At 39.0% G+C, this 72,089-nt stretch overlaps 1 pseudogene across 1 annotated transcript; it reads left to right on the top strand.

Moving 5' to 3' along the window:
• Nucleotides 1-30,513: 30,513 nt before the first annotated feature.
• LOC308415034 (5'-nucleotidase domain-containing protein 1-like) lies at nucleotides 30,514-39,957 on the top strand (annotated as a pseudogene). Its single transcript has 2 exons — nucleotides 30,514-30,682; nucleotides 39,303-39,957. The product of its transcript is annotated as a 5'-nucleotidase domain-containing protein 1-like (transcript).
• The last annotated feature ends 32,132 nt before the right edge of the window (nucleotides 39,958-72,089 follow it).

The following is a 72,089-nucleotide window of genomic DNA, read 5'->3' on the forward strand; positions in this document are numbered from 1 at the left end:
TTAGTATCCCATTATCAGTGACTTCATATTATGTCTTTTCTTTTGGTTTTTTGTAACAACTTTATTTTAAAGAACAAAGATAAATGTACAGATTTTAAGCATTTTTTGCATAAAAGTATATAACACATTTTTGGCAGTACTTGTTTTTTTTTTAAAGGTCTGATAGTGTGATCAAGATCCCACCAGTTACAATGAGCAAAAAGCACATGCAAAACAAGAAGCAACCTGGAAATAGTCAAAGTTTTCTTGGTGTGTAAAGTTTTTTTTTTTTTTTTTTTTTTTTTTTTTTTTTAACGATGAGCAGACAGTAATACAGGATACAACCCAGAATTTGTCAATGTATTCTTGGTGGGTAAGGATTGAGCATGACTATTTTTTGTTGTTGTTGTTTTGCTTTCTTTTTTTCTTGGACTTCACACAGTCTGTGAGTTGTTTCTGGGGCAGTGCGAGACTCTGGGGATAGCTTCCCTCTATCAGTAACTGCATATTATGTCTGTTCTTTTGTGACTGGGTTATCTCACTCAGGATGATATTTTCTAGATGCAAACATTTTCTTAAGAATTTGGTTAAGTCATTGTTTCTGGTGGCTGAGTAGTGTTCCATTGTGTAAATGTACCACAATTTTTGTATCCATTCATCTTCTGAAGGACATCTGGGTTCTTTCCAACTTCTGGCTATTATAAATAGAGCTGCTATGAACATTGTGGTGCATGTATCTTTGTTGTATATTGGAGTGTCTCTGGGGTATATGCCCAGAAGTGGGATAGCTGGGTCTTCAGGTAGTACTATGTCCAATTTTCTGAGGTATCGCCAGACTTATTTCCAGAGTGGTTGTATTAGTTTGCAACCCCACCAACAGTGGAGAAGTGTTCCTCTTTCTCCACAACCTCCTCAGCATCTGTTGTCATCTGAGTTTTGGATCTTGACCAATCTGACTGGTGTGAGGTGGAATCTCAGGGTTGTTTTGATTTGCATTTCCCTGATGGCTAAGGATGTCGACCACTTGGGCACAGAACAAGGCTCGGCCCATCTGCCATCTGTACCAGTGGAGATCCAGGGACACAGACCAGATAGATACAAGGGAAAGTCAAGAACATATCACTGACACCAAAATGGCAAGAGGAAAGCGAAAGAGTATATCCCAAGGAAACCAAGACAACCTGGTAACACCATAACCCAGCTCTCCCATAACAGCAAACATCAGAATGCCAAACACTCTAGAAAAAGAAGACGCAGATCTGAAATCATACCTCAAGATGCTGATAGATATCCTTAAACAAGAACGGGAAGAAAAGCAAAAAGTTTCAGAAGCTTTTAAAGAGGAAACAAGAAAAACACTCAAAGAACTCGTTCTTGTTTAACTCGAAGATCTCCATCATCATCTTGAGGTATGATTTCAGGTCTGAGTCTTCTTTATCTGAGGTATTTGGCAATCTGCTGCTTCCTGTGATGGAGAGCTGGGTTCTGATGTTACCAGGTTGTCTTGTTTCCATTGTGTAAGTTCTTTCGCATTGCTCTTGCCATCTAGTTGTCTGTGATTATACGTGGTTTTCTTGTTGGTGACTGGTTCCCGTCTCTCCTGTGTACCTGTCCTGTTTCCTGGATCTGTGTTATTTTAGGTGGCAAATGGATCAAGTGTTTGGTCCACATGCAAGGCACTTCCAGGTGAACACCATGTCCCTACTACTAGGAGGTGGTAGGGGTCCTGCTGTGCAAAGGCAGGTGACCTTAAACACAGAAAGAGAGATTAAAAGCTACTTGATTCTTTGGCAGAATTGTTAAGAAAATGTATAAAAACTGGTGTGTTTGTTTTAAAGATGGTATAGAGAATTAATGTACAAGTCAAGTTTGTTTTTCTAGTTAAAAGTAGAGAGAACAGAGTCTACATGATTCACATGGGAATTTTTACCTCCACTTCAGAAATAAGATAGAAGTCTGCACACCAGGCAGAGTGAATACAGATATATATTAGGGAAGGAAATAATAAATGAAGATCTGACGCTCTGGTTGAGAACAGGATAGATCAAATACTTAAACTAAAGTCCAAGTTTTACAGATTGCTTACCTATTGATTTGTAATTGATTGAAAGTTTGTTTGTGAATTACTCCACTAAGGCCAGGTGGCTTCACAGATGCCATCTAATGAGGGTTTGTGATTAACTTATAATTTCCACAGACGATCATATTCTCTTAATGTCCTATTCATGGGAATTTGACTTGATTTCTTGACATGACAGATTGATTAACGGCCTAAATATAAGGTCATACAGATTTTCGTTTATTCATTTGTTTGATATTGCTGTAAATTTTAAAGAGGTTGTGATCCTGCATATTTTTGCTAAATTATTTCTCTGTGGGAGATCATAAAATACGAGATATTCTAGTTGCCAACTAGAAGGCACACTATATTGTTTTAAAGGATTTGTATTTGTGTTTTTAAAAACTGTGATTTGGCCCTATGTGCTCTCCAGATTCATATGGACCACATTTAATAGAGAAAGACCACCTGAAAACCTGAGTTTAAGAGGCTAAAGCAAAAATAAATCTCAATATTAATATGTTTTCTTTTGAGTGTTATACATATTACAGACTGTGTAGCTATGATGAAGCTTGTCATCAGAATGCAAAACTGTCCTGATTCCAGACATCAGAGACTGCAACAATTGTCAGTTGGCTTTTCTTCTTGAGGTCTATCCAGTTTCCTCATTTCCACTCTCCCTTCTAAATTCTCAGTGCCCCTATATTCAGGTTGATGAAGCGTCATCACCCTGATTCTATGGACTTTTGAGGGGTGAACTTGTTTATTGTAAGGTTGTTTTCATTAAGAATTTAGAAATGGTCATAAATTAACGGGGAAGAAATTGCCAGATCCGTTTTAACAGCCAAACCTACACTTGGTAACTGAACTAAAGTCATTATTATAAATCTTTTTGCTTGATAAAATGTTTAAGTTATAACTCTTATAGTGGTACAGAATTTATTCAATACATATTTAAGATTTTCAGTGGTGTAATTTCTTTTTTTTAAGGTTGCTGCCCTTGAGACATCATGTGATTCAACATGGTGCTGGCACATCCTTACTTAGAAAAGAAAACTTTCTATTTTCTATCCAGGGTGGATAAGACCACCCCTTGTGTGTTCATTCCCCCACTGCCCAGTGCAAACATGACTCACATCCATTAATTATCAAACAGCTTTGTATGGTAGATTCTCAATCCACAAACCATCTACTTACTAAGCTTACAACAAAAGGACAAAAAATATAAACTTCCCACCCAGAAAAGATAAATCAGAGACATGGAAACCCTTAGAAATAATCATAACAATCTCCTCAACTAGTGATGCACAAAGAAATTCATACATATTGACTTCCATGTTGCCTGAGGACACATACATTGTTTCCTAATCAGAAGGTGTTAATGTACTCAGCATAGTAGTTTATATTAAAGTAAAACTGAAAAACTAAAAAATCAGTATGTTAACACTCTGTAGGATAATACTTATATTAAATGTGACATGAAAGTTACATTTGCAAATGCACATATTCAACAGAATGCAATGTTATAATGTCAATATTAGAGATCATAAGAATGCTAAATATTAATATGTTATATTCTACACCTGGCACACTGTGTGAAATTTGCATGGGTGTGACTAACACACATGAGAGAAGTATCCAGGATGAATAGTTTAATCGCATGATTACAGTTCACTAAGAAGATGACTTTATACTCAATTACAGTGTAATAAGTCAGCAGGAAAGTCTGTCAAATGAGTGGTATACACCACGTGCCTAGAGGAAAAGTGACTTTATTTTTATTGAAATTAGATTTTCTGATGGAATTAATAACATAAAAATCTCATAAAATCTGTGAAGTGGAAGCCATAAAGCACCCAGTAAGATGTGGTAGGGATTCATAATCATATACAAAATAACTAAGTAGATCCTTTCAATTTGTAGGAATGCAGCTTGCTTCATTGTGTCTTCATAGAGGCTGTGATCACATGGTTCTCACACAAGAGGATGTAGCTCAGCGGTAGAGCCCATCCTTAGTATGTATGAGGTCTCCAGATCGATTCTCCCTGTCTCCAAGCTTCTATCTCCCCCCTCTTCTGGTACTTCTTTGTCACAAAATGTCCCAGTCCTTTCCTTCTGTTCTGAGGTCATATATGCATCAGTAATTATTAAATAAAGCACCCATCAATGACTACTACTTTATCAAAAAACTCTGGGGATTTAACTTTCTGTTCTGAGGGCATATATGTACCAGTAGTTATTAGATAAATCACTCATCAATAACTTCTAAGATAGTCTTTATTTAATATTTGTTCTAATAATCTTGATGACATTTCCATGAGTTTACTGAGTAAGATAAAGACCTCATGTAAGACCAAGACAACACAGTTCCTCTATTACCTTGACAACATTTCCATGGAGACCTCCACAGAACTCCAGTGATGTGGAAGGGAGGGAATGTTGCAGGCCGACAACCTAACTACAATATTTTTGTGCTCTCTTTAGCCCAGGAGTAGCTGTTTCTAGGTCTGTCTGTGTTGGAATAACCTAGCATGTTGTTACTGTCAGATAAAGTTTTTCTAGCATGCTATCACATTAAAAAATATTCTCATTACATTATCTTAACAAAACCACAGTTTCCTACCAAACAAAAGACTGAAATTTTCATCACATAGCAGTTAATGCCAACCAACAGCTGAGGTTTGGCCTACTCAATCCTTCCATCTATGTACATAAGAAATGCTTGATATGGAGATTATTTGCATATCATCTACTATAAACACGTGATGCATCTCATTGGACACTGTATCGTAGAGTTTGTGGTAGCATGCATCTGTCACACTCATATGTTCTCAGGCGTGTTTAACTCCAGAATAAAATTTCTTCCTTTGAGGTGACAGCTGTGATTTGTATCAGTATTCATAAGTATGTCTATTTGTACATACTTGTGTGTGTGTGTGTGTGTGTGTGTGTGTGTGTGTGTGTGTGTGTGTGTAAAGTTTTCAGGGATATTGAATGTGTGTGAAAATAAAGGTTAAATATTGAACTCTTGCCATTCACAGTCAGATGCAGGACTACATGAGGAACACGTTTGGTATAATGCTTACTTCCCTCTAAATTCATTACCAGCATCAGTACCTGGATGCCTAAAGGACTGCTGTTGCATCTGGAAGAGACTAAAAACAGAGTCATGAAAGGTAGTTAAATCACTTATTGCTGTGACAGTGTTTAGTGTTATAATAATTATTCTCCATAATGACTCGTACCAACATGGCTCAGAATATCTATTTCTCCCACACTGTTATCTGCTCATATTGACATTCTATACTTTGATCTTCAGAGTGTCCTGGTATTGATGAGTGGAATTCATTGAGTCATCATCTGATGCCTCTGAAGAATTTTCTGACTCTGAACGTTTCACTCTGAGACTGTGTATAGGACACAGAAAGGGAGGGTACCTGGGAAGGTAGTGATGAATAGACTCACATTTCCACTGTGTGTGTGTGCACTGCTGGCATTGCTGGGTGTTTTCAGGGTTATGTGATGAGAAACAGAGAGACAGAGAGAGGGGGAGGAGAGGAAGCACGGTGGTTGTCATGGAATCCAGGAGTCTTTGTGCAGTCCCTTTTCAATTGTGACCTAGGTGATACAGGGAAAGGAACATTCTCTGTAGACAAGCTTAAGTGTTCCCAGAGGTGAGCACTTGAATCTCCCTGAGGCTTGAAGACACAGATGCAGGGATCCCAGTCCCACGTGGTCACACTCCCACTTCAGGATTTGTGGCTTGTGTCACCTTCAGAAAGAGAGAGACTAGGGGCATTGTGTCTCCTCAGAGGGTGAAAATTCTGAACAAAAGCAGCAATTTCCTGAGCAGTATAATTCTTTCACAAATTTTATCCACTTCTCCTTAACATTATCATCTCCGTGTTATGTGTCTTTATGTGAAAATTCTGAAAAAAAAACAAATGGTCCCTGATTAACTCAGAAAACTTCATGAGGTTTATCTACAGCCCACTAAGAAGAACTTCTAAGAGTTATGCTAATTTAGGTGAAAAATGTGAATACAGTTCAACAACACTGTGAGTAAATCTTTCTAAAGTTTATTCACTATTCAACAGGAAGATCTTCACATTGTACATTTTTCTGTAAAAAGTCTGAAAAAAAATGAATAAAAAATTCTTTGTGACAAAGAAACTTTCACAGTTCATCTGCAGACCCTAAAAAGGTCCATACCTATGTTATGCTAATTATAGGTGAAATATGTGAACAAAAGCTACCAATCCCTGAGCACTCTCTAACTTTCACAGTCTTTATCCAATACCCTCAAATGAAACATCCTAGGTTATAAATATTTATTGAAATGTATGGACAAAAGCAATCAATCCCAGAGCACTCAGGAAACTTTGCAAGTTTTATCCATAGCCCACCAAGAAGAACATCCAAGAGTCATGCTAATTTTAGTTGAAAAATCTGAACACAGTTCACAAACACTGAGACTCTGATCTTTTACAAGTTTTATTCAATAAACAACTGGACAATCTTCAGGTTGTGAATATTTTTGTGAAAAGTCTGAAAAAAGCAAACAATTCCTGAAGGCACTGTGACTTTCACAAAGATTATCTAGAGCCCCATAAACAGGACCATCTCCAGGTTATTCTCATTATAGTTTAAAATACTGGACAAAAGCCACCAATCCCTGAGCATTCTGAATCTCTCACAAATTGTATCCACTACCCTATAAAGAAACATCTGAGGTTATGCATATTTTTTTGAAAACTCTGAAGAAAGGAAACAATCTCTCAACACTCTGAAACTTTCAGAAAATTCATCAACAGCCTGTGAATTAGACTATACCTAGGATATCCTAATTTTAGGTGAAAAATCTGAATGAAAGCCACCAATCCCTGAGCATTCTTCAACTTTTAAAAACTGTATCCATTATCAGTCATAAGACACATTTCCGAGTTATGCACATTTATGTGAAAAGTCTGAACAAAAGTAAAAATTGGCTGAACACTGGGAAACTTGCACAAAGTTTATCTATGGCCTCTAAGCAGGGCTGTCCCTGGGTTATGCTAATTTTAGGTGAAAAATCTGAACAGTTTCCACCAATCCCTCAGCAATTTGCAACTTTCACAAATTTTATTCTCTACTTCTCAAAAGAACTATCTCAAGGTTGTGCATATTTATATGAAAAATCTGTACCAAAGCAAACAGTCCTTGAGGACACTGAGACTGTCACAAAGTTTATCTAGAGCCCCTAAAACAGGCCTAATCCAGCTGATGCTAATTTCAGGTGAAAAATCTGAACAAAAGTCACCAGTCACTGAGCTCAATGAATCCTTCACAAATTTTATCCACTACTTTCAAAAGAGACAACTCCAGGTTATGCATATTTAGGAGAAAAAAAATGATAATTGGAGTCAGGAGAATTGGAAATCTTTTAAATTTGGAAGATGCCTACTCTTATAAACACAGGGAAAAAATTAGCTGAGAATAAAGAAATGGATAGGAGAAACCTCTGAAAATTTCATATCCAATAAGAATTTCTATGATGCTTCCCAGAAAATATTTTTAAAATTCAAGCAGAAAATACAAATTTAAAAGTTCAAAATATTTAATTTATGCCTTTCCTCATTATCACTTTGAAAGAGATTTTTCATTTTATATGAGATTTATTAGCAATATAAAAGCAGAGGGTGTGTAGACAGCAGCTTGATGGGGTGTCTGGTGACAGTCAGGTTCATATGGAATCGTTGGTACCTCAATAGATTACAACATAAAATGTCCAATTGCTCCAGAGCCCACAGGTGTCCCACAATCGTCATTTCATCATTGTAAAACTTATATTTCTAAGACATCTAGGACACAGTGAAACAATGCACCAGAAAAAAAACTCAAACTACAGAAAGAAGACTAAAAAGTAGAAGGAGGAGGAAGAAAAGGAATGAGGACTAGGGAGGAAGGAGGAAGAGAGAAAAAGAGACAGAGAAAAAGACAGACAGACAGAGAGAAGGGAGAGAGGGATCCTCTATCCAACTGAATAATTAAATTCTCATCTTAGACATCTATACAGGACAATCATAGACGACTTTTTAGAATTTTCTACTTGTTGCCCTACCTTTTATCCGTGTTTTACAGAGTGAAAAATGAAATCAGAGAGCACACACTATATTATCTCCACGATCCTCCTCCATCCCCCCTTCCAGTAATGTCAGCTGTGCATCAAGTTACAGGGCAGCTCCCTCTGAGGACACACAATTCCCCAAGTCTCTCTCTTTCTGGAGGGGACTCTCTAGCCACAAATACAATAACAGAGTGCCAATAGGAAAACTAAGCAGTTCCCACTGCAAAATAAATAAATAAATTAATTAATTAAAGCACAAAGAACCAAGAAAAACAACAACAATTACAAACCGATTTCCCACAAGGAGGACTGAGCAAAGATGGGCAGAAAGAGGAAAGGGTATAGGTCCAAACCTGAGCTTTTCCTGTGAGTTGTCATAGGCTGAAGGGAGGTGACTTTCAAGTGGGCACGGATGAAACTAGACAGTGTTTCTCACATTGGCCTAAGATTTTTCAGGTGTTTGCATTTTTCTGTAAATATTTTTTTACATTTTCCAAAATGATTTTATGTGGTTAATATTGTTAGTTTCTTCTCATTGAGAGTAGATTGTTTTCTGTTAAAATGAATAAGATGAAAATTCCATCCGCACAGTAAAGGGTAAGTTCTGGTCCTGGCAGGCTGAAGAAAGCTGTAGTGGAGTGTAGCAATGGTGCGTCAGGCTTGCTGCCTTCATATAGGCTATGATTGAGGTCTAGTTAGCTGCAGGACCGTAGCTCAGTGGTAGAGCGCCCGGTTTGTAAGTATGGAGTACTGGGTTCGATTCCCAGGGTCCTGTAGCTTTCATTCTTCCACTTCTGGGATTGTTTTTTTCCCGAGATATTATTGACTTTTACTTTTATGCTATGAGGGCATATATGAATGGGCAATTATTGATCAACACACTAGTCTATTGCCATGACAACAATGTTCATCCATATTCAAAACAACATTTTCATGAGATCTCTGCAGTCTGGTGAGTTCAGCCTCATGCTGCCTCCAGGAGTGTTTTTTTCACAGCCTGGGTGAAGCCTGGTCATCAGGCTGGTGCCAGTATGTTAGTTTTTATGATTCTAAGGAGATAGGAAACAAGAATCAGTGAGTTCTTCTGTGAGAGTAAGGAAGGATGATTTGGAGAAGAATCCCTAGTCACTGAGTTGAGAGAGGAAGGGAGAAAAAGAGAGATTGAAGGTTGTGGGAGGGAGACACTGAAGGAAGGAGGGAGAGATAAGAATTGAAGGACGGATGGAGAAAGGAAAAGAGAGAGAAAGAAAGTGAGAGAGAGGAAGATAGAGATAGAGAGACAGAGAGAGGGGCCAGGAAGAAAGCTTGCTGGTTGTCATGGAAACCAGGACCCTTAATGGAGACCCTTTTCAATGGTGTTCTTGGTGATACAGGGAAAGGAGCATTCTCTCAAGAGAAGCTTATGATCCTCAGAGGTTTGAATCTCCCTAAGGGTGGAAGACACAGATGCAGGGTTACTTCAGGATTTGTGGTTACTATGTCCCCTCCAGAAAGAGAGATACTTGGGGCATTGTGTGTCCTCAGAGGGAGCTGCCCTGTAACCTGATGCACAGCTGACATTACTGGAAGTGGGGATGGAGGAGTACAGAGGAGTGAACATAGTGTGTGCTCTCTGACTTCATTTTCAACTCTGTGAAACGGGGATGAGAGATCGGGTCTGAGGTAGAAAATTATTCAGTTGGATAGAGGACATGTCTCTTCCTCCTCTCTGTCTGTCTGTCTCTTTCTCTGTCTCTCTTTCTCTCTTCCTCCTTCCTCCCTAGTCCTCCTTTCTTGTGCTCCTCCTCCTTCTGCTTCTTAGTTTTCTTTCTATAGTTTGAGTTTTTTTTCGAAGACAGTGTTTCACTGTGTCCTAGATGTCTTATAACTAAAAATTTTACAATGATGAGATGATAATTGTGGGACACCTGTGGGCTCTGGAGCAATTGGACATTTTATGTTGTAATCTAATGTGGTACCAAAGATTCCATGTTTCCCTTACTCTCCTCAGACACCCCACGAAGCTGCTGTCTACACACCCTCTGCTTTATGGTGCTAAAAAATCTCATATTAAAAGAAAAGTCTTATTCATTGAGCTAATGAGGGATGGCACAACTTAAATATTTCGAATTTTTCAATTTCTCTTTTATCCTTGAGTTTATGAAAGCTTTTCTGTGAAGCATCATAGAAATTCTCATTGGATATGAACTTTTCAAAGTTTTCTCTTAGCCAATATCTTATTCCATTTAAAATTTATCCATGTGTTTAGAAGAGTAGGCATCTTCAGATTTTAAAAAAACTTTCTATTCTCTTCTCTCCAATTATGATTTTTTTCTCTGCGATATCTCCAGCTTCCCCCTTCCTCATGACAGGGATTTTGTTCTGTGCATTCAGTTAGACAAAGTGTAGGCTTGTTTTTATATCCTTTTATATGACACAATGCAGAACCTAATTTATATTTGTTTAAAATATTTATTTTATGAGAGTCCTCTATCTGCACATACACCACCACTTCTCAAGAGGACGCTGGATCCCCATATGGTTAAAACCACCAACCATGTGGTAGCAGAGAATTGAACTCAGGAATGTGGAATAGCAGTTAGTACTCTTAACCACTGAGCCATCCACTCATGGGCCTAGGGAACTAAAAACCATCTTCAGACCTGGTTACATGTGTGTCTCCCCACTGAGCCACCTTGTCAGTCCTGTTTTCTTGATGAGACTTCATTTCGTTTTACAGATATAATTATTTCTTTTAATCATGTTCCTAAATTAGCACAGTACTACCAGAATGAATGTGCATGTACCCCTCCACAATCACCCACTTACATCCATAAAGTAATTTATTGGAATGGCTTACAGGCTACAGAAATGTTCAATTATGAATAGGAAGTCTAAGATTCTACTGGTTGCTAGTTACACAAGGAAGGGTGTTTCTTCTGGACTTCTGTGTTAGCTGGAATCCTGCAGAAGTATGCTCCAATAAATATATTGCCAAATGAAGCACAAGCAGTTATAATAATAATAATAATAATAATAATAATAATAATAATAACACCAACAACTACAAAACTTTCCTTCTCCCACTGTCCTTATATAGGATTCCAGCAGAAGTATGGTCAAGACTACAGGTGTGCCTCAATATCTGGATTAAAGTAAGGTGTGGATCTGGGTATATCCATGTGTCATCCCACCTCAAATCTGGATCAAAAACTTGTGTCTCCCACAATCAAGATCTGGGTCACAGGTATGCCCTTTATTTCTTTTTTTTAGATTTACTCATTTATTTTTTTTAAACGACTTTATTTTGCAAAACAAAGATAAATGTATTTTGAAAGTAAAATAATCTACCCCAGCTTTATATTCTAAAATGTTTGTTTTCATTATCTTAATCAAATTTTATCATTTTTAAACTTAATGTTTGCATTTTAACAGCCTACTATGAAATTGGAGAAGGTAAATGTTCCAAATTCATCAGGAAAGTAGGTAGGCTGACTTGTATCAGGTTTCAGAATTTCATATAATTAAAGGGATAATTAAAAGGGACAAATGCATAAACCTACATTTTACTAAAATAATGGCTGAGTTATTCATTAAAATTAGTTTTAAATTTTCCTGTACTTCACCAGGTCTAAATTAATATGGGCCATTTAAACTTCAGAGTGAAGACACATATAAAATGGTCTTCATTAGCTATGATAAACCTAAAAATTAGAACACATTAAACATTTACATTGATGACTATTTATAACATGGTACATATGCCATTGAAGGCCCCATAGGGTTTTCTCTGAAAACATTAGGTTCCTTCTTTAAAAATTAAGTACTTCAGAACATGGGCTTTCTTTTGAGAATATTTTATTATAGTTTTATGATATTTGGATATACATAAGAGAAATGTAACAGTATTGTGTGGAATACATTTTTCTACATATACATGGCTGAATACCTCTAGAAGAAGAACGAAAGATCATGAGGACGAGAAAATATGAATAAGCAAATCCCAGTACCAGCTCTGGTCACATCTGCTTCCTTACCATGGGAAATTATTTAAGACTTACTCAGTAGCCTTTTGCCATCTTTCTGATTTCCTGTTCTGAGCACTCACTAGCAGAATAGACTTCCCCAATCATTTCTTCAATCAGCATTGGAGAACAAAGAACATTTGGTGCAGTGTTGGATGTACATTATTGGCTCATGGTCTGATACAGGAACTGAACAGTATCCACAAGCAAAACAGAGGATGTGTGCAGCTATGATGGCCGTCACGGCCCCCTGACCACCTACTAGGCTATTGCACATCTATATTAATCTCCTATCTGAGGTCCACTTCCTTTTGTGGTCACATGCTATCTAACCAGATAGATTTTCCATCATCAGCATAACTCTGTCCCCTGGATTTCAGTGATTCAGATGCCAATGAGCAGCTGATCCAAATACATAGCCCACGAGCCCAGTAGTGAAGAAAAAGGGACTCCAGACAGTTCTCATGAACTAGTGGGAACCAACAAAAGACTGTTTCCTCCATGGGAGGGATCAAGGTAATTGGGTCTTATGCTTTTCCACTTCACACAGTGTCAGATCAAGGTTTATACTTCCTTGGTACCTTTATAAGTGAACTTTTTTTTGCTGAAGAAATAATTTAAACGTGAACTTTGAGCATACAAGAGGTTTGAGTCTCAGCTCCTGATTGCCCCCACAAAGGGAGGCAAACCTGACTATCTGCAGCCACATCCTCGCTGTCCCCAGCCTTGGAATGCCATTTCCCCAACCTCTGCTCCACCTGGGCCTGATGTTACTAACCCTCTAAATACACATTATAATTAATTTCCCATGACGTTTTCAATTTCCTGTAGGTCTGCCATATTTTATAGTGCACAAAATTTCCTGTTATTAATATTGTATTTTTCCTTAAAATAGATTATTTTTGGATAGGAGAAACAACACAAAAATCCATAAAATCTCTAAAGTGGAAGCCAAAAAGCATCCAGAAAAATATTATACAGATTCATAATCATACATAAAGGTCTTAAGAAGACCCTGTAATGTTGTAAGAATTCAACTTGCATCATTGTTTTTTCATATACGCTCCTACTACAAGACTGACTGGCAAGGGGATGTAGTTCAGTGGTAGAGCACATGCTTTGCATGTATGAGTTCCTGGGTTCGATTCCTGGCATCTCGAAGCTGTCATCTCCTTTTCTGCACCCTGGATTATCTTCACAAAATGTCCCTGTCTTTTAACTTTCTGTTCTGAGCCCATATACGCTTCAGTAATTATTAGATAAATCACTCATCAATGGCTATGATATCTTTAGTTAATATTTGATCTACTAATTGTGGCAACATTTAATAAGACCTCTGTAGTCAGGTGAGTCAGAAAAAAAAACCTCATATATGACTCTGACAACACAGTTTCCCTATATTCTCAATGACATTTCAATGGAGACCACCACAGTCTGATGAGTACAGCGTGGTTATGACTCTAGTAAAATGTTTTGTTCACAGCCTAAGTGAAGCTCGGTCGTCATGATGGTGGCAGTTTCCTAGCGTGTATGTTTGTCAGGTGATAGGAAACAAGGGTGAGTGAGTTCTGCTGTGTGAGTAAGGAAGGGGAACTGGAAGAAGAATTCTTAGTTGCTGAGCAGGGAAAGAGACAGAGAGATAGACAGAGAGGAAGCTTGGGGCTTGTATTGGAAACCACGATTCTCTGTGCAGACCCTTTTCAATGCTGACCTAGATGATGCAGGGAAAGGAGCATTCTCTGTAGACCAGGTTATGGGTTCCCAGAGGTGAGCACTTGGATCTCGCTGAAGGTGGAAGACACAGATGCAGGGATCCCAGTCCCACGTGGTCACACTCCTATTTCAGGATTTGTGGCTAATGGGTTCCCTCCAGAAAGAGAGAGACTTGTGGCATTGTGTGTCCTCAGAGGAAGCTGTCCTATACCTTCATGCACAGGTGTCATTACTGGAAGGGTGATAGAGAAGAATGATGTAGGAATTAATATGGTGTGTGTTCTCTGATTCTATTTTCCACTCTGTGAAACATGGTTAAGAGGTAAGACATCAAGTAGAAAATTCTAAACAGTTGTCAATGATTCTCCTGTATAAACGTCTAAGATCATTATTTAATTATTTTCAGTTGGCTAGAGGTCTTTCTTTTTCTTTATTTACTATTTGTTTTTGTTATTGATTTTGGTTTGCCTTGTTTTTATAATTTTTTATTAAAATCTGCAGTTTTGCTTTGTTTTGTGACAGTATTTCTTGGTGTTGTCTGCTCATATTGACATTCTATACTTTGATCTTCAGAATGCCCCGATATTGATGAGTGGAATTCATTGAGTCATCATCTGATGCCTCTGGAGAAATACCTGACTCTAAAGATTTCACTCTGAGACTGTGTATAGGACACAGAAAGGGAGGGTCCCTGGGAAGGTAGTGATGAATGGATAGACTCACTTTTCCACTGTGTGTACATTTGCTGGTTGTGTTCAGGGTAATGTGATGAGCTAGAAACAGGAAAGGAGTGGCCTATACCTCCCACTGAAGTAGTCTGCTCTCACCATCCACCATCATTCCAACCCTCTGGTTTATGTGTCTTCCCATCTGGCTCTCCTCTATGTCATGTGTTTAGTCCCTGTATGTGACCTTCCAGTGTGACAGAGAAGGGTGTGATCTCTGCATCCCAGCATCAGGAGCTCATTGAGAAGAATTCAGTGAGCTGTGAGGTCTCCCAGAAGAAAAGGGTGAAAAGAACTTGATGATGTTCTGGGTAAGTGAGTTCCCTTCCTCCATCCTTGTGTACTCAGTAAGTTAATCATATTATGTCTCTTATTCATGAGCAGACTTGGGAGATTAAATGTGATTCCTTATGTAAATGCTCCCTGACATCTCAAACAGATGGATGGACTAAGGTACTTTGGAGGAATTCTTTAACATTAGTTGTCCCAGAAATCTATGGTAGGTGTAGGACTAGAGACCCTCAAATGTGGTGTGTGCTGGATGTCTAGATCTTTCTGTGTCATTGTTAATATTGTTTCTTCACAACTTCCATGTGTAGCTGAGACTTTGTGCTAAACTGTATCACGCTGCTAGAGGGTAGAACTTGTAGCCTCTTTCCCAGGGAATCTTTGGAACTGCTTATGGAAGACACACACACACACACACACACACACACACACACACTATTTAATTTTAAATTTCCTTGGCTACCCCAAAGTCTGGCCTCTTCTGAACCTTCTCCTGCTACCCCAGGCCCACTCATCTAAGTGGCCAGTTGAAACTGACCTAAAAGTCACATGGATTCTTGATTTATCTCCTGCACCTCCTGTTTCCATCCATCCCTCACCCCAAGTTATGGAGATTACTTCCTCCTCCCCTCTGTGTCCTATGATGTGGCAACTCTAAGGGTCACACCGTCCTCCTGTTGCTTGGCATCTTTATTGATCAATCAAAACCTAATTGGGGACAAAGACCTTTAAAGTTTGGACTCACAAACTTCAGACTGAATCAAAGCATTAGAATTATCTCTAACACGTGGTGTAATACTAAAGTCTCCAGTAATATAACCTGTATCTTTAGAGGTCCACAAGAGCCTTCTTCAATAATTATATATATATATATATATATATATATATATATATATATATATATATATACATATATATATATATGTACCATTATTATATATATATATATATATATATATATATATATATATATATATATATATATATATATATATATATATACCAACACATGCACCACAGTGCTCACAGCACTAAACACCACAGTGCACAACAGAACTTACATTTCTACCTTCACTCAGTAAAAAATTTATATGACGGGAAAAATTTGTACTGTCTTTTGTGGGAAATATTTAAAAAAAACAACAATCTGTGCCATTGCCTTCTAGGCACTGGCCGGTGGTCATGGTGTGTTTCTGCCTAGCAGACAGCCCAACAGTATTTTCTCTTTAGCCAAAACCTGTCCCACTGTGTTCTTAATATTCTTGCTTTTTCGTCTTGAGACTAGATTGTTTTCTGCTGAAATGAATAACATACAAATCCCGTTCCCACACTAAATTGTAAGTTATCAATGATTCACAGAGACTAGATGCAGATCCTGGCAGGCTGAACAATGCTGCTTCTGTCTCCCTGCATTTAAAAAGGCTGTTAATGAATTATACACACCTGCTGTGATGTAGCTTTGTGGTACAGTAGTGATTATATATGACAGTTGCCCTGGGTTCGACTCCCAGCATTTGGCAGCTTCGTTGTTTTCTGTCTTGGTTTTGGTTCTCTGCAAGACGTCCCAGATTTTGATTTTATACAATGAGGGCATATATGCATGGGCAACTATTGTTCAACACGATAGTCTATGACCATGACAACAATGTTTGTCTATGATCAATATGATATTTCCATGAGACCTCCGCAGTCTGGTGAATACAGCATGGTTATTTCACGAGGAACATGTGCTGTGCACAGATTGAGAGAAGCTCGGTCTTCATGCTGGAGGCAGTTTCTTAGTGGGTATGTTTCTCAGATGATAGAAAACAAGGGTGAGTGAGTTCTTCTGTGAGAGTAAGGAAGGAAGGAAGGACTGGGAGAAGAATTCCTAGTTACTGAGCAGAAAGAGGGTGGTTGGGGGAAGGAGAGGGAGGGAGAGAAAGACAGAAACAGACAGAGAGAAACAGAGGGAGGGAGGAGAGCAAGCTTGGTGGTTGTCATGGGAACCTTTGTGCAGACCCTTTTCAATAGTGATGCACGGAATGGAGCATTGTCTGTAGACCAGCTTCTGGGTACCCAGAGGTGAGCACTTGAATCTCCCTGAGGGTGGAAGACACAGATGCTGGAATTCAGACCTGAGTGGTCTCACTCCCACTTCGGGATTTTTGGCCAGAGTGTCCTCTCCAGAAAGAGAGAGAGACTTGGGGCATTGTGTGTCCTCAGAGGGAGCTGTCCTGTCCCTTGATGCACAGCTGACATTACTGGAAGTGGGGATGGGGAGAGAATATAGTGTGTGCTCTCCGGATCCATTTTCCACTGTGTGAAATGAGGAAGAGAGGTAGGGCATTAAGTAGAAAATTCTAAACAGTCGTCTATGATTGTCCTGTATAGATGTCTATCATCATTATTTAAACATGCAGTCCGTTAGAGAACCTCTCTCTCCCTCTTCTCTGTCTGTCTCTCTGTCTCTTTCTCTGTCTCTCTTTCTCTCTCCCTTCTTCCTCCCTAGTCCTCCTTCCTTGTTCTCCTCCTCCTCCTTCCACTTTTTAGTCTTCTTTTTGTAGGTTGAAGTTTGGTTTTTTTCTGAGACAGTGTTTCAGTGTGCCCTAGATGTTTTAGAACTAATAATTTTATGATGATGAGATGACAATTGTGGTACACCTGTTGGCTCTGGAGCAATTGGACATTTTTTTATTTAATCAAGTATTTATTTTATTTATTACCATCTCAAGTGTTATTTCCCTTACCCAGTTTCCCCTCTGCAAAATCCCTATCCTGTCCTCACTCCCCTGCCTGTATAAGAAGGTCTTCTACGCACTCATCCACCCACTCCCACCTCTGCACCCTAGCATTCTCCTTTGCTGGGTCCTTGAGCCTCCACATCACCCATTAATGCCTGAGAAGCAGAGACTAAAACACAAACTAAAGAACACAAATGGGAGACCTATGGCTCCAGCTGGATGTGCCTTAGATGGCAAAAAGGTCTTACACCTGCGTGACAGGAATTGGATTTTGAGGGTTAGATCTCCTGCTCATTTTTCTTTTTTTTAACAACTTTATTTTACAAAACAAAGATAAATGTACAGATTTTAAGCATTGCTTGCATAAAATTATACAATACATTTTTGTCAGTACTTTTTTTTAGATTTTAAAATAATTTTTACATAAAACTGTATGAATATTTTTTAGTCAGTACTTGATTTTTTTAAAGGTTTGATAGTATAAATTGAAAACTTAATAGTTACAATGAGCATAAAGTACATGTAAAACAAAATGTAACATGAAAATAGTCAAAGTTTTCTTGTTGTATAGAGATTTTTTGTTTTGTTTTGTTTTGTTTTCTTTATTTCCTGGACTTCATACAGTCTGTGAATGTTTCTGAAACAGTGCAAGCCTCTGGGGTTAGCATCTCATTATCAGTGACTGCATATTATGTCTGTTCTTTTGTGACTGGGTTATCTCACTCAGAATGATATTTTCTAGATGCAGCCATTTTCTTAAGAATTTGGTCAAGTCATTGTTTCAGGTGGCTGAGTAGTATTCCATTGTGTAAATGTAACACAGTTTTTGTATCCATTCATCTTCTGAAGGAAATCTTGGTTCTTTCCATCTTCTGGCTATTATAAATAGAGCCGCTATGAACATTGTGGTGCATATATCTTTGTTGTGTACTAAGGTGTCTCTGGGGTATATGCCCAGAAGTGGAATAGCTGGGTCTTAAGGTAGTATTATGTCCAATTTTCTGAGGTATGGCCAGACTGATTTCCAGAGTGGTTGTATTAGTTTGCAACCCCACCAACAGTGGAGAAGTGTTCCTCTTTATCCACAAAGTTGCCAGCATCTGTTGTCATCTCTGTTTTGGATCTTGGCCAATCTGAGTGGTGTGAGGTGGAATCTCAGGGTTGTTGTGATTTGCATTTCCCTGATGGCTAAGGATGTCGAGCACTTCCTCAGATATTTCTCAGCCATTCGATAGTCCTCAACTGAGAACGTTTTGTTTAGCTCTGTACCCCATTTTTAATAGGGTTATTTGATTCTCTGGTGTCTAGCTTTTTGAGTTCTTTGTATACCTTAGATATTAGGCCTCTATCTGATGTGGAGTTGGTAAAAATCTTTTCCCATTCTGTTGGCTGCCATTTTGTTTTCTTGACAATGTCCTTAGCATTACAGAAACTTTGCAATCTCATTAAGTCCCATTTGTTAATCTTTAACCTTAGAGCTTGAGCCATTGGTGTTTTGTTCAGAAAATTTTCTTCTGTGCCTATATGTTCTAAATTTTCCCTACTTTCTCATCTAATAGTTTCAGTGTATCTGGTTTAATGTGGAGATCTTTTAACCACTTACACTTGAGCTTTGTACAATGAGATAAGAACGGGTCTATTTTCATTCTTTTGCATGTTGAGTGCCAGTTGGACCAGCACCATTTGTTGAATAGGCTGTCCTTTTTCCATCGAATGTTTGCGGCTCCTTTGTCAAAAATCAGATGACCATATATGTGAGGGCTCATTTCTGGATCTTCTATTTTATTCCATTGATCCACATGCCAATTTCTGTACCAGTACCATGCAGTTTTCAGCACAATTGCCTTGTAATATAGCTTGAGGTCAGGGATAGTGATTCCTGCAGATGTTTTCTTGTTGTTGAGGATGGATTTTGCTATTCTAGGTCTTTTGTTGTTCTGTATGAAATTGCACAATGATCCTTCCACTTCCATGAAGAACTGGGTTGGAATTTTGATAGGGATTGCATTGAATCTGTTGATTGCTTTTGGTAGGATGGCCATTTTTAAAATGTTGATCTTTCCAATCCATGAATTTGGGAGATCTTTCCATTTTCTGAGATCCTCCTCAATTTCCTTCTTTAGAGGTTTGAAGCTCTTGTCATACAGGACCTTCACTTGCTTAGTTAGAGTCACACCAAGGTATTTCATAGTTTTTGTGACAATTGTGAAGGGTACCTTTCCCTAATTTCTTTCTCCACATGTTTGTCCTTTGAGTATAGGAAGGCTACTGATTTGTTTGAGTTGATTTTGTATCCAGCCACTTTGCTGAACGTTTTTATCAGCTGTATGAATTCTCTGGTGGAATTTTTGGGGTCACTTAAGTACACTATCATGTCATCGGCAAGGAGTGATGTTTTTATCTCTTCCTTTCCAATTTCTATCCCCTTGATCTCCTTTTGCTGTCTAATTTCTCCAGCCAGGACTTCCAGTACTATGTTGAATAGGTAGGGGGAGATTGGGCAGCCTTGTCGAGTCCCTGATTTTAGTGGGATTGCTTCAAGTTTCCCACCATTAAGTTTAATGTTGGCTGTTTGTTTGCTGTATATTGCTTTTATTATGTTTAAGTATGGACCTTGGATTCCTGTTCTTTCCAGGACTTGTAGCATGAAGTGGTGTTGAATTTTGTCAAATGCTTTCTCAGCGTCTAGTGAGATGACCATGTGATTTTGTTCTTTGAGTTTGATTATATGGTGGATTACGTTGATAGATTTCCTTATATTAAACCATCCCTGCATCCCAGGGATGAAGCCGACTTGGTCATGATGAATGATGGTTTTGATGTGTTCTTGGATTCGGTTTGCAAGGATTTTGTTGAGTATTTTTGCATCAATGTTCATAAGTGAGATTGGTCTGAAGTTCTCTTTCCTTGTAGGGTCCTTGTGTAGTTTAGGTATTAGGGTTATTGTAGCCTCAAAAAATGTGTTGGGTAGCATTCCATCTGATTCTATCTTCTGGAATAGTTTGGAGAGTATTGGTGTTATATCCGCAATAAATGTCTGATAAAATTCTGCACTGAACCCGTATGGACCTGGGCTTTTTTTGATTGGGAGGTTTTGATGACTTGTTCTATTTCTTTAGGTGTTATAGGGGTATTTAGATGGTTTACTTGGTCCTGGTTTAACTTTGGGATCTTGTATCTGTCTAGGAATTTGTTCATTTCCTCCAGATTTTCAAATTTTGTGGAGTATAAGTTTTTATAGTAGGATCTGATGATTTCTTGAATTTCCTCAGTTTCAGTTGTTATTTCACCACTTTCCTTTCTGATTTTGTTAATTTGGATACTCTCTCTTTGCCCTCTAGTTAGTCTGGCTAGGGGTTTATCAATCTTGTTGATTTTCTCAAAGAACCAACTCTTGATTTTGTTGATTTTTTCAATGGTTCTTTTTGTTTCTATTTGGTCTATTTCTGCCCTAATTTTGATTATTTCTTGCCGTCTACTCTTTTTGGGTATATCTGCTTCCTTTTGTTCTAGAGCTTTTAGCTGTGCTGTCAGGTTGCTGATTTAGACTCTCTCTAGTTTCTTTTTGGAAGCAGTTAGGGCTATGAGTTTTCATCTCAATACTGCTTTCATTGCATCCCATAGGTTTGGGTATGTTGTGTTTTTGTTTTCGTTGAATTCTAGAAAATCCTTAATTTCTTTCTTTATTTCTTCTTTCACCCCGCTATCGTTTACCAGAGCGTTTTTTAGTTTCCATGTGTATGTGGGCTTTTTGTTGTCTTTGTTTTTGTTAAAGACCAGCCGTCGACTATGGTGATCTGCGAGGATGCATGGGAGTATTTCAATCTACTTATATTGATGGAGGCTCGTTCTGTGTCCAATTATGTGCTCAATTTTCGAGAAGGTGCCATGGGGTGGTGAGAAGAAGGTGTATTCTTTTGCTTTAGGATAATGCGTTCTGTATATATCTATTAATTCTAGTTGGTTCAAAGTCTCTGCTAGATTTGCAGAGTCCTTGTTCAGTTTCTGTTTCCATGATCTGTCCATTGGTGAGAGTGGGGTATTAAAGTCTCCCACTATTATTGTGTGGGGTGAGATGTATTTTTTGAGCTTTAGTAGGGTTTCTTTTATGAATGTGGGTGCTTTTTTCTTTGGAGCATATATGTTAAGGATTGAGAGTTCCTTCTGACAGATTTCTCCGGTAATGAGAAAAAGTGTCCTTCTTTATCTTTTTTGATAACTTTTGGTTGGAAATTTACTTTGTTCTATATTAGAATAGCCACTCCAGCTTGCTTCTTGGAGCTGTTTGCTTGGAAGTTTTTTCCCACCCTTTTACTCTGAGATAGTGTCTGTCTCTGTCTCTGAGATGAGTTTCCTGTATGCAGCAAAAGGCTGGATTTTGTTTATGTATCCAGTCTGATAGCCTATGTCTCTATTGGGGAGTTGAGTCCATTTATGTTAATAAATATCAAGGAATAGTTGTTTCTGTTTCCTGACATTATTACTTTTTTGGGTTGAGTTGTGTCTGTGTTTTTTTCTTCTTTTAGTTTTCTTGTTTAGGAGTTTTCCTGTTTTTACTAGGCTGTATTTTCCCTCATTGTATTGGGTTTTCCACCTATAATTCGTTGTAGTGCTGGGTTTGTCATCAGATATTGTGTGAATTTTGATTTGTCTTTAAATATCTTCGTCTCTCCATCGATGGTGATTGATAATTTGCTGGGTATAGCAGCTTGGGCTGGCACTTGTGCTCTCTAAAGGAGTGCATGATGTCTGTCCAGGCTCTTCTAGCTTTCATAGTCTCTGTTGAGTAATCGGGTGTGAGTCTGATTGGCCTGCCTTTATATGTTACCTGACGTTTTTCCCTTACAGCTTTTAGTATTCTTTCTTTGCTTTGGGCACTCGATGTTTTGACTATTATGTGTCGGGAGGTATCTCTTTTCTGGTCCAACCTATTTGGATTTCTGAAGGCTTCTTTTATGCTAGTGGTCATGTCATTCTTGAGGGTAGGGAAGTTTTCTTCTACAATTTTGTTGAAGATATTTACTGTGCCTCTTAGTTGATACTCTTCTCCCTCTTCTGTTCCTATTATCCTTAGGTTCGGTCTTCTCATTGTGTCTTGGATTTCCTGGACATTTTGGGTTAGGAGATTTTTGTTTTTTGCATTTTCTCTGGCTGTTTGTCTATGTTTGCAATGTTGTCTTCTGCCCCCGAGATTCTCACTTCCATCTCTTGTAATCTATTGGAAATGTTTGCCTCTGTGACTCCTGATTTCTTTTTTTGTTGTTCTGCCTCTAGGGTTATCTCTTTTAGCGTTTTCTTTATTGTGTCAATTTCTGTTTTAATTTCCATCTTCCATTCCTTTACTTCTTTGGTTCTGTTTTCCTCTAGTTCTTTGAGTTCTTTGAGTGTTTATCTTGTTTCTTCTTTAAAAGCTTCTGAAGCTTTTTGCTTTTCCTCCCTTTCTTGTTTAAGTATCTCTATCAGCATCTTGAGGTATGATTTCTGGTCTGTGTCTTCTTTTTCTGGAGTGTTTGGAATTCCAATGTTTGCTGTTATGGGAGAGCTGGGTTCTGGTGTTGCTTGATTGTCTTGGTTTCCTTGGGATATACTCTTTCGCTTTCCTCTTGCCATTTTGTTGTCAGTGATATGTTCTTTCCTTTCCCTTGTATCTTGTCTGTGTCCCTGGATCTCCACTGGTCCAGGTGTCAGATGGGCCGAGCCCTGTTCTATGCTTCAGAGTCGTTGGGTGGGTACAGAAGTTCCAATGCTCTGTTCCTGGTTGCTGGCTTAGGCAGGGCAGTGCAGGGCAAGGCAGGTGGTGCACTTTCCGTGTGCTCTCCGCAGAGATCTCTCTGTTTGCCTGCAGCCTAGGTCTCCCACTCACAAGTTGTTCAGCCTCTACGAGCTTCCGTTCTGGGTGGCAGAAGGGCCAGGCTCCGCTCTGCGTCCTGAAGTCGCCGCCGGGTGAAAACAGAAGTTCTAAATTTCTGTTCCCAGTCGCTGGATCAGATCAAGGGCAGGGCAAGGCAGGGGGTGCACTTTCAGTGTGCACTCCGCAGAGATCTTTTTGCTCCCCGGCAGCCTAAGTCTCCCACTCCGAGCAGTTAGTAGTCTTAACCACTGAGCCATCCACTCATGGGCCTTGGGAACTGCACTCAATCTTCAGGCCTGGTAAAATGTGTGTCTCCCCATTGAGCCACCTTGTGAGTCCTGTTTTCTTGATGTGACAGGAGTTGGATCAATTACTTCATTTCATTTTTACAGATATAATTATTTCTCTTACTCAGTTTCCTAAATTAGCACAGTACTACCAGAATGAATGTAAATGTATTCCTCCACAAACACACACTTACATCCATAAAGTAATTTATTGGAATGGCTTACAGGCTACAGAAATGTTCAACTAGGAATGGGAAGTCTAAGATTCTACTGGTTTCTAGTTACACAAGGCTGGGTGTTTCTTCTGGACTTCTGTGTTAGCTGGAACCCTGAAGAAGTATGCTCCAATAAATATACTGCCAAATGAAGCACAAACAGTTATAATAATAATAATAATAATAATAGTAGTAATAATAATAATAATAATAACACCAACAACTACAAAACTTTCCTTCTCCCACTGTCCTTATATAGGATTCCAGCAGAAGTATGGTCAAGACTACAGGTGTGCCTCAATATCTGGATTAAAGGCAGGTGTGGATCTGGGTATACCCATGTGTCATCCCACCTCAAATCTGGATCAAAAACTTGTTTCTCCCACAATAAAGATCTGGGTCACAGGTACGCCCTTTATTTCTTTTTTTTAGATTTATTCATTTATTATATATAAGTACACTGTAGCTGTCTGCAGACACTCCAGAAGAGGGCGTCAGATCTCATTACAGATGATTATGAGCCATCATGTGGGTGCTGAGAATAGAACTCGGAACCTCTGAGAGCATTCAGTGCTCTTAACCACTGAGACATCTCTCCAGCCCCTGCCCTTTAGTTCTTCATTGTAGTTCCTTTCAAGTTGACAATGGAGAATAGCCATCACAGTATTTAAAGTAAAGTAATCAAACTACCCCAGCTTTAGATCTAACATGTTTGTTTTGATCATTGTTATCAAATTTTAACATTTTAATATTTAATGTTTGCATTTTAATGGCCTATTATGAAACTAGAGTAGGTAAGTGTTCCAAATTCATCAGGAAAGTGGGTAGGTTGACTTGTATCAGGTTTCAGAATTTCATATAGATGTTTATAAGATCTAGCATAGAGGCTCTTTTTTAAAGATGATTTCATATAATAATATTAATTATTTTCTCAGATTAATTTGCATCACAAGCTGTGTGTTCAATCCATTATTATTACTGATAATTTCCTTAACCATTGTGTAAGTCCAGTGTGATCTGTAAGGGACACATTTTAGTTGACTTTCACTTGGGTGCCAGGTGCTAAGGAATGACATAAGACTTCATGAATGCCTGGCAGGACAAGTGTTTTAGCACTGAGCTTCATCTCCAGGCAATAACTTCATAACCCAACTAATATTCTTAATATGGGGAGGTATTATTCATGAACTCAAGTAAACTGAGATGATTATAAGTACATTTATTTGAAAAGCAATAAAGATACATTTTTAAAATATGTCATCGGTCTGGAGAAGTTGCTCAACTATAACGAGTTGGTGCTCTTCTTTCCGAGGAACACAGTTTGGTAGCAGTACACACATTGGGTACAGTGGCTCACAACTGTAGGTAGCTCCAGTTCCAGAGGCATTTGATGTTCTCTTCTGAAGTCTCCAGGTCCCAGGACACACATGATGCACAGACATACATACAGAGAAATCATGCATACACATTTTAAAGGGCCAAACAATAAAAACAAACCGTTAAAATGAAAGAAAACATGACATCAGAGTAAATGTTAAGATAATGCATTCTTGGGTTGTGATATGGAAATTAAAATCCAAACACTTAAACTGTAACCTCACCTTCTCAAATGCATACTTGTAATTAACAAGCATCTTCATGTATCATATTTATGCATACATATACCTCCCCATTGCTTCCTCTTCCTATATAGGTGTGCCTTGGTATTATCATTTAGCCTCTTGTGAAGGCAATAAAGGCCACTGGAACAATGATAATTATGCTAATTTGTCAGGAGCGGAATCTGTGCAGAGTTAAGTTAGAGCAATGAGTGAGCTTAAGGATGTGTGTCACAAACAAACATCACCAAATGTGTGTATTGACCCTCCTTCCACAAAGGATAAGACATGGTGTGTCTACTTCCAGCACATCAATCAGTTGTGAAGCCATGGGAAGTATGCAGTCTGCATATATGTGTGATGGAAATGTTTATGCAGTTTGAGAGATCATAAACTCTAGGTCACAGTTTGGAGACAATAAAAGTATCACATTCTGTCGCCTTTTGTCCTTAGTTTCCACACTACATTAAAGAGGACTGGATTCCAAAGTCTAGATGTGTTCTAGTCTGTGGGGACCATGGGATTCCTTCCCCGTTTTGCTCAGGCAAAACAATGACATTAGAAAGGTTAGGTCACTGATAGTGGGATGCTAACCCCAGAGGCTTGCACTCCCCCAGAAACAACTCACAGACTGTATGAAGTCCAAGAAATAAAGAAAACAAAAAAATATACATATATTCACAAAACAAGAAGACTTTGACTATTTCCATGTTGCGTTTTGTTTTGCATGTACTTTACGCTTATTTCAACTAGTACGTTTTCAATGCATACGGTCAAGCCCTTGAAAAAAATCAAGTACTGACTAAAAAACATATTCACATGGTTTTATGTAAAATTTATTTTAATGTCTGAAAAAACAGTACTGACAAAAATGTATAATTTTAAGTAAAAAAATGTTTAAAATCTTTACATGTATCTTTGTTTTGCAAAATAAAGTCGTTTAGAAAAAAAAAAAAAAAAAAAAAAGAAAGGTTAGTGGCCCAGGATTTAGAGTTACCTAAAGTGAATTGAAAACCTTTGACATTTAGTTAGCACATCCTTGATCACTACCAAATGCTTATTCCCCAGATTAATTAAATGTACAAATCTTTTATTACACTAAATTTAATGAAAGTGATAATAAAACTGGAATAATGCATAAACCTACACTTTACTAAAATAATGGCTGAGTTATTCATTAAAATTAATTGTAAATTTCCCTCTAATTCACCAGTTCTAAATCAATATAGGTCATTTAAACTTCAGAGTGAAGACACATATAAAATGGTCTTCATTAGCTATGATAAACATAAAAATTAGAACACATTAAACATATACATTGATGACTATAACATGGTACATATGCCATTGAAGGCCCCTTAGGGTTTACTCTGAAATCATTAGGTTCATTTTTAAACATTAAGTACTTTAGAACATGGGCTTTCTTTTGAAGATATTTCCTTATAGTTTTATGATGTTTGGATATACATAAGAGAAATGCAACAGTATTGTGTGGAATACATTTATCTATACATGGCTGAATACCTCTAGAAGAAGAAAGAAAGAATCATGAGGATGAGAAAATATGAATACGCAAATCCCAGTACCAGCTCTGGTCACATCTGCTTCCTTACCATGGGAAATTATTTAAGACTTACTCAGTAGCCTTTTGCCATCTTTCTGATTTCCTGTTCTGAGCACTCACTAGCAGAATAGACTTCCCCAATCATTTCTTCAGTCAGCATTGGAGAACAAAGAACATTTGGTGCAGTGTTGGATATACAGTATTGGCTCATGGTCTGATACAGGAACTGAACAGTATCCACAAGCAAAACAGAGGATGTGTGCAGCTATGATGGCCGTCACGGCCCCCTGACCACCTACTAGGCTATTGCACATCTATATTAATCTCCTATCTGAGGTCCACTTCTTTTGTAGTCACATGCTATCCAACCAGATAGCTTTTCCATCATCAGCATAACTCTGTCCCCTGGATTTCAGTGATTCAGATCCCAAAGAGCAGCTGATCCAGATACAGGGCCCATGAGCCCAGCAGTGAAGAAAAAGGGACTCCAGAGAGTTCTCATGAACTAGTGGGAACCAAAAAAAGACTGTTTCCTCCATGGGATGGATCAAGGTAATTGGGTCTTATGCTTTTCCACTTCACACAGTGTCACTTCAAGGTTCATACTTCCTTGGTACCGTTATAAGTGAACTTTTTTTTCTGCTGAAAAAATTATTTAAACGTGAATTTGAGCATCCATGAGGCTTGAGTCTCAGCTCCTGATCGCCCCCTACAAAGGGAGGTAAACCTGACTATCAGCAGCCCCATCCATGCTGTCCCCAGCCTTGCAATGCCATTTCCCCAACCTCAGCTCCACCTGGGCCTGATGTTACTAACCCTCTAAATACACATTATAATTAATTTCCCATGACGTTTTCAATTTCCTGTAGGTCTGCCACATTTTATAGTGCACAAAATTTCCTGTTATTAATATTGTATTTTTTCTTAAAATAGATTATTTTCTGATAGGAGAAACAACATAAATATCCATAAAATCTCTAAAGTGGAAGCCATAAAGCATCCAGAATGATATTGTACAGATTCATAATCATACGTAAAGGTCTTAAGTAGACCCTTTAAAGTTGCAAGAATTCAACTTGCATCATTGTTTCTTCATGTAGGCCCCGACCACAGGCTTAGACAGCAGGGGGATGTAGCTCAGTGGTGGAGCACATGCTTTGCGTGTATGGGGTCCTGGGTTCGATTCCCAGCATCTCCAAGCTGTCATCTCCTTTTCTGTACCCTGCATTTTCTTCACAAAATGTCCCTGTCTTTTAACTTTCTGTTCTGAGCCCATATACGCTTCGGTAAATATTAGATAAATCACTCCTCAATGGCTATGATATCTTTAGTTAATATTTGATCTACTAATTGTGGCAACATTTAATAAGACTTCTGTAGTCAGGTGGGTCAGATAAAAAAACCTCATATATGACTCTGACAACACAGTTCCCCTATATCCTCAATGACATTTCCATGGAGACCTCCACAGTCTGATGAGTACAGCGTGGTTATGACTCACTTCCAGTGATGTCAGCTGTGCATTAATTTACAGGTCAGGACACACAATTCTCCAAGTCTCTCTCTTTCTGGAGGGGACACACTAGCCACAAATCCTGAAGTAACCCTGCATCTGTGTCTTCCACCCTTAGGGAGACTCCAGCCTCTGGGAACCCAAAAGCTTCTCTAGAGAAAATGCTCCTTTCTCCATATCACCAAGGTCACCATTGAAAAGCATCTTCTTAAAGAGTCCTGGTTTCCATGACAACCACCAAGCTTCCTTCCCGCCCCCTCTGTCTCTCTGTCTCTCTTTCTGTCTGTCTCTCTCTCTTCCTCTCTCTCACTTTCTTTCTCTCCCTTTTCCTTTCTCCCACCTTCCTTCAATTCCTATCTCTCCCTCCTTCCTTCAGCCTCTCCCTCCCACAATCTTCCCTCTGTCTTTTTCTCCCTTCCTCTCTCAACTGAGTGACTAGGAATTCTTCTCCCAGTGACCCTTCCTTACTCTCACATAAGGACTCACTCACCCTTGTTTTCCATCTCCTGAGAATCATAACCAGTAAATACTGGCTCAGTCCTGATAACCAAGCTTCACCCAGGGTGTGAGAAAAACATTCCTGGAGGGAGGATGAGGCTGAACTCACCAGACTTCGGAGATCTTATGAAAATATTGCTTTGATTATGGAGGAACATGGTTGTCATGGCCATAAACTAGCGTGTTGATAAATAATTACTCATTCATATATGCCTTCATAGCATAAAGAAAAAGTCTTTAATATCTTGCACAAATACAATCTCAAAAGCGGAAGAAAAAAGGCTGCAGGACACTGGGAATCGAACCCAGGACTCCCCACATTCAAAGGCGGGCGCTCTACCTCTGAGCTAAGATCCTGCAGGTTACTAGACTTTAATCACAGCGTATATGAAGGCACCAAGCCTGACGCACCATTGCTAACACTCCACAGCAACCTTCTTCAGCCTGCCAGGATCAGAACTTACCCTTTACTGTGCAGATGGGATTTTCATCTTACTCATTTTAACAGAAAACAATCTATACTCAATGAGAAGAAACTGACAATATTAACCACATGAAATCTTTTTGGAAAATGTAAAAAATATAACAGGAAGAAACCGATTTCACAAAAGGAGGAATTAGCTATTAGACAAAGATGAGCAGAAAGGGGAAGGGTATAGGACTAAACCTGAGCTCTTCCTGTGAGTGGTCATAGGCTGAAGGGAGGTGACTTTGAAGTAGGCAGGTCTGAAACTAGACAGTGTTTCTCACATTGGCCTAACGTTTTATTCAGTTGCTTGAAAAACACACACATAATATTCTTCCGCTTATCAATAAAAAACTGATTTGAAGAGAAGATAATACTTTAACTGCATTGTGTGAAATATTGAAAGAAACAACAATCTGTGCCATGGCCTTCTCGAGACTGACCAGTGGTCATAGTGTGTCTCTTCTGAACAGACAGCCCAAAACAGCATTTTCCCTTTACCTAAACCTGTCCCACCATGTTCTTAATATTCTTACTTTCCCCGTCTTTAGACTAGATATTTTTCTCCTAAAATAGATAACATCAAAATCTCATTCCTAGAGAAAATTGTAAGTTATCAATCATTCAGAAAGACATGACTCAGATCCTGGGAGGCTGAACAATGTAGCGATACAATGTAGCAATACAGCTCCAGGTGGTCTGCTTTATAGAGGATGTTAATGAGTCATAGGCAGCTGCAGTGATGTAGCTCAGCGGTAGCGCGTCTGTTCTTCATGCCTGTGGTCAGAGGCTCGACTCCGAGCTTCCTGAGGTGTCTTTTGGATGTGGTTCTCTGCGAAATCTCTCACACTTTGACTTTATACAATGAGGGCATATATGCATTGGTAATTAGTGATCAAACGCTGGTCTATGGCCATAACAACAATGTTCATCTATGATCACTATAATATTTCCATGAGACCTCCGCAGTCTGATGAGTACAGCGTGGTTATGTTACTAGGAATACGTTCTGTTCACAGCTTAAGTAAGGCTCAGTCTTCATGCTGGTGGCAGTTTCCTAGTGGGTATGTTTCTCAGGAGATAGAAAACAAGGGTGAGTGAGTTCTGCTGTGAGAGTAAGGAAGGGCAAAGGGAGAAGAATTCCTAGTGACTGAGCAGAGAGAGAGAGAGGGAAGGAGGGAGAGACAGAGAAATTTTATGAACAAATGGATTTGCCCTGTGTCCTCTGAGTGTGCCTGCATGTGTGTGTTCCTCTTTAGACTCACACTAGCTTCTATAGCTCCATCATCTTTATATTTACCTTGGACCAGGACTGTGTTGCAATCTCAGGTTTAGATTAGATTTGCCTAAGACATGAATTTTATATTCCATGAAAATATACAGAGGAGAAACGATCTCCCAAATTCCAGAGTAAGGAAGGAGGTGCCATCAAGTCCTCCTGTTCACAGCTTTTCTTCTCCCTCTATCAGGCCTGACTCAAACGATGCAGTTCTCCTTAGAGCCACCGGGTGGCAGAAATATATAAGCTCACATTTGAATTAAAAGAGCTCTTGTTTTACAGAGAAGCCAATATCCCCCAATTTAATGTATTTCTGTTTGTTTGCAAATTTCACAGGTGTGCTAGAGCAGTTTTATTTATGGATCAGCACAAATCTAGTGATCAACAACTCACTTCATCTCTGATTAGTGTAAAGTGTGCAGTTCAAAATGTATATACAGGAGTATTTCATGTATAATATGGTATTCACACTTGGATTGACTTCTGTGGCACTCAGCTGAGATTCCCTAAGGTTCCAAGCCCTCTGTGAAAGGCTATGGTATGACTGCCCAGATCCCTCCCTACGGGACACCTTCATTCCTGGACAATCATCACCATTGGTTGTATTATGCTCCCTGGTGACTTCCAAGGGCACCCTGCTGATTGTGGTCTGTTTTACAATTACTCTCCTATGGCTTATCATTTTTACTGGAAAAATAAAATCATTCTCTTCCACTCTTCCCCCTTTGTCCCTTCTCTCTTCATTCTCTTCCCTCTCCTTCCGAGTACTCATGGTCAGCCTCTATTATTCTTCTCCTCTACTCTACTCTCCTGATCTCTGTCTGCCCCTCCTACCCTCTTAAATACTCTACTGAAACCCTGAACCATGATATTCTATAGTATACCTTCCTGATACCCTGAACACATGATATTCCATACTATACCTTGGTGATGCTCTGAACATATGTTGTTCTATATTATATCTTCATGATGCCCTGAACACATGCTATTCTATACTATACATTCCTGATGCCCTGACACATGCTATTCTATAGTATACCTTACTGATGCCCTGACCAAATATTATTCTATACTTTATCTTCTTGTGGCTGCTCCTTTAAGCCGAAGGAATGCTTTTACACCAGCTTGATAGAGGCACCTCCTTTTCCCACACCTCACCACACCTCACCACACCACAGTCGAACATACCCTGCCTCTTTATCTTTTTGTAAACATATCACCTTCCATTCCTCCTCCTTTTATTTTTCTTAGATACCTGTGAAGACCATGAAATGAAGAATTTTCAACCTTCTTCTTTTTGCATCAGCTGAAATGCAGTTCTTTTAACTTCTGATGATATACCCCAAAATGCTCCAACGTACAATAAGGACACATGCTCCACCATGTTCATAGCAGCTTTATCTATAATAGCCAGAAGCTTTAACAAAACCAATTATCCTTCAGTAGATAAATGGATACAGAAATTGTGGTATATTTACACAATTGAGTACTACTCAGCTACCAGAAACAATGACTTTATCAAATTCCTAGAAAAATACATGCATCTAGAGAATATCATCCTGAGTGACATAACCCAGTGACAAAAAACTGACATAATATTCAGTCACTCATAATTGGATACTAACTCCATTAAGATCTGAACATCCCAAGAAAAAACTCACAGGCCTTATGAAGCTCAAGAAAAACAAAGGCCAAAAAATGAAAGCCTCAGTCCTTCTTAGGAAAAAAAATAAAATGTATATACCCTCTGAGAGTGTGGTACACCATTATCCAAGAGCTAAGAATATACCCCCGTGGCAACTTTTACTATTCAAAGAACAGTATGGTAATCTATACTCACTAAGAAATTTGTTCCATTGTTATGATCTGTCCTACATGTACTTTATGATTATGGTAACTAGCGGGATTTTTATGCATGCTATCAAACCTCTAAAAGAATTAAGTACTGACAAAAATATTCATATAAGGTTATGCCAAAATGCCTTTAAAAATCTGTATATGTACCCCTCTTTTATTAAAATAAAGTTGTAAGAGGGATAAAAAAGAAACAATGACTTTATGAAATTCCTAGGAAAGGAGATGTATCTAGAGAATATCATCCTGAGTGAGGTAACCAAGACACAAAAGAACAGACATAATATACACTCACTGATAACTGCATAATAGCCCCAGAATGCTCTGAATACCCCCAGAAACAATGCACCGACCATATCAAGTTCCCAAAGAGGAAAGGCCAAAAATTAGAAGCCTCAGTCCTTCATAGAAAACAACAACAACAACATGTGTATAACACCCATCCAGAGTGGGGTCCACCTATACCTTAAATCATTAATAACTCGAGAGATAAGAGGATAGCCTTGTGGCAATTTTTGGTATTTAAAAATCATTATGTTTGATCTATACACACCAAAAAAAAAACTTTGAATTTTCATAAGGTGTTTCCCTATTCTTATTAAAATTTCATTATCAGTGAGACTAAGAATATTATGAGAATTTGTAAAGAAAGGTGAACAAAGATTATCAGCCAGCTGCCAGCCATGACAGTAAGAAGACAAGTGTGAACCAGCAGACTAGTGCATCGTCCATACCATCGACTATGATAAAGCAGAAGGCAGACTGAAGAAGACCCTGGGAACAGCACAGGTCTCTCCACATCTGGTTCTCTCTAGTGCTGCCTGCCCTTGCTGTCTCTGACTGGAGCCTGTCCCTCTTCTGACCCTGGTTGTGTCAGAACTCCTCAGAGTCCACCTGTCTCTGGGACCCTGTGATTCTGGGATCCCATAATCCTGTGATCCTGACATCCAGGGTGTCTCAGACCTCCTGGGAATGAAGCTGCCTCTAGGATCCTGAAGTCCTGGTGTGACCAAGCTCTTGAGATCCTGATTATCTGATCTCCTAGAGTTCCAGCTTTCTCTGGGTTTTTCAGGTTTTGGTCAGGTGCCATAGCCCTGGTTTTGCTCCAGAAACAGGTACTAGCTGGACCGAACCTGTGCCACTGACTGTGGAGGTGTTGCATTATTTATTTATTTATTTATTTATTTATTTATTTATTTATGTGTTTTTGTATTTATTTTTTTATTTATTTTACTGGTTTCTATGGGCGTTGGAGGTACACTGGGTGTTGGAAAAGATGCTGTGTCCTCAAATGTGACCTTGGGTGTGTCAGAGCTCCAGTACTCCTGGGTGCGTCTGGTCTCCTGGGAGTCAGCATCCTTTGTGATCCTGTGGTCCTGTGCTTATTCGTATACCTGTGAACCTGTTACCCTGTGATCCTGGGTAAGATAGAGCAGCTAGGAGTCAGGATAACTCTGAGTGTTTTGGGAATGAGTGTGGGGGAGCAGAACCAGTGTCCAAGGTATGCTCAGGGCATAGGTTCAGATGGAAAGGAACCCATGCCACTAGCTGGGCAGGGGTTTCTGCGTCCTTAGATATCAGAGGACCCCGTAATTTCAGGTGTTTTAGGCAGATGGTGTGGCTTCTTCACCTGTGATCCTGAGCAGGCTAGAGCACCTGGGAGTCTTGCTTCCTCTGTGTGTTCAGGGAGACAAAATATTTAAAGCAGAGTTAATACCAAAACCCTTTAAATCATCTCATGAAATTGAAACAGAAAGAACACTGTCCTATTTCTTGTATGAGACCAAAGGTTTCCTGGTATCTAATCTGCCAAAGGACAGCAGAGAGATGGAATTACAGACCAAACTCATTTACATAAAGAGATGCAAAAATATGAGTCCAGCATTTCCATATGGAATCAAAGAACACATCAAATGATCACCCACCATGACCAAGAGGGCAGATCGTGATCAAAGATGGAGGGAAGCCTCAACATTCAAAAGTTAGGAATTGTCATACCATACAAATAAACTGAAAGAATTAAAGTACATTATCTCATCAGACGCAGAAAGAGCCTTTAATAAAATCCAGCACTTATTTGTGATCAAAGTCCTGATGAGATAAAGGATAGAAGGGGCATACCTAAACATAACAGGGTCAATAGCAAGACTAGCGCCAACATCAAGTTAAATGGAGACAAACTCAAAGAAATTCTACCAAAATCAGAACCCTGACATGGCCCTCACATAAAACATCATGCGAGTCAAAAATGGTGACAAAGGCGAGGGTGTTGGTCATCGTGGGCGTTCACATGGAAGGAGGACTAGGTTCTGTTGTGTCCTGAAGGTCCCAGTGCTGTGCAAGGAAGGCACAGCCTCTGTCTCTCAGGTCAGGTGTCCACACACCTGCTCCCAGAGTCCGTCCCCTTTCTGACTCTCCCTAAAATATTTTGTTGATATGAATAATCACAATGGTACCTGTACTGACACTATGATGTACACTTTAAAAGTTAACGATATTACCAAGTGATAGACCAGGTAAATTGCTTGTGGACAAGATTACCTACATATAAACAGTTGTACTTACAACACATACATTCTAAATGAGCTAACGTTTCGCACCTGAGCAAATGGACATTGGCTTTTTTATGTGCAAAATAAGAAACATAGAATAAAATAGAGTAGATAAAATAGACATAAAGCTCATCTTCTGTGAGAATGAGGGGGGGAACCTCTTCTCTCTAGCATGTAAGTGACATAGGAAGGCTTGAATTGGAGCTCAGGTTTAGAACACTTGTGTAGAATATACAAGGTCCCCTGACTGACACTCATTTTGGCCCAAAAAGGACTTTCACAGGGAGGTAGTCTGAGGAAAAGAAGGCAAGAGTTCCTATAACAGAGTGCCAATAAGTGAACAAAGCTGCCTCCACTACACAAAAGCCAAAACCAAAGCACAAAGAACCAAGAAAAACAACAACAAGAACAAACCGATTTCACAAAAGGAGCACTGAGCTACTAGACAAACATGGGTAAAACCAGGAAAAGGCATAGGCCCAAACCAGAGCTCTTCCTGTGAGTGGTCATAGGCTGAAAAGAGGTGACTTTGAAGTGGGCTCGGATGAAACTATACAGGGTATCTCACATTGGCCTAAGATTTTCAGGTGTTTGCATTTTTGTGTAAATAATTTTTACATTTTCCAAAAAGATTTCATGTGGTTAATGTTGTTAGTTTCTTCTGGTTGGGAGTAGATTGTTCTCATTGAGAGTAGATTGTTTTCTGTTAAAATGAATAAGATGAAAATTTCATCCGCACAGTAAAGGGTAAGTTCTGATCCTGGCAGGCTGAAGAAGGCTGCAGTGGAATGTAGCAATGCTGCTTCAGGCTTGCTGCCTTCATATAGGCTCTGATTAAGGCATAGTTAGCTGCAGGACTGTAGCTCAGTGGTAGAGCGCCTGCTTTGCAAGTGTGTTACCCTGGGTTCAATTCTCAGCCTCCTGCAGCTCCTTTGAGATTTTTTTTTTGCAAGATGTTCTAGACTTTGAATTTTGTTATAAGGGCAAACATGCATGGGCAGATATCAGTCAACGCAACAGTGTATGGCCATGACAACAATGTTCATTTATAATCAGAAAAACATTTTAATGAGACCTCCGCAGTCTGTGGAGTACACCGTGGTTATGACATCAGTAATATGTTCTGTTCACAGATTGAGTGAAGCTCGGTCAGGTCATCATGATGGTGGCAGTTTCCTGGTTGATATGATTCTCAGGAGATAGAAAGCAAGGGTGAGTGAGTTCTGCAGTGAGGGTAAGGAAGGAAGGACTGGGAGGAGAATTCGTAGTTACTGTGCAGAGAGCAGGAGGGAGGGATTGAGATAGACAGAGAGAGAGAGAGGGCAGAGAAGGGAGGGATGGAGGGAATGAGGGAAAGAGAGAGAGAGACCAAAAGAGAGACAGATAGGAGGGAGGGAGGGAGGGAGGGAGGGAGAGAGAGAGAGAGAGAGAGAGAGAGAGAGACAGAGAGAGAGAGAGAGAGAGAGAGAGAGAGAGAGAGAGAGAGAGAGAGAGAGAGAGAGAGAGAGAGCCTGGACCTACCCAGTTGGCTCCTCCTCCAGGTCCGTAGCCTGCAAAGATCCCCAGAGTTGCATTTCAGCTCCGAGGGGCATATTTTTCTTTGTTCTTTCTTTCTTTTTTTTTTTAACTTCAGATTTTATCCCCCTCCTAGTCACCCCTCACATCTTTACTTTCAAATGTTCATTACGATGAGTCACTGTTCTGTTTAGAGACCTCTGGCTTCTGCTTCTCTATCAATACTGGAACCTCACTCGGGCTCCTCTCAGCCATTCTGTTGTTGCCCTGTGTCATGGAGATCCTTCAATGGCAGCCAAGAAAGGGTACCATTCAATCAGTAATAGTTCTGCATTTCGTTGGTTGAAAAATGAAGTTACTTAAGAACAAGTTAACTGTCTCATTATAAATGAAATTTCACCATCTGAACCAAAAATATAAGACACTATAGATATCCAAACAGTTCTTTGTGAATGAGCTGAGCACTAACTCAACGTCAAGTTCTAAGCCATTAACCTACAGTTTTTTAAATTTTATTTTCTTATCAACAATTCTATGAGATACTGTGCACAATTATTACATTTTTACATTGAAAAATGATACCTAATATTAAAGAGATATTAAATGCCATTTAAGAAAAATGTATATATCAAAGTCGGGGACAAAACATCTTGTCACCTTGAGTGCATGGCCAATATCTAATATTCTGTACCTTCAGATCTTTTCTCACTTAGACATATAGATACCTTTTGGAGTTCTGTCTACTGCAAGCATTTCTGACACCTCATACCAAAGACATCTAAAAAAGTGGATTCAGTCTCTGAGCATTTTGGATCACACAAAAACACAAGTTATTTCTGTAACTGTTATTAAACTATGTCTTTAAAGCTGTGACATATTGTGTTCTATTAGCCTTAGCAATTTATTATGAGTCTATCAGGTGCTGGACTATGTAGGATTTCTATCATTTCCGCTAATTTTCACAGCACTGTGAAAATGGAGAAGATGAAACTATGATTCTTACTTGGCAGATAAGAAAATTAATGTTTGGAAGAGTGAAGGACCTTAGCTTAACAAATATTCAGTAGGTGACAAACACAAGATGTGTCCTATCCTGGGCCCAGGGCATCATTCATTTACCAATTTACTTTGGTGATTGACAAACCAGCCAAACTGACCTAACAGAATTTACTCCTGCCTTAGTAAGCACAGTCAGGGGCTGCAGAGATGTAACTTCATGACTCAGCAATTCTGACTTTGCTTCTATGAATCCATACTTCCTCTAGAAACTCATTATATATATATATATATATATATATATATATATATATATATATATACATATATATATTTTACACTCATGTATATACATATATACTTATGCACATATACATGTATACACACATATATTCCTATACACACATATATATATACATATACACATATATACATATATACCCAAATATACTCATATGCACTTACATATACATATATATACATATATATTTATATACATGTATACACAGATGCACATATGTACATAGACATGTATGCACATATGCACATATTTATATATACATGTATACACATATACACATTTTTACATATACATATATACATATATATTCACACATCCACGGATGAGGAATATTTCCTTTGTTACAATTTTCAGCACCACATGTGAAAACCACAACATATTGTTAATATGAAATCCCACACTGGTCTCTGTCCTCTCCAATACAATTGTTCCACCACTGTTTGACCCGACTGGATGCCAACATAGTGACATGATTAGTTGCACTAGCTTTGGTCGCCTAGTTCTCTACCATCTGTCATGGTAGCACCAAAACCGCAGCAAATTCGGTGTATTGGCAGTGACACAGGAGAGACACTGCTTTTAAAACCTTAAACTGTTTTACTGCTTTTCTAGACACAACACACATTTAGTGCTGAGAGGATGGAAAATGCACATAGGCAAAATGCACAAAAAGCAACATTTCTTCATGCCTACAAGAACCTTCTATGACACTTTGACAGCTCAGTGCACATCCTTTCACACATGTTCTAAGTATAGAGGCTTTTATTTCCTACCCTTTCAGACTCAAACTCTTCAAAATAATTGGTAAACTGCCTTTCCTATAAAATGAAGTGCAAACACTTTATAACTGCATCAAATATGTTCTTATGCCATTTTCAAATGACTCTATCATAGTACATTGTACAGTCCAGTTGACTTATAATTGAACATTCAAATAGTTGCAATTCTTTTTCCCATTAATCTTGTGAGTCGGCTGGGCTGAGAACTGACCATACTCTTGCTACAGCCCCTGACCCCCAGGCAGAGTGATTATTGGCATATGTTTCATGCCTGGCATCTTGGACAAATGATATTTGATGCACATGCAAAGGCAATTTGGAGATATCAAGATGGAGCTGAGGAAAGCAGACCTGGATCCTGGTGACTGTGGATTCTTCTTCCCAGAAATAAAAAGAAATGTAGGCAAATATGTATACCACTCTCCTGAGTCTGTAAGAAAGTGGCCTTTTGGACATTGTGATTACAAATGCATTAAAGCCTGGATTCTTCTCACCTTTGCCAAGCCAGAAGCCTCTCCACCCACTTGAGAATGATGAGGAGGACGAACTGCCATCTGTGGATAAACCTGGATGGTACTCTCAAGGGAACACTGTCCACCTTTATGACCTTCTGAAGAAAATGAACAGCAAGCCTGAAGCCAAGGTTGACTTTGGTGACAGCATGCATTCAGACATTTTCCCAGCCCATCACAATACTTACTGGGAGACAGTCCTTATTCTTGAGGAGCTTCAAGAGCAAAAAATGGAGAAGCCTGAGGAAGCAGAGCCCCTGGAGGAAAGAGGAAAATATTAGGTGCCAATGGTAAAGCCTCTAAATTCCTCATGTAATGAATGGGGCTCATACTTTACTGACTCAGTCTCAAGATGGGGAAATGCAGAAGATTCCATGACGTATACATGGTCCTCTAAGAGAATCGGCAGCTACAATATGATTGCAATTCTGTGCACTGAATCTATTGCAGAGTTACCCCAGATTAAAAATTTATAGGATTCTCTACAATTTATTCAAAAACAGTTTATTACTATCCCTTGGTCCATCATACCTCGGGTTCTCAAGACACAAACAACAAAATAATCTCTACTGAAAAATGATCCAACCATCTGCACATAGACATACTGTTTAAAAAATGTCAATTTTCCACAGCACTGGAAATGTTTTATAAGAACAATTTTTCAATGAAAAAATGAGCAAATGGATGCTTATCAATCTATCTTTCTTATATAAATCATTTTAATGTTTAACAGTTCTTGTCATATTAACATTTTTAGTACCCTACATTTAAAAAAAGACAATATGACTGATATTTTCTACAATGGTAGTTTGGAGGATTCTCCCAAGTCGATAACAAACACATTTAGTGTTTATTTATACATCCACCTGGTCCAGCACTTTCCAAAACCTGGTCCAGACTAACAGCAGAACAACATAGAGCTTGAAAATGCAAATCTGAATGCTTCATTTCAGACATTCTGAATCAGAAACATTGGGAGTGGGGACAGCAATGGCCTTTTAAGTAACTTCTAATAGATTTGATGCTTCTATTAAATTTGAGACCTAGTAAGTAAACCCTGTGATGAGTATCCATACTTTTAATTGAAAGTATAATCTGAATTGATTACACCAGAGTCTATTGAAAATGGGTTATTGTTCCTAGTAATTCCACTTTTTGCTATTTCCATTTCCCATAACAATACATAGAGATGGTTTCTTTAAATGCTATGACCTCATTCCTTAGTATTAATTTCTCTCCTTAGGAAGGTAAATTTATACCTATTAAACTTAAGTTCCAGCCTTGACCCTTTGGGACCAGAGTTGAAAGAAGCACACTACAACTGCATAAGTCCACTTCAGGTCAGGATATGTTGTGTTCTGTGTGGTTTTGATTAGTTAACATGTGCATCAGACCATGTTTACAGAAGATGTTTTGATTCAGTAGATGTTTGTAGGTTCCTTAGTTCCCTATTTTCCTGTTAACTGCAGTGTGTATAATGGACAGTACTAGAAAACTTCATGATAATTTTTCTTGGAATTTAGCATATTAACACATGCACTGAAAAATTATTTTCTTAAAGTAATCAATGACTACTGTTTAGGCTTTACCAGAAATGTTCAATTTCTCATCCCGTATTCACAGAGGAGAAAGCTGGTATCAGGGTGTGCACACTTATATTCTGGCATATCTCCCCTCCCTCCACTCCCCAGAATGCCCTTGCAATGGCTTTGGTGTACCCCAGTTGAGAACAGTACCCTCTGAAAGGCAGAATAGTCACAAATTTCTCTCTTTCTCGCAGGGACACACTGACCACATATCCCAAAATGGCAGTGAGGCAACTCAGGTCTTTCTGCCCTCAGAGAGATTCAAGTGCTCACCACTGAGAATACATAAGCTTGGCTACAGAGACTGTTTCTTTCTTTGGCTGTATCTCCTGGCTCTCTACTTAAAAGAGTCTCCACAGAGACCCCAGGTGTCTGTGAAAACAACAATGTCCTCTTGCCCTCTCTGCTCAGTACCTAGGAGCTATTCTCCCAGTGCCCCTTCCTACTCTCACAGCAGAACTCACTCACCCTTGTTTTCTATCTCCTGAGAAACATACCAGGAAACTGCCACCAGCATGAAGACTGAGCCTCACTCAAGCTGTGAACTAACATATTTCTAGTATCATAACCACACTGTACTCTTCAGACTGCGGAGGTCTCATGGAAATATTGTATTGTTCATAGACCAACATTGTTGTCATGGCCATAGACAGGCGCTTTGATCACTAATTTCCTATGCATATATGCTCTCATAGCATAAAGGCAATGTCTGGGCCATCTTGCAAATAAAAAATGCAAAAATAAGAAAAAAAGGTAGCAGGTCACTGGGAGTCGAACCCAGGACCTCTGACAGGAGGATCAGGCACTCTACCACTAAGCTACTTCACTGCTGTAGTTCAAGGCTCATTAACGTCCTCTATAAAGCAGGGAGAGCCACGCAGCATCCCTACACATTACTGCATTGTTCAACCTGGCAGGGTCTGCATTACATCTTTGTGAATGATTGATAAAATATCATTTACAGTGTGTTTGAGACTTTTATGTTATTTATTTTAGGAGAAAAAAATCTAGTCCCCAGACAAAGAAAGTAAGAATATTAAGAACACAGTGGGACAGGTTTTGGCTGAAGAGTAAATGCCATTGTTCTGTCTGCTCGGTGGAAACACACCATGACCACTGGCCAGTGCCTTGATACTAAAATGTTTTCTGTTGAGTTTTATACATATTACAGACTCTGTAGCTATGATGAAGCTTGTCATCAGAATAGTAAACTAGCCTGATTCCAGACATCAGAGACTGCAACAATCGACACTGCGGCTTTCCTTCTTGAGGTCTGTTCTGATTCCGCATTTTCCTCTCCCCTTTCTATATTCTTAGCGCCCATATACTCAGCTTGATGAAAAGTCATCACCCTGATTCTATGGACTTTTGCGGGGTGAACGTGGTTAATGTAAGGTAGTTTTTGTGAAGAATTTAGAAATGTTCATAATTTAACAGGGAGGAAATAGCCTGATCGATTTATACAGACATAATCTTCACTTGGTAACTAAGCTAAAGTCATATCTTACGTTAGTATAAATCTTTGTAATTGATACAATGTTCAAGTTATAATCTTTACTGTGATACCGAATTTATTTAAGATTTTCAATCTGTAATTTCTTATTGATTTAACATTCAAATTAATATTATTATTTTCATATAGATATTGTACCGATACAATACATTTGGGAATATGAGGCTTAGATCCAGTCATATAACTCCTATTATACACTGCTTATAATTGATTAAACCATACTAGATAAGGGGTGGATAGCAAACTCATGGTTCTTAATCAGCTAAAAGGGTGTTTTTGTGATATTTCAATTTAAATGGGGCAAGACTAATCAAGGCTTAACAGTTCAGAAAGGCTTTATAAAGTTAGATGTTTTTTAGAAACGTCATAAATACATAAATTATGAAATTTAATTATATTTATTTTTGGTTGAGACATATCTGCTCCTTACAGTTCTCCTCTGGAATGTTTAGCTGAAAAAAATTTAAAATCACTACCTTAAGGAGAGGTATTGTTTGTGGATAGGCAGCCACTTGGCAGATACTGCCTATTTCTTCTACAGACTAATACTGTCCGGAATGGGACACATCATTCAAAATAGTCTACATTTTCAATGTTGTATTTGGCCCCTGAGATTCTCTCTTCTGTCTCTTGTAGTCTGTTGAAGATGCTCGCATCTGTGACTCCTGATTTATTTTTTTGGTTTTCCATCTCCAGGGTTGTCCGTTTTAGTGTTTTCTTTATTGTTTGCATTTCCATTTTCAATTCCTTATTCTATTCCTTCATCTCTTTAGTTCTGTTTTCCTCTAGTTCTTTGATTTCTATGAGGGTTTTTCTTGATTCCTCTTTAAAAGCTTCTATATATTTCTGGTTTTCTTCTCGTTCTTGTTTTTTTTTTTTTCTACTATGCACTTATCAGTGAGTACATACCATGGATGTCCTTTGGGTTCATGGTGATCACATGTAGGATGCTACTTTCTTTTTTTCTTCTTTTTTTAAATTGAACAAATTTATTTTTTAAAAAATGAAGATAAATGTACAGATTTTAAAAGCATTTTTGCATAACAGTATATGAATACATTTTTGTCAGTACTTGATTTTTTAAATGTATGATAGTATACCTTAAAATCTTTTTTTCTTTTTTTTGAACAACTTTATTTTAAAAAACAAAGATAAATGTACAAATTTTAAGGATTTTTGCATAAAAGTATACGAATATATTTTTGTCGATATTTGGCTTTTATTTTTCAAAGGTTTGATAGTGTGCATTAAGGTCTTACTAGTTACAATGAGCATAAAGTACATGTAAAACAAGATGTAACCTGGAATTAGTCAAGGTTTTCTTGGTGTATAAGGATTGAGCATAACGGTTTTTTTCATTTTCTTTCTTTTTTTTTTCTTGAGCTTCACACAGTCTGTGAGTTGTTTATGGGGTGTTCAGTGCTTTCAGGTGTTAGTATCCCATTATCAGTGACTGCATATTATGTCTGTTCTTTTGTGACTGGGTTATCTCACTCAGGATGATATTTTCTAGATGCAAACATTTTCTTAAGAATTTGGTTAAGTCATTGTTTCTGGTGGCTGAGTAGTACTCCATTGTGTAAATGTACCACAATTTTTGTATCCATTCCTCTTCTGAAGGACATCTGGGTTCCTTCCAGCTTCTGGATATTATAAATAGAGCCACTATGAACATTGTGGTGTATATATCTTTGTTGTGTGTTAAAGTGTCTCTGGGGTATATGCCCAGAAGTGGAATAGCTGGGTCTTCAGGTAGTACTATATCCAATTTTCTGAGGTATCGCCAGACTTATTTCCAGAATGGTTGTATTAGTTTGCAACCCCACCAACAGTGGAGAAGTGTGCCTCTTTCTCCACAACCTCCCAGGCATCTGTTGTCATCTGAGTTTTGGATCTTTGCCAATCTGACTGGTGTGAGGTGGAATCTCAGGCTTGTTTTGATTTGCATTTCTCTGATGGCTACGGATGTTGAGCACTTGGGTGCATAACAGGGCTCGGCCCATCTGCCATCTGGACCAGTGGAGATCCAGGGACACAGACCAGATAGATACAAGGGAAAGGCGAGAACATATCACTGACAACAAAATGGCAAGAGGAAAGCGAAAGGGCATATCCCAAGGAAACCAAGACAACCTGGCAACACCAGAACCCAGCTCTCCCATAACAGCAAACATCGGAATGCCAAACACTCCAGAAAAAGAAGACGCAGACCTGAAATCATACCTCAAGATGCTGATAGAGATCCTTAAACAAGAACGGGAGGAAAAGCAAGAAGATTCAGAAGCTTTCAAAGAGGAAACAAAAAAAAAACACTCAAAGAACTCGTTCTTGTTTAACTGAGTTATTCATGCTCTTCTTGAAGATCTCCATCATCATCTTGAGGTATGATTTCAGGTCTGAGTCTTCTTTATCAGGAGTGTTTGGCAATCTGCTGCTTGCTGTGATGGAGAGCTGGGTTCTGATGTTGCCAGGTTGTCTTGGTTTCCATTGTGTAAGTTCTTTCGCAATGCTCTTGCCATCTAGTTGTCTGTGATTATACGTGGTTTTCTTGTTGGTGACTGGTTCCCGTCTCTCCTGTGTACCTGTCCTGTTTCCTGGATCTGTGCTATTTTAGGTGGCAAATGGATCAGGTGTTTGGTCGACATGCAAGGCACTTCCAGGTGAACACCATGACCCTACTACTAGGAGGTGGTAGGGGTCCTGCTGTAAAAAGGCAGGTGACCTTAAACACAGAAAGAGAGAATAAAAGCTACTTGATTCTTTGGCAGAATTGTTAAGAAAATGTATAAAAAACTGGTGTGTTTGTTTTAAAGATGGTATAGAGAATTAATGTACAAGTCAAGTTTGTTTTTCTAGTTAAAAGAAGAGAGAACAGAGTCTACCTGATTCACATGGGAATTTTTACCTCCACTTCAGAAATAAGATAGAAGTCTGCACACCAGGCAGAGTGAATACAGATATATATTAGGGAAGGAAATAATAAATGAAGATCTGACGCTCTGGTTGAGAACAGGATAGATCAAACACTTTAAACTAAAGTCCCAGTTTTACAGATTGCTTACCTATTGATTTGTAATTGATAGAAAGTTATTTGTTTGTGAATTACCCCACTAAGGCCAGGTGGCTTCACAGATGCCAGCTAATGAGGGTTTGTGATTAACTTATGATTTCCACAGAGGATCATATTCTCTTAAGGTCCTATTCATGGGAATTTGACTTGATTTCTTGACATGAGAGATTAATTGAAGGCCTAAATATAAGGTAATACAGATTTTCGTTTATTCATTTGTTTGATATTGCTGTAAATTTTAAAGAGGTTGTGATCCTGCATATTTTGGCTATATTATTGCTCTGTGGGAGATCATAAAATACGAGATATTCTAGTTGCCAACTAGAAGGCACACTATATTGTTTAAAGGATTTGTATTTGTGTTTTTAAAAACTGTGATTTGGCCCTATGTGCTCTCCAGATTCATATGGACCACATTTAATAGAGAGAGACCACCTGAAAACCTAAGTTTAAGAGGCTAAAGCAAAAATAAATCTCAATATTAATATGTTTTCTGTTGAGTTTTATACATATTACAGACTGTGTAGCTATGAGGAAGCTTGTGATCAGAATGCCAAACTGGCCTAATTCAAGACATCAGAGACTGCAACAATTGTCAGTTGGCTTTCCTTCTTGAGGTCTATCCAGTTTCCTCATTTCCAACCCCACTTCTAAATTCTCAGTGCCCCTATATTCAGCTTGATGAAGAGTCATCACCCTGATTCTATGGACTTTTGGGGGGTGAACGTGTTTATTGTAAGGTTGTTTTCATTAAGAATATAGAAATGTTCATAAATTAACAGGGAGGAAATTGCCAGATCCATTTTAACAGCCAAACCTACACTTGGTAACTGAACTAAAGTCATTATTATAAATCTTTTTGCTTGATAAAATGTTTAAGTTATAACTTTTATAGTGGTACAGAATTTACTCAATACATATATAAGATTTTCAGTGGTGTAATTTCTTTTGTTTATGGATGCTGCCCTTAAGACATCAAGTGATTCAACATGGTGCTGGCACATCCTTACTTAGAAAAGAAAACTTTCTATTTTCTATCCAGGGTGGATAAGACCACCCCTGTGTGTTCATTCCCCCACTGCCCAGTGCAAACATGACTCACATCCATTAATTATCAAACAGCTTTGTATGGTAGATTCTCAATCCACAAACCATCTACTTACTTAGCTTACAACAAAAGGACAAAAATATAAACTTCCCACCCAGAAAAGATAAATCAGAGACATGGAAACCCTTAGAAATAATCATAACAATCTCCTCAACTAGGGATGCACAAAGAAATTCATACATATTGACTTCCATGTTGCCTGAGGACCCATACATTGTTTCCTAATCAGAAGGTGTTAATGTACTCAGCATAGTAGTTTATATTAAAGTAAAACGGAAAAACTAAAAAATCAGTATGTTAACACTCTGTAGGATAATACTTATATTAAATGTGACATGAAAGTTACAATTGCATATGCACATATTCAACAGAATGCAACGTCATAATGTTAATATTAGAGATCATAAGAATGCTAAATATTAATATGTTATATTCTACACCTGGCACACTGTGTGAAATTTGCATGGGTGTGACTAACACACATGAGAGAAGTATCCAGGATGAATAGTTTAATCGCATGATTACAGTTCACTACGAAGATGACTTTATACTCAATTACAGTGTAATAAGTCAGCAGGAAAGTCTGTCAAATGAGAGGTGTACACCACGTGCCTAGAGGAAAAGTGATTTTATTTTTATTGAAAATTGATTTTCTGATGGAATTAATAACATAAAAATCTCATAAAATCTGTGAAGTGGAAGCCATAAAGCACCCAGTAAGATGTGGTAGGGATTCATAATCATATACAAAGTAACTAAGTAGATCCTTTCAATTTGTAAGAATGCAGCTTGCTTCATTGTGTCTTCATAGAGGCTGTGATCACATGGTTCCCACACAAGAGGATGTAGCTCAGCAGTAGAGCCCATACTTAGTATGTATGAGGTCTCCAGATCGATTCTCCCTGTCTCCAAGCTTCTATCTTCCCCCTCTTCTGGTATTCCTTTGTCACAAAATGTCCCAGTCTTTTCCTTCTGTTCTGAGGTCATATATGCATCAGTAATTATTAAATAAAGTACTCATAAATTACTACTACTTTATCAAAAAAAAAAACATGGGGATTTAACTTTCTGTTCTGAGGGAATATTTGTACCAGTAGTTATTAGATAAATCACTCATCAATAACTACTAAGATAATCTTTATTTAATATTTGTTCTAATAATCTTTGTGACATTTCCATGAGTTCACTGTGTAAGATAAAAGACCTCATATAAGACAAAGACAACACAGTTCCTCTATTACCTGTCGACATTTCCATGGAGACCTTCACAGAACTCCAGTGATGTGGAAGGGAGGGAATATTGCTGGCCGACAACCTAACTACAATATTTTTTGTGCTCTCTTTAGCCCAGGAGTAGCTGTTTCAAGGTCTGTCTGTGTTGGAATCACCTAGCATGTTGTCACTGTCAGAAAAAGTTTTTCTAGCATGCTAACACATTAAAATAGACTCATTACATTATCTTAACAAAACCACAGTTTCCTACCAAACAAAAGACTGAAATTTTCATCACATAGCAGTTAATGCCAACCAACAGCTGAGGTTTGGCCTACTTAATCCTTCCATCTATGTACTTAAGAAATGCTATATATAAAGCTTATTTGCTTATCATCTACTATAAACACGTGATGCATCTCATTGGACACTGTATAGTAGAGTTTGTGGTAGCATGCATCTGTCACACTCATATGTTCTCAGGCGTGTTTAACTCCAGAATTAACTTTCTTCCTTTGAGGTGACAGCTGTGATTTGTATCAGCATTCATAAGTATGTCTTTTTGTATATACTTGCATTTTTGTGTGTTTGTGTGTGTGTGTGTGTGTGTGTGTGTGTGTGTGTGTGTGTGTGTGTGTGTGTAAAGGTTTCAGGGATATGGAATGTGTGGGAAATTAAAGGTTAAATATTGAGCTCATGCCATTCACAGTCAGATGCAGGACTACATGAGGAACATATTTGGTATAATGCTTACTTCCCTCTAAATTCATTAACAGCATCAGTACCTGGATGCCTAAAGGACTGCTGTTGCATCTGGAAGAGACTAAAAACCGGAATCATGAAAGGTAGTTAAATCACTTATTGCTGTGACAGTGTTTAGTGTTATAATAATTATTCTCCAGAATGACTCGTACCAACGTGGCTCAGAATATCCATTTCTCCCACACTGTTATCTGCTCATATTGACATTCTATACTTTGATTTTCAGAGTGTCCCAGTATTGATGAGTGGAATTCATTTAGTCATCATCTGATGCCTCTGGAGAATTTCATGACTCTGAACTTTTCACTCTGAGAAGTGTATAGGACACAGAAAGGGAGGGTACCTGGGAAGGTAGTGATGAATAGACTCACAATACCACTGTGTGTGTGTGCATTTCTGGCATTGCTGTGTGTTTTCAGGGTTATGTGATGAGAAACAGAGAGACAGAGAGAGGGGGAGGAGAGGAAGCACGGTTGTTGTCATGGAAACCAGGACTCTTTGTGCAGACCCTTTTCAATTGTGACCTAGGTGATACAGGGAAAGGAACATTCTCTGTAGACTAGCTTAAGTGTTCCCAGAGGTGAGCACTTGAATCTCCCTGAGGCTGGAAGACATAGATGCAGGGATCCCAGTCCCACGTGGTCACACTCCCACTTCAGGATTTGTGGCTTGTGTCACCTTCAGAAAGAGAGAGACTAAGGGCATTGTGTCTCCTCAGAGGGTGAAAATTCTGAACAAAAGCAGCAATTTCCTGAGCAGTATAAGTCTTTCAGAAATTTTATCCATTTCTCCTTAACATTACCATCTCCGTGTTATGTATCTTTATGTGAAAATTCTGAAAAAAAAAAAAAAAAAACAAATGGTCCCTGATTAACTCAGAAAACTTCATGAGGTTTATCTACAGCCCACCAAGAAGAACTTCTACAGGTTATGCTAATTTAGGTGGAAAATGTGAATACAGTTCACCAACACTGTGAGTAAATCTTTCAAAAGTTTACCCACTATTCAACAGGAAGATCTTCACGTTGTGCATATTTTTGTGAAAAGTCTGAAAAAAAAATTCTTTGTGACAAAGAAACTTTCACAGTTCACCTGCAGACCCTAAAAAGTCCATACCTATGTTATGCTAATTTTAGGTGAAATATGTGAACAAAAGCCACCAATCCCTGAGCACCCTCTAACTTTCACAATCTTCATCCAATACCCTCAAAAGAAACATCCTTGGTTATAAATATTTATTGAAATGTCTCGACAAAAGCAAACAATCCCAGAGCACTCAGGAAACTTTGCAAGTTTTATCCATAGCCCACCAAGAAGAACATCCAAGAGTTATGCTAATTTTAGTTGAAAAATCTGAACACATTTCACAAACACTGAGACTCTGATCTTTTACAAGTTTTATTCAATAAACAACTGGACAATCTTCAGGTTGTGAATGTTTTTGTGAAAAGTCTGAAAAAAGCAAACAATTCCTGAAGGCACTGGGACTTTCACAAAGATTATCTAGAGCCCCTAAACAGGACCATCTCCATGTTATTCTCATTATAGTTTAAAATACTGGACAAAAGCCACCAATCCCTGAGCATTCTGAATCTCTCACAAATTGTATTTACTACCCTATAAAGAAACATCTGAGGTTATGCATATGTTTGTGAAACCTCTGAAGAAAGGAAACAATATCTCAACACTCTGAAATTTTCAGAAAATTCATCAACAGCCTGTGAAAAAGACTATACCTATAATATCTTAATTTTAGGTGAAAAATCTGAATGAAAGCCACCAATCCCTGGGAATTCTTCAACTTTTACAAACTGTATCCACTATCCCTCATAAGACACATCTCCGGGTTATGCACATTTATGTGAAAAGTCTGAACAAAAGTAAAAAGTGGCTGAACACTCGGAAACATTCACAAAGTTTATCTATGGCCCCTAAGCAGGGCTGTCCCCGGGTAATGCTTATTTTAGGTGAAAAATCTGAACAGTTTCCACCAATCCCTCAGCAATGTGCAACTTTCACACATTTTATTCTCTACTTCTCAAAAGAACTATCTCAAGGTTGTGCATATTTATATGAAAAATCTGTACAAAATCAAACCTTCCATGAGGACAGTGAGACTTTCACAAAGTTTATCTAGAGTCTTTAAAACAGGCCAAGTCCAGCTGATGCTAATTTAGGTGAAAAATCTGAACAAAAGTCACCAGTCACTGAGCACAATGAATCCTTCACAAATTTCATCCACTACTCTCAAAATAGACAACTCCAGGTTATGCATATTTAGGTGAAAAAAATGATAATTGGAGTCAGGAGAATGGGAAATCTTTTAAAATCTAAAGACGCCTACTCTTATAAACTTGTGGACAAAAATTAAATGAGAATAAAGCAATGGATAGGAGAAACCTCTGAAAATTTCATATCCAATGAAAATTTCTATGATGCTTCACAGAAAATATTTTGAAAATTCAAGCAGAAAATACAAATTCAAAAATTCAAAATATTTAATTTATGCTATTTCTCATTATCTCATTGAAAGAGATTTTTCATTTTATAAGAGATTTATTAGCACCATAAAGGTTGAGGGTGTGTAGACAGCAACTTGGTGAGGTGTCTGGGAAGAGTATCACATGGAATCATTGGTACCTCAATAGATTACAACATAAAATGTCCAATTGCTCCAGAGTCCACAGGTGTCCCACTATTGTCGTCACATAAATGTAAAACTTTTAGCTCTAAGACATCTAGGACACAGTGAAACACTGTCTCAGAAAAAAAAAATTCAAACTACAGAAAGAACACTAAGAAGTAGAATGAGGAGGAGGAGGACAAGTTAGGAGGACTAGGGAGGAAGGAGGAAGAGAGAAAGAGAGACAGAGAAAGAGACAGACAGACAGACAGAGAGGATGGAGAGAGAGGTCCTCTATACAACTAATTAATTAATCATCATAGACATCTATACAGGACAATCATAGACAACTATTTAGAATTTTCTAACTCAGACCCGATCTTTCATCCCTGTTTCACAGAGTTGAAAATGTAGTCAGAGAGCACACACTATGTTCACTCCTCTGTCCTCCTCCATCCCCCCTTCCAGTAATGTCAGCTGTGCATCAAGTTACAGGGCAGCTCCCTCTGAGGACACACAATGCCCCAAGTATCTCTCTTTCTGGAGGGGACACACTAGCCACAAATCCTGAAGTAACCCTGCATCTGTGTCTTCCACCCTTAGGGAGACTCAAGCCTCTGAGAACCCAAAAGCTTCTCTACAGAGAATGCTCCTTTCCCTGTATCACCAAGGTCACCATTGAAAACGGTCTCCATTAAGATTCCTGATTTCCATGACAACCACCAAGCTTCCTTCCTGGCCCCTCTCTCTGTCTCTCTATCTCTTCTTTTCTCACACTTTCTTTCTCTCTCTTTACTTTCTCCCTCCGTCCTTCATTTCCTATCTCTCCCTCCTTCCTTCAGCCTCTCCCTCCTCCAACCTTCACTCTCTCTTTTTCTTCCTTTCTCTCTCAGCTAAGTGACTAGGAATTCGTAACATAGTGACCCTTCCTTACTCTCACAGAAGAACTCACTTACCCTTGTTCTCTATCTCCTGAGAATCATAACTAATAAGATACTGCAACCACCCTGATGACCAAGCTTCTTCACTCAGTCTGTGAGAAAAACACTCCTGGAGGTAGGATCAGGCTGAACTCACCTGACTGCGGAGATCTCATGAATATGTTTTGATTATGGATGAATCTTTTTGTCATGGCAATAGACTAGCGTGTTGATCAATAATTGCCCATTCATATACGCCCTCATAGCATAAAAGTAAGAGTCTTTAATATCTTGCAAAAAAACAATCCCAAAAGAAGAAGAAAAAGCTGCAGGATCCTGGGAATCGAACCCAGTACTCCACGCATTCAGAGGCGGGCGCTCTACCACTGAGCTACGGTCCTGCAGCTTACTAGACTTCATTCCTAGGCTATATGAAGGCAGCAAGCCTGACGCACCATTGCTACACTCCACTACAGCCTTCTTCAGCCTGCCAGGATCAGAACTTACCCTTTACTGTCCGGATGGGATTTTCATCTTACTCATTTTAACAGAAAACAATCTACTCTCAACCAGAAGAAACTAACAATACTGACCACATGAAATCTTTTTGGAAAATGTAAAAAATAGTTACAGAAAAATTCAAACACCTGAAAAAACTTAGGCCAATATGAGAAACACTGTCTAGTTTCAGACCTGCCAACTTCAAAGTCACCACCTTATTGTTTAATTGTTTGTATGTCCCTCTGTGTCTCTGTTCAGTAACTAAGAATGCTCAGGCCGGTCCTCCCTTCCTATGTCTCTCAGCAGAACTCACTCACCCTTGTTTTCTATCACCTGAGAATCATACCCACTAGGAAACATCTCACCATCATGACGACCGAGCTTCTCTCAAGCTGTGAACAGCACATGTTCCTCGTGTCATAACCACGCGGTATTCACCAGACTGTGGAGGTCTCATGGAAATATTGTATTGACCATTACCAACATTGTTGTCATGGCCATAGACCAGCGCTTTGCTTACTAATTACCTATGTATATATGCTCTCCTAGCATAAAGTCAAAGTCTGGGATGTCTTGCAAAGAACCAAAGCAAAAATAAGAAGAAAGGACATGACGCTCCAACCTCTAGCATGAGGAACAGACACTCTACCACTAAGCTACATCACAGCTGTAGTTCAAGGCTCATTAACGGCCTCTATAAAGCAGGAAGAGCCACGCAGCATCGCTACACATTACTGCATTGTTCAACCTCCCAGGATCTGCATCACATCTCTGTGAATGATTGATAAAATATCATTTAGAGTGTTGACTAAACAATACTAGTTAAGGGCTGGATAGCAAACTCATGTTTATCAATTAAAAGTGTATTTTTGAAATATTTCAATTTAAAATAGACAGGAGTAGTTAAGGCTTAACAGTTCAGAAATGCTATTTAGAATTACACTATTTTCAGAAACGTCTGAAATCCATAAAATATGATATTTTATGTTATCTATCTTCTGTTGAGACATATGTGCTCCGTACAGTTCTCCTCTGGTATATTTCGTTGAAAAAAAAAGAAAATCACTACCTCAATTTGAGGTATTGTTTGTAGATGAGTAGCCACTGGGCAGACACTGCTTATTTCTTCTACAGACTAATACTGTCCAGAATGGGTCATATTGTGGAAAATAGCCAACTGATAATCTTTGCCGAGCCCAAACTGTCAGAACTACAAGACTTTAGCATTACAGATCTGTCAGAGATCCTGGGCTAGAAGACTGAAGACTTACACTTACGTGTAAGTTTGTGAGTGTGTCTGTGTGTGTGTGTGTGTGTGTGTGTGTGTGTGTACAGTACATGTGGATGGTTGTATTCAGGTGAAGGTCACAAGAGGACATTGGGAGACTTACTCTATCACTTTCTGATTCATGCATTTGTGAATATGTTTCTCACTGTGTTTGGAAATAGGTTGGATACCCAGTAATCCATCTCCTCAGCAGTGGGTCACAGTGTCAAGTGTCACTATGGCCAGCATTTAAGGTAAGAATTAGGGTAAAGGTTAAAATATATGTGTGTTTAAAATAAAGTAAATCTGCAGGAGCTGGCATGTCGTGAAGATAGCCCTTCTGTGGAAGAACTCTTAAGGGGCTTTTGCAATGTGTGATTGCAGGTTTACGAAGGAGAATAGGTGATAATATAGTGAAACTGAAGGTCATAAAAGTCTGGCCCTAATAAGCACATTTGCTGTTTCTTACATGTTAGGTCTTCAGGAAACCATGCATCATTATAACTGTAGGCTACTTTGGACTAACTTGCTGTGTTTCTAGACTCAATACGAAAGGCAATCTAGATGTAAGGGTTAGGAGATAGGTTCATATGAACTTGCTTGGCATCACTGTCACCTGACTTTTTATTTTGCCCCTTTTCTTTTAGAGAAATATGCAAGTTCAGAAGGAGGATATCCTTTAGTCAGGGAAAGTAAGTGCTATGATGGTCAGTCAATAAAGTGTCTAACTGATCTATCCACAGGTAACACACTGAGTCCCTCTACAGCTGCTTAAGGGAAAGCACATCTTCTTAGATAAGCCCTCTGCTAGCATTCAGTCTAAGCTCCATCCCACAGTTACCTAGAAACAGCCAGGTATGCTCTGCCTCACAGTTGCCTAGCAACAGTCAGGCATGTCTGGCACTATGCAAGAGGATGCATGCCCCCTCCTCTCTCTCATCATTTCTTGCTTCATGTTCCCTAGCTTATTGCCCTCTTACCCTCTTCCCCATTTGTCCCTTCTCTCTTCATTCCCTTCCCCGTCTCTCCAAGTTCTCATGGTCAGCCTCTACTCTTCTTCTCCTCTACTCTACTCCTCCTGATCTCTGTCTGCCCCTCCTACCCTCTTAAATACTCTACCCATGCCCTGAACACATGCTATTCTATACTATACCTTCCTGATGCGCTGAACACATGTTATTCTATACTATACCTTCCTGATACCATGAACACATGCTGTTTTATACTATATTATCCTGATGCCGGAAGGAACACATGGTATTCTACAGGACTCCTTCTTGTGGCTGCTTCCTTAAGGGGAAGGGAAGCTATTACACCAGCTTGCTAGAGGCACCATGTTTTATCACAACTGACTACACCACAGTAGAACATACCCTGCCTCTTTATCTTTTTGTAAACACATCACCTTCCATTCCTTCTCGTTTCCTTTTTCTTTGATACCTGTGAAGACCATGGAATGAAGAATTGTCAACCTATTTCTTTTTTTGCATCACATGAAATGCAGTTCTTTTAACAGCTGGCAATCTCCCATTTACTGAACTAGTTGGACCAGTACTGACTTCACAGGAGAGAAAAGCTAAGGGTCTTTATAGATTCCCATTAGCTCCATATTGTCCAGAATAGAAAATGTTAACACCGAGGGACTGGAGGGTCAGACCTGAGCTAATAGTCTCATTCAGCACAAGACCCCATGGGAAATGAACATGACACTGACCACACCTCTATCCCAATACTGTCTTTATACAACCAGAAATGACAGGAGAAGGCAAATGTACACTGGCTTAGGGAATGCGATGAAACCCTGAGAACTAGTTTTAAACATGCGCTATATTATGAATGCAAACAAGAGACTTCATTGCCAGCCATAACATAGGATGTCCAAAATTTGACCTCCCCACATTTTGCTGGGTTTTTTTTTTATAAACCAGGATTGTCTACATAGTTTGTAAATGTGATAGCCATCTCTGAATGAATGATGCAGAATGAAAGCATCATTAGGTCTGCTGAAATGAAAAGTACTTTACCTGAGGCTACCCCAATATTCATTTTATCCCCCAGCCTCCTGCTTTTTTATTATGATTAATAGTGTTTACTTTTACTCTGGGCACCTGGGCTATTTGGTCTCTGGTCTTGGTCACCAGGACAGTGTTGGGTGTAGTTCCCTTCTATTGGAGTGGGCCGTAAGTCAATTCAGACATTGGGTGTTTTCTCCCATAGGATTATGACACATATGCCCTAGGATATTTTGCAAGCAGAACCGCATTGTAGATCCTAACTAACCCTTGGGCATTTGTGATTGGATTGCTCTTTGCATTTCTCTTTTCCTGTCTTTCAGAATACTTTTCCATACAATGATACTAGAATATAGGGGTCAAGATTCTTTGTACACACCAATTCACCTCTCCCTGTGTGGGGAACTGTTTTTGGTGTGTGTGTTTGTGTGTGTGTGTGTCTGTGTGTGTCTGTGTGCGTGCACTCCTGCATTTTAGCATGTACATGCATTTCTTAAGCCAAGAACCCATCCTGTCATTTTGTAGAGAGCAACCTAGAACATTAGATCTAATGCCTAGAGCAACCTAATCTAATGCCTAGAGCAACCTAGGCATTAGAATTTCATGACATATTCATTTTCAAAACTGAGTAATTCTCTGTCAGGGACAGGCTCTATCACTGCTGTCCTCTCTTGAAGGGTGCTGGGACAAAGTCTGTCAGCTGCAGGAGCAGGTCTTGGTCTTGTTAGATATTAGGATTGCATTTCTATAATAACGAACTTTACCTATCTTAATTCTAAGTTGCTTTGGTATAGTCGCCAGCATGCCTGTCTGAGTTCCTTTGAGGCCTCATACTGCACCTTCAGAAAATGGAGTTGGGGGAGGGCTATATTAAGTAAAGGATTGGGAGTCAGGGTTTTTTCCCCCTTGCCCAGAAGACTCACCTGGGGCTTGTCAGGCAGACCAGAAGATTGGTGGAGTAGCCTTTTATTGATACAGAGGAGAGTCCCTCGCAAGAGAAGCTGTTTAACACAAGCAGATATGCAGAAACTCATATTAATTCATATACAAAGTCATGTATACAAATTCGAACATCTTCATACATTCCAGCTGAACACAGTTACATACTCATAATTATGTATTTACACATACACTTACACACACACACACACACACACACACACACACACAAAGACACATCTATATGTATTTAAGCATATAGAGCAAATGACCAACCTCATGTGCAGGAAAAAGACACTCATTCCAGATGAAAGATTAGCTACTATCTGTTTTGTATTCAAAATGAAAAAGCTTCTATTCTTTTATTGGTAAATGAATTAAACCTCATTCTTTAAGAAAAAAAAAGTTTTGTACTCTTTATTAAAAAGCCCGACTTGCTGTGAAGAAAAACCTGTTCTGTCTAATGCAAGGAGATGCTGCTCTGCTCTTTCTGCTCTCTGCAGCTTCTTCTTTTCTCCTTGTGTCCTCACTCTTGAAGCATTGTGTTATCTTCCCACTATAACACTGCATTTTTAGCATTCTGTCTTCCTGGAGCTTTTGCGTGCATTTCTGGGTAAAGGCGCTTCTTATTGTAACTCTACAGGTCTTTATGTGATATGCACCAGGCTCTGTGTTCAAGTTCCAAGCACTGTATAAAGTTGTCTGGTAATTCTGTCTTTTGATACTACCACTCCCATTCTATTCTTCTCACAGGACTTTTTGTAGATAAAGGAAGTTAAATGATGTCTTCTGGGTACTGTCTCCTTCCACTGTGCACAATACCCCTCAAGATTCATTGGCACTGCAAGTTGCATAGCTCCCTTTATCTTAAGAAGGAAATTATGAGTGACATTCTGCTTTATGTCTTTGAAAGTACACTGTGTGCATGCTTGCTTGTACACCACATTGTCTTCATCCATCTGCCAACAGGTATCTGTGTCTCTGCTATAATAAATAAGTCTGGAAATGCGTCGCAGTCTAGAGATCTGTGAGATGCTGAAATTTCAACTGAGAAATGGACAGACTGGACTCACTATCATACTAAGTGGCGTGTGATTCTGGGTTGTCATTGTAGGTTTAAGATAAAATGCTGACGTTGGGTACTCTGTGGGACTGGAGAAATGGATGCATGGTAAAGAGTACATAGGACTATTGCAGTGTTTGGTTTCCCAGCCTCTACATCTATACATGGTCACCACCTGCAACTTCAGCTCCAAGTCACCTTCATGGTCCTTGTGCCCATCCCATAGACAAACAGACGGACAGTCAGTCAGTTGGGTGTGCACACGCTGAAATACATAGTCACAAACACAGATACACAGATACCTCCCCACACCCACACAAACACACCCACTCATACCTAAATTTTTTAAAAAGTGTGATCTAAACCTGTATGTGGTGTGTGGCATAAGACTATTAGTCTTTGGCTTCTCATGATCCAATAAGAAGCAGTCTTCACATGCATCATACTTGTAAGTTAAATAAGGAATGAGACATCAAGATATTAGAGAAGTGCATTAAAGAAACATAATTTTGGGTACCAGACCCAGTCAGGATATTGATGCCGAAGTGTGCATGTTTATCACTAGGTAGGGGCTTCCTGTGGGTTTGTATTTATAGCAGTGTTCTTCAATAGGCACTTATGAGAGGTCAGGATTTAAGGGGTCTCTCGGTAAAGATAGGAACAATCTGAGTGAAAGGATTTTATCCTTTTTTTTAAGATGTGGTGTACTTAGCACAGTGCCTGAAGAGTAGCTAGTTTCAGTAAATAATTGTTTAGTGAACATGATATTGATGTGGATGGAAAGAAGGCCCTGCAACATTATGTAACTAAGGAGCAGAGTAACAGGTCGTAATCACATGATTTATCTTTCTTCAGGTAGCTGTCTGAGTAGAACAATCAACCAGACAATGAATCTTGCTTGGCAGAACATTCCTTCCTGCACCTATGTGGTCCTTCCTCAAGTAATTTTTCACGAAGGGTACTGTGAGAAATCCTTACACTGGAAAGTTCCCTTACATCCATGCCTTACTTTCCCATGCCTTATTTCCTACTACTACCTGTGTAAAACTAGCATGTGAAAAAATAAAAATTTGTCACCTTGATCAGACCACTTGACTTGCTGGCATTCTTCCTGGAAGAAGGAAAGCTTTGTTGTTGTTGTTGTTGTTGTTGTTGTTGTTGTTGTTGTTATAACTGCTTGTGCTTCATTTGGCAGTATATTTATTGGAACATACTTCTTCAGGATTCCAGCTTACAGATAAGTTTAGAAGAAACACCCAGCCTTGTGTGACTAGCAACTAATAGAGTTACTAATGGCATGTAAGCCATTCCAATAAATTGCTTTGTGTATGTATAGGGAGAGAGTGTGTGTGTGTGTGTGTGTGTGTGTGTGTGTGTGTGTGTGTGTGTGTGTGTGGACAGATCTTAGTGTGTGATGAATAACAAAATTGTGAACACATAATAACATAAAATTATTATTGTCTTCAAGTTTCCCTTGTATTATTAAAATTTCTTTATCAGTGAGACTAAGAACGTTATGAGAATTTGTAAAGAAAGGTGAACAAAGATTACCAGCCAGCTGCCAGCCATGACAGTAAGAAGACAAGTGTGAACAAGCAGACTAGTGTATCGTTCATAGCTTCGACTATGCTAAAGCAGAAGACAGACTGAGGAAGACCCTGGGAACAGCACAGGTCTCTCCACATCTGGTTCTCTCTAGTGCTGCCTGCCCTTGCTGTCTCTGACTGGAGCCTGTCCCTCTTCTGACCCTGGTTGTGTCAGAACTCCTCAGAGTCCACCTGTCTCTGGGACCCTGTGATTCTGGGATCCCATGAACCTGTGATCCTGAGATACAGGGTGTCTGAGAGCTCCTGGGAATCAAGCTGCCTCTAGGATACTGAAGTTGTGGTGTGACCAAGCTCTTGAGATCCTGATTATGAGATCTCCAAGAAGTCAAGCTTTCTCTGGGTTTTGCAGGTGTTGGTCAGGAGCCAGAGCCCTGGGTTTGTTCCAGGCACAGGTACAAGTTGGAAGGAACCTGTGCCACTGGTGGGGGAGGTGTTTTATGTATGTATGTGTGTATGTATGTATGTATGTATGTAGGTAGGTAGGTAGGTATGTAGGTAGGTAGGTAGGTAGGTAAGTAGGTATGTGGGTGTTTATTTATTTATTTATTTATGTTTTCTGGTTTCTATGGGGGTCACAGGTAAACTGGGTGTTGGAAAACATGTTGTGGCCTCAAATGTGATCTTGAGTGTGTCAGAGCTCCAGAATTCCTGGGTGTGTCTGGTTTCCTGGAAGTCAGCTTCCTTTGGGATCCTACGGTCCTGGGCTTATACATACACCTTTCATCCTGTGATCCTGTGATTCTGGGTAAGATAGAGCACCTAGGTGTCAAGATTCTTCTGAGTGTTGTTGGAATGAGTGTGGGGGTGAAGAACCACTGGCCAAGGTATGCTCAGGGCATAGGTTCAGATGGGAAGGAACCCATGCCACTAGCTGGGCAGGAGTTTCTGCGTCCTTAGATATCAGGGGACCCAGAAACTCCAGGTGTTCCGGCAGATAGTGTGGCTTCCTCACCTGTGATCCTGGGCAGGTTAGAGCACCCGGGATTCTTATTTCCTCTGGCTCTCAGGTCTGGTGTCCCACATGTCTGTTCCTGGCACAACTCGGTCCTCTGAATCTCCCTAAAATATTTGTTAATATGAATAGTCACAATGGCATCTGTACTGACACTACAATGTGTACACTTTAAAAGTTAACTATAATACCAAGTGATACACAAGGTAAATTGCTAGTGGACAAGATTGTATAAATATAAAGGCTTGTACGTACAACACACACATTCTAAGTGAGGAAATTTTTCACACCTGAGGGAATGAACCTTGGCTTTTTTATGTGCAAAATAAGAAACATAGATAAAATAGTGTTGATATGACAGACATAAAGCCCATCTTCTGTTAGGGTGAGGAGGAAACCTCTTCTCTCTAGCATGTAAGTGACATAGGAAGTCTGGAATTAGAGCGCAGTTTTAGAACACTTGTGTTGAATAAACAAGGTCCCCCGACTGACACCCAGTTTGGCCCAAAAAGGACTTTCAAAGGGAGGCAGTAAGAAAAAAAGTAGGTAACATTTCCAATAACAGAGTGCCAATAAGAGAACTAAGCAAAACAAACAAACAAACAAACAAACAAACAAATAAAAGAAAAAAACCAAAGCACAAAGAACCAAGAAAAAACAACAACAAGAACAAAAAGATTTCCAAAAGGAGGACTGAGCTACTAGACAAAGATGGGCAGAAAGGGGAAGGGCATAGGCCCAAACCTGAGCTCTTCCTGTGAGTGGTCATAGGATGAAGAGTGGTGAATTTGAAGTAGGCAGGTCTGAAACTAGGCAGTGTTTCTCATGTTGTCCTATGTTTTTTTAAGGTGTTTGAAATTTTCTGTAAATATTTTTTACATTTTCCAAAAAGATTTCTTGTGGTTAATATTGTCAGTTTTTTCTCGTTGAGAGTAAATTGTTTTCTGTTAAAATGAATAAGATGAAAATCCCATCCGCACAGTAAAGGGTAAGTTCTGATCCTGGCAGGCTGAAGAAGGCTGCGGTGGAGTGTTAGCAATGGTGCTTCAGGCTTGCTGCCTTCATATAGGCTAGGAATGAAGCTTAGTTAGCTGCAGGACCGTAGCTCAGTGGTAGAGCGCCCGCCTTTGAATGTGTGGAGTACTGGGTTCGATTCCCACGGTCCTGCGGCTCTTTTTTCTTCCTCTTTTGAAATTGTATTTTTGCAAAATATTAAGGACTTTTTCTTTATGCTATGAGGGCATATATGAATGGGTAATTATTGATCAAGACGCTAGTCTATGGCCATAACAACAATGTTCATCCATATTCAAAACAACATTTTCATGAGATCTCTACAGTCTGGTGAGTTCAGCCTCATCCTGCCTCCAGGAGTGTTTTTCTCACAGCCTGAGTGAAGCTTGGTACTCAGGCTGGTGCCCGTTTCTTAGTTGTTATGATTCTCAGGAAATGGAAAACAAGGGTGAGTGAGTTCTTCTGTGAGAGTAAGGAAGGGGCACTGGGAGAAAAATTCTTAGTTACTGAGCTGAGAGAGAAAGGAATAAGTAGAGAGACGGAGGGTTGTGGGAGGGAGAGGCTGAAGGAAGGAGGGAGAAAGATAGGAATTGAAGGACAGAGGGAGAAAGGAAAGGCGAGAAAGAAATTGAGAAAGAGGAGATAGAGAGAGAGAGAGACAGAGAGAGGGGGCGGGAAGGAAGCTTGGTGGTTGTCATGGAAACCAGGATTCTTTATGAAGACCCTTTTCAATGGAGTCCTGATGATACTGGGAAGGGAGCATTCTCTACAGAGAAGCTTTTGGGTTCCCAGAGGCTGGAGTATCCCTAAGGTTGGAAGACACAAGTGCAGGGTTACTTCAGGATTTGTGGCTAGTGTGTCCCCTCCAGAAAGAGAGAGACTTGGGGCATTGTGTGTCCTCAGAGGGAGCTGCCCTGTAACTTGATGCACAGCTGACATTACTGGAAGGGGGGGATGGAGGAGGACGGAGAAGTGAATATAGTGTGTGCTATCGATTTCATTTTTCACTCTGTAAAACACGGATAAGAGGTAGGGCACCAAGTAGAAAATTCTAAAAAGTCGTCTATGATTGTCGTGTATAGATGTCTGAGATGATTATTTAATTATTCAGTTGGATAGAGGACCTCTCTCTCCCTCCTTTCTGTCTATCTCTGTCTCTTTCTCTGTCTCTCTCGCTGTCGCCCTCCTTCCTCCCTAGTCCTCATTCCTTGTTTTCCTCCTCCTCCTCCTCATTCCACTTCTTAGTGTTCTTTCTGCAGGTTGTGATTTGGTATTTTTCTGAGACAGTGTTTCACTGTGTCCTAGATGTCGTATTAATAAAAGTTTTACAATGATGAGATGACAATTGTGGACACCTGTATGCTTTGGATCAACTGGCAATTTTACGTTGTAATCTACTGTGGTAACAACTATTCCATGTGACCCCAATTCTCTGAAGCCCCACAATGCTGCTGTCTGCACACCCACTGCCTTAATGGCACTAATAAATCTCTTATAAAATGAACAATCGCATTCAATGACCCAGTGAGGGATAGGAAACCTAAAACTTTTTGAATTTTCCTATTTTGCTTTTCTGCTTGAATTGTAAAAGATTTCCTGCCCAACATAGGATTTGTCTATTAGATATGATCTTTTAAAACTTTCCTTCTGGCTATGACCTTATTCTTGTTTTATTTTTTACCGCTCAGTTTAGAACAGCAAGCATATTCATATTTGAATGATTTCTCATTCTCCTGTTTTCTAATTATGGTTTTTATTTGTTTTTTTCTCTCTGTGAAATCTCCAGCTTTCCCCTTACTCATGCCAGTGATTTTGTTCTGTCTATTGAGTTAGACAATGTGTAGGCTTGTTTTTATATCCTTGCATAGGACACAATGAAGAACCTAATTTATATTTGTTTAAAATATTTATTTTATGTGAGTGCTCTACCTGCACATACACCACCATTTCTCAAGAGGGCGCTGGATCCCCATATGATTAAATCCACCAAACTTGTGGTTTGCAGAGAATTGAACTTAGGACCTGTGGAAGAGCAGTTAGTACTCTTAACCACTGAGCCATCCACTCATGGGCCTTGGGAACTGAACTCCATCTTCAGACCTGGTTACATGTGGTCTACCCACTGAGCCACATTGTCAGTCCTGTTTTCTTGATGAGACAGGAGTTGAATAAATCACTTCCTTCATTTCGTTTTTACTGATATACATATTTGTATTACTCAGGGTTATCAACAGCAGAGCACTACCTAAATGAATGTGCAGGAACATGCATACACACACACACACACATATACACACACTTACATACATAATAAATTAATACATTGTAATGGCTTACAGGTTGCAGTAATGTCAAACTATGAATGGGAAATCTAAGATTCTATTAGTTGCTAGTCACACAAGACTGGGTGTTTCATCTGGACTTCTGAGTAAGCTGGAATCCTGAAGTAGTATGCTCCAATAAACATACTGCCAAATGAAGCACAAGCAGTAATAATAATAATAACAATAATAATAATAATAATAATAATAATAATAACACAACAAAATAACAACAACAAAACCTTCCTTCTCCCACTGTCCTTGTATAGGATTCCAGCAGACATATGGTAAAGACTACAGGTGTGTCCCAAGACCTAAACTAAAGGCAGGTGTGGATCTGGAGTACACGCATGTGTCATCCCACCTCAAATCTGGATCAAAAACTTGTGCCTCCCAGTCTCAAGATCTGGGTCACAGGAGTTCCATTTATTCAATTTTTATAGATTTATTCACTTATTACCATTAAGTACACTGTAGCTGTCTTCAGACTCATCAGAAATGAGCATCACATCTCATTACACATGGTTGTGAGCCATCATGTGGATGCTGGGAATTGAACTCAGGACCTCTGGAAGAGCTGGGAATGCTCTGGAAGAGCATTCAGTGCTCTTAACCACTGATCCATCTCTCCAGCCCCTGCTCTTTATTTATTTATTGTAGATATTTTCAAGCTGACAATGGAGAATAGCCATCACAGTATTTATGAAGTAAAGTAATCTACCCCAGCATTAGATTCTAAAATGTTTGTTTTCATCATCTTAATCAAATTTTATCATTTTAAAATTTAATGTTTGCATTTTAACTGCCTATTATGAAACTAGAGTAGGTAAATGTTCCAAATTCATCAGGAAAGTGGGTAGGTTGACTTGTATCAGGTTTCAGAAGTTCATTTAGATGTGTATAAGATCTACCATAGAGGCTCTTTTTTAAAGATGATTTCATATAACAGTATTAATTATTTTCTCAGATTATTTTAGATCAAAAGCAGTGTGTTGCAATACATTATTATTACTGATAATTTTCTTAACCATTGTGTAAGTCCAGTGTGTTCTGTAAGGACACATTGTAATTGACTTTCACCTGGGTGACAGGTGCTAAGGAATGACATAAGACTTCATGAGTGCCTGGCAGGACAAGTGTTTTAGCACTGAGTTTCATCTCCAGGAAATAACTTCATAACCCAACTAATATTCTTAATATGGGGAGGTATTATTCATGAACTCAAGTAAAATGAGATGACCGCAAGTAAATTTATGTGAAAAGCGATAAAGATACATTTTTAAAATATGTCATCGGGCTGAAGAAGTTGCTCAACTATAAAGAGTAGGTGCTCCTCTTCCTGAGGAACACAGTTTGGTAGCAGTACACACATTGGGTACAGTGGCTCACAACCGTAGGTAGCTCCAGTTCCAGACGCATTTGATGTTCTCTTCTAAAGTCTCCAGGTCCCAGGACACACATGATGCACAGACATACATACAGAGAAAACATGCATACACATTTTAAAGGGAAAAACAATAAAAAACATATCGTTAAAATGAAAGAAAACATTACATCAGAGTAAATGTTAAGATAATGCATTCTTGGGTTGTGATATGGAAATTAAAATCCAAACACTTAAACTGTAAGCTCACCTTCTCAAATGCATACTTGTAATTAACAAGCATGTTCATGTATCATATTTATGCATACATATAGCTCCCCATTGCTTCCTCTTCCTATATAGGTGTGCCTCGGTATTATTGTTTAACCTCTTGTAAAGGCAATGAAGGCCACTGGAACAATGATAATTATCCTAATTTGTCAGGAGGGGAAACTGTGCAGAGTTAAGTTAGAGCAGTGAGTGAGCTTTAGGGATGTGTGTTACAAACAAACATCACCAAATGTGTGTATTGACCCTCCTTCCACAAAGGATAATACATTGTGTGTCCACTTCCAGCACATCAATCAGTTGTGAAGCCATGGGAAGTATGCACTCTGCATATATGTGTGATGGAAAGGTTTATGAAGTTTGAGAGATCATAAACTCTAGGTCACAGTTTGGAGACAATAAAAGTATCACATTCTGTCTCCTTTTGTCCTTAGTTTCCACACTGCATTAAGGAGGACTGGATTCCGAGGTCTAGATGTGTTCTAGTGTGTGGGGACCATGGGATTCCTTCCCTTGTCTTGGTATCAAATCTTGCTAAGGCAAAACAATGACATTACAAATGTTAGTGGCCCAGGATTTAGAGTTACCTAAAGTTAATTGAAAACCTTTGACACTTAGTTAGCACATCCATGATGGCTACTAAATGCTTATTTCCCAGATTAATTAAATGTACATATCTTTTATTACACTAAATATAATGAAAGGGATAATAAAACTGGAATAATGCATAAGCCTACACTTTACTAAAATAATGGTTGAGTTATTCATTAAAATTAATTGTAAATTAACTGTTCTTCACCAGTTCTAAATTAATATAGGTCATTTAAACTTGAGAGTGAAGACACATATAATATGGTCTTCCTTAGCTATGATAAACATAAAAATTAGAACATTTACATTGATGACTATTCATAACATGGTACCTATGCAATTGAAGGCCCCTTAGGGTTTTTCTGAAAACATTAGTTTCCTTTTTTAAACATTAAGTACTTTTGACATTGGGACTAAGGCACTTTGGAGGAATTCTTTAACATTAGGTGTCCGAGATATCCAGGGTAGGTGTAGGAATAGAGGTCCTCAAATGTGGTGTGTGCTGGATGTCTAGATCTTTCTGTGACATTGTTAATGTTGTTTCTTCACAAATTCAGTGTGTAGCTGAGACTTTCTGCTAAACAGTATCACTCTACTAGAGGTTAGAACTTCCAACACCTCTCCCACATAATTATTGAACCTGAGTCTGGAAGACACACACACACACACACACACACACACACACACACACTCACACACATACACACAAACACAGACACACCACATAATTTTAAATTACCTTGCTTACCACAAACCTTGCTGTTCCATCTTAGACCCACTCATTTAAGTGACCAGTTGTCACTGACCTGAAAGTCACATGGCTCCTTGGATTTCTCTCCTGATCCTCCTGTGTCCATCCATCTCTCACCCCAAAGTTATGGAGATCCTTCCTCTTCCACTCTGTGTCCTATGAGGTGACCTGTAAGGGTCCTATACTGTCTCTCATTGCCTAGCCATTAAAAATTGGCATCGTTATTAATCAATAAAAACCCTATTTGGAATAAGGATATTTATCTTTTTCCTCACACATTCCAGATTAAATCAAAGCATTAGAATTATTCCTAACACTCTGTGTAATACTAAATTCTCCAATTCATATAATCTATGTCTTTACAGGTTCACATGAGCCTTCTTCAATAAAGTTATTATGTATATATATATGTATATATATATATATACATATATATATATATATGATCAAGCCTTATTACAACATACCACTCCACAGCACACCACAACACAGCATAACACAATTCACCACACCACAAACACCACAGAGCACAGCAGCACCTAATCTTATTCCTTCATTCAATAAAAAAAAATGATTCGAAGAGAAGATAATATTTGCACTGTGTTGTGTGAAATATTAATAGAAACAACAATCTGTGTCATTGCCTTCTAGGCACTGGCCGGAGGTCATGGTGCGTCTCTCTTGAGCAGACAGGAAAAAACAGCATTTTCCCTTTACCTAAACCCGTTAGACCATGTTTTTAATATTCTTACTTATTTGTCTTGGGACTAGAGTCTTTTCTCCTAAAATAAATAACATCAAAATCCCATACCTACAATAAATGGTAAGTTATCAATCATTCAGAAAGACGTGATTCAGAACCTGGCAGGCTGAACAATGTAGCGACACAATGTAGCAATACTGCCTCAGGTTGACTGCCTTGTAGAGGTTATTAATGAGTCATAGGCAGCTGCAGTGATGTAGCGCAGTGGTAGCGCACCTGTTCTTCATGCCTGTGGTCAGAGGTTCGACTCCCAGCTTCCTGTGGTTACCTTTGGACTTGGTTCTTTGCAAGATCTCTCAGACTTTGACTTTTTGCTATGAGGACATATATGCATAGGTAATAAGTGATCAAAGCACTGGTCATTACAAAAATGTTCATATAAGGTCAATAAAAGGCTTCCATGAGACCTCCACAGTCTGATGGGTACAGCGTGGATATGTTATTAGGAATATTTTTTGTTCACAGCTTGAGAGAACCTTGATCTTCATGCTGGTGGCCGTATCCTAGTGGGTATGTTGCTCAGGAGATAGAAAACAAGGGTGAGTGAGTTCTTCTGTGAGAGTAAGGGAGGGCAATGGGAGAAGAATTCCTAGTTACTGAGCAGAGAGAGAGAGAGGGAAGGAGAGAGAGAGAGAGAGAGAGAGAGAGAGAGAGAGAGAGAGAGAGAGAGAGAGAGAAATTTTATGGACAAATGGATTTGCCCTGTGTCCTCTGTGTGTGCCTGCATGTGTGTGTTCCTCTTTAGACTCACACTAGCTTCTATAGCTCTATCATCTGTATATTCACCTTGGACCAGGACTGTGTTGCAATCTCAGGTTTAGATTAGATTTGCCTAAGACATGAATTTTATATTCCATGAAAATATACAGAGGAGAAACCATCTCCAAAACTCCAGAGTAAGGAAGGAGGTGCCATCAAGTCCTGTACACAGCCTGTCCTCTCCCTCTATCAGGCCTGACTCAAACGATGCAGTTCTCCTTAGAGCCACCGGGTGGCAGAAATCTATAAGCTCACATTTGAATTAAAAGGACTCTTGTTTTACAGAGAAGCCAATATACCCCAATTTAATGAATTTCTGTTTGTTTGCAAATTTCACAGGTGTGCTAGAGCAGTTTTATTTATGGATCAGCACAAATCTAGTGATCAACAACTCACTTCATCTCTGATTAGTGTAAAGTGTGCAGTAAAAATGTATATACAGGAGTATTTCATGTATAATATGGTATTCACACTTGGATTGACTTCTGTGGCACTCAGCTGAGATTCCCTAAGGTTCCAAGCCCTCTGTGAAAGGCTATGGTATGACTTCCCAGATCCCTCCCTGCAGGACACCTTCACTCCTGGACAATCAACACCATTGGTTGTATTATGCTCCCTGGTGACTTCCAAGGGCATCCTGCTGATTGTGGTCTGTTTTACAATTACTCTCCTATGGCTTATCATTTTTACTGGAAAGATTGAATCATTCTGTTCAAGATGGTTTATGTCCCATGTTTGTGAGTGTGTGTGTGAGTGTGTGTGTGTGTATGTGTGTGAGTGTGTGTGTGTGTGTGTGTGTGTGTGTGTGTATCTGTGAGTTCAATTCCCAGCACCCACATGATGGCTCACAACCATCTTTATGAGATCTGACACCCTCTTCTTGTGTGTCTGCAGACAGCAACAGTGTACTCATATATGATAAATGAATAGATCTTTTAAAAAAATGAATTAATGGAACTCATGTGACCCAAATCTTGAGTTTGGGAGGCACAAGTTTCTGACCAGATTTGAGGTGAGATGACACATGCGTGTACTCCAGATCCACACCTGCCTTTAAGACAGATCCTGGAACACACTTGTAGTCTTGACCATATGTCTGCTGTAATCCTATATAAGGACAGTGGAAGAATGAAAGTTTTGTTCTTGTTATTTATTATTATTATTATTATTATTATTATTGTTATTATTATTATTACTGCTTGTGCTTCATTTGGCAGTATATTTATTGGAGCATACTCCTTCAGGATTCCAGCTTACTCAGAAGACCAGAAGAAACACCCAGTCTTGTGTGACTAGCAACAACTAGAGTCTTAGACTTCCCATTCATAGTTGGTCATTGTAGGATTAGTTGTACTGCAGCTTGTAAGCCATTCCAACATATTACTTTAGTATGTATGTATGTATGTATGTATGTATGTATGTATGTACGTATATATGTTTGGATGTATGTATGTATTGTGTTTGTATGTATGTAAGTGTGTGTATGCCTGTTCCTGCACACACATTTTGGTAGTGCTCTGCTGTTGATAACCCTGAGTAATACAAATACCTATATCAGTAAAAAAGAAATGAACTAAGGAATGGATTCAACTCCTGTCTCATCAAGAAAACAGGACTGACAAGGTGGCTCAGTGGGAAGACCATATGTAACCAGGCCTGAAGATTGAGTTCAGTTCCCAAGGTCCATGAGTGGATGGCTCAGTGGTTAAGAGTACTAACTGCTCTTCCACAGGTCCTGAATTCAATTCTCTGCAACCACAAGGTTGGTGGATTTAATCATATGGGCATGCATTGCCCTCTTGTGAAATGGTGGTGTATGTGCAGATAGAGCACTCACATAAAATAAATAGTTAAAACAAATATAAATTAGGTTCTGCATTGTGTCATATGCAAGACAATAAAAATAAGCCTACACATTGTCTAACTGAATGCATGGACCAAAATCTCAGTCAAGAGGAAGGGGTTAGCTGGAGATTTCACTGAGAGGAAAAAAAAAAAAAAAAACAAAAGTAATAATTGGAGAAAAGCAGTATGGAAATTTTTTTAAAATCTGCAGATGCCTAATCCTCTAAACAAATGGATAAAAGTTAAATGAGAGTAAGGCTATGGCTAGGAGAGAAATTTGAAAAGGTCATATCCAATAGAAAATTCCTTGATGCTTCAGAGAAAAACTTAAAATTCAAGCAGAAAACATAAATTAAAAATTTTTGAATGTTTTAGATGTGCCATCCCTCACTGGGTCATTGAATAAGATTGTTCATTTTATAAGAGATTTATTAGCACCATAAAGGCAGAGGGTGTGTAGACAGCAGCTTGGTGGGGATTCTGAGGACAGTCAGGGTAAGGTGACACAGTTGATACCTCCATAGATTAGAACATAAAATTTCCAATTGCAACAGAGAACACAGGTGTCCCACAATTGTCATCTCATCATTGTAAAACTTTTAGTTCTAAGACATCTAGGACACAGTGAAACACTGTCTCAGGAAAAAAAAATCCTTAACCTACAAAAAGAGGATCAAGAAGGGGAAGGATGAGGAGGGGAAGGACGATGAAGAGGAGGAAGAGAAAGAGGAGGAGAGAGACAGAGAGACAGAAACAGAGACAGAAAAGAAAATAGAGAGATAGAGAGAAAGATACAGACAGAAAGAGAGACAGACAGACAGAGAGTAGAGAGAGGTCCTGTATCCAACTGAATAATTAAATAATCATCTTAGACATCTATACAGGACAATCATTGACAACTTTTTAGAATTTTCTACTTGAGGCCCTACCTCTCATCCCCATTACACACACTGGAAAATGGAATCAGAGAGGGGACACACTAGCCACAAATCCTGAAGTGGAAGTGAGACACCGCAAGTCTGGGATTCCTGCATCTGTGTCTTCCACCCTCAGGGAGAATCAAGTACTCCCATCTTGTAACTATTAAGCTGGTCTACAGAGAATGTTCCTTCCCCTGCATCACCTAGGTCAACATTGAAAAGGGTCTGCAAAAACATAAGAGTTTCCCATGACAACCAAGCTTCCTTCTCAGTCCCTCTCTTCTTTCCAACCCCACCCTTTCTCTCTCTCTCTCTCTCTTTCCCACATTCCTTCTCTCCCTCGCTCCATCCCTTCTCTGCCCCCTCTCTCTGTGTCTCTATCCCTCCCAACTGCTCTATGCACAGTAACTAGGAATTCTCCTCCCAGGCCTTTCTTCATTACTCTCACTGCAGAATCCACTCACCCTTGTTTCCTATCTCCTGAGAAACATACTCACTAGGAATCTGCTACCATCATGACGACCATGCTTCACTCAAGCTGTGAACATAACTTAATCCTGATCTCATAACCACGGTGTACTCACCAGACTGCGGAGGTCTCATAAAAATGTTGTTTTGATTATAAATGAACATTGTTGTCATGGCCATACACTAGAGCATTTATCAATATTTGCCCATGCATATATGCTCTCATAGCAAAATTCAAGTTCTGGGACATCTTGCAAAAACCAATCCCAAAAGAGGAGCAGGATGCTGAGAATCGAACCCAGGGTAACACACTTGCAAAGCAGGTGCTCTACCACTGAGCTACGGTCCTGCAGCTCACTGGATTTCAATCACAGCCTAAATAAAGGGAAAAGCCTGAAGCACCATTGCTACACTCCACTGCACCCTTCTTCAGCCTTCCAGGATCTGTATCAGGACTTTGTCAATCATTGAGATTTTAAACTTTACTGTACTGT

Source organism: Micromys minutus (genome assembly GCF_963924665.1).
Source record: "Micromys minutus genome assembly, chromosome: X".
NCBI classification, from domain to species: Eukaryota; Metazoa; Chordata; class Mammalia; order Rodentia; family Muridae; genus Micromys; species Micromys minutus.